At 44.3% G+C, this 72,089-nt stretch overlaps 3 protein-coding genes across 8 annotated transcripts; 2 read left to right on the forward strand and 1 right to left on the reverse strand.

The window, feature by feature from the left end:
* Positions 1-9,796: 9,796 nt before the first annotated feature.
* Positions 9,797-14,670, reverse strand: LOC125523294 (B3 domain-containing protein LOC_Os12g40080-like). 4 transcript variants are annotated; one of them, XM_087535396.1, is made up of 7 exons: positions 14,470-14,670; positions 14,268-14,368; positions 11,622-11,955; positions 11,332-11,525; positions 10,842-11,235; positions 10,502-10,752; positions 9,797-10,269 (listed from the first exon to the last, which is right to left on the reverse strand). In XM_087535396.1, the coding sequence occupies exons 1-7, from the start codon at positions 14,495-14,497 to the stop codon at positions 9,991-9,993; spliced, it is 1,581 nt and encodes a 526-aa protein (XP_087391522.1). In that variant the 5' UTR covers positions 14,498-14,670; the 3' UTR covers positions 9,797-9,990. The 4 variants fall into 4 exon arrangements, with proteins under 4 accessions (XP_087391522.1, XP_087391523.1, XP_087391521.1 ...); XM_087535397.1 differs by having other exon boundaries at positions 10,502-10,701; positions 11,607-11,955; positions 14,470-14,669; XM_087535395.1 differs by having other exon boundaries at positions 10,502-10,737; positions 11,607-11,955; positions 14,470-14,669.
* A 13,809-nt stretch (positions 14,671-28,479) lies between these two features.
* Positions 28,480-32,943, forward strand: LOC125523404 (uncharacterized). 3 transcript variants are annotated; one of them, XR_015611045.1, is made up of 6 exons: positions 28,480-28,919; positions 28,999-29,246; positions 29,817-29,888; positions 30,625-31,822; positions 32,233-32,292; positions 32,725-32,943. XR_015611045.1 is itself a non-coding variant. In XM_087535850.1 (4 exons), the coding sequence occupies exons 1-4, from the start codon at positions 28,563-28,565 to the stop codon at positions 30,626-30,628; spliced, it is 681 nt and encodes a 226-aa protein (XP_087391976.1). In that variant the 5' UTR covers positions 28,480-28,562; the 3' UTR covers positions 30,629-32,943. The 3 variants fall into 3 exon arrangements, 1 of the variants encoding a protein (XP_087391976.1); XR_015611044.1 differs by having other exon boundaries at positions 30,625-32,292; XM_087535850.1 differs by having other exon boundaries at positions 30,625-32,943.
* A 2,603-nt stretch (positions 32,944-35,546) lies between these two features.
* Positions 35,547-36,830, forward strand: LOC125523130 (uncharacterized). Its single transcript, XM_048688180.2, has one exon. It carries the CDS (start codon positions 35,658-35,660, stop codon positions 36,555-36,557), a length of 900 nt encoding a protein of 299 aa, XP_048544137.2. The 5' UTR covers positions 35,547-35,657; the 3' UTR covers positions 36,558-36,830.
* The last annotated feature ends 35,259 nt before the right edge of the window (positions 36,831-72,089 follow it).

The raw sequence follows: 72,089 nt of genomic DNA on the forward strand, positions 1-72,089 counted from the left end.
TCTTTGCCAGGTCATCAGCTGCTTGGTTTTTCAGTCGGGGGATGTGATGAAGCTCTAACCCCTCGAATTTCTTTTCTAGCTTTCTCACTGCATTGCAATAACCAGTCATAGCTGGACTTCTAACGTCCCACTCCTTCATCACCTGATTAACCACCAAATCTGAGTCGCCATAGACCATGAGGCGACGGACGCCGAGTGAAATGGCCATGCGCAACCCATACAAAAGTGCTTCATACTCTGCTTCATTGTTGGAGGAATCGAAGTGAATCTGGAGAACATATCTGAGCTTATCTCCTCGGGGGGAGACTAGAACTACCCCAGCACCAGAACCATTCAGCATCTTAGATCCGTCGAAAAACATGGTCCAATGCTCCGAGTGAACTTGAGTCGGAAGTTGCTGTTCAATCCACTCGGCGATGAAATCTGCGATTGCTTGGGACTTGATAGCCTTCTTTGCTTCAAACTTGATATCTAGGGGAAGGAGTTCAATCGCCCACTTGGCCACTCGACCAGTTGCATCTCTGTTATGCAGAATCTCTGATAGTGGGGCGTCGCTGACGACTGTAATGGAATGGTCAGAGAAGTAGTGTGCAACCTTCTTCATGGTCATGTAAATCCCATATACAAGCTTCTGATAGTGAGGGTATCTTTGTTTTGAAGGGGTCAAAACTTCAGACAGATAATAGACTGGGCGCTGAACTCTGAAGGTCTTTCCTTCTTCTTCCCGCTCGACCATGAGTACTGTACTGACAACTTGTCCTGTGGCCGCAATGTACAGCAGCAGAGGCTCTTTGCTGATTGGGGCAGCAAGCACCGGCTGGGTGGAGAGCAGAGCTTTGAGTTCTGCAAACGCTGCGTCAGCTTCTGGAGTCCACTCGAACTTGTCAGACTTCTTCATCAGTCGGTAGAGAGGCAATGCCTTCTCACCGAGACGAGAAATGAATCGACTTAAAGCGGCCAGGCAGCCTGTAAGCTTTTGGACATCGTGCACGCGTACAGGACGCTTCATCCGGAGTATGGTGCCAATCTTCTCAGGATTGGCGTCGATCCCTCGTTCGGAAACGAGAAAACCGAGTAACTTTCCGCCTGGAACTCCAAATGTGCATTTTGATGGATTGAGCTTGATATCATACCTCCTGAGGTTGGCAAAAGTTTCGGCAAGGTCAGCTCGCAGGTCGGAACCTTTCCGTGACTTGACCACAATATCATCCATGTATGCCTCCACATTCCGACTGATTTGAGTGAGTAAACACTTCTGGATCATTCTCATGAACGTGGCTCCGGCGTTCTTGAGGCCGAACGGCATGGTGACATAACAGAAGCATCCGAATGGGGTGATGAAAGCTGTTTTGATTTCGTCGGGTCCATACAGACGGATCTGATGGTACCCGGAATAAGCATCTAGAAAAGACAACCTTTCGCACCCCGCAGTTGAGTCGACTATTTGGTCGATGCGAGGGAGAGGAAAATGATCCTTCGGGCAGGCCTGGTTGATATGTTTGAAATCAATGCACATGCGAAGTGACTTGTCCTTCTTGGGGACCATGACGACATTGGCGAGCCACTCGGAGTGGTAAATTTCTCGGATGAACTCTGCTGCTAAGAGCCGAGCCACCTCCTCGCCAATGGCTTGCTTCTTCTGGACGGCGGACCGCCGAAGATGTTCCTTCACAGACTTGAATTTTGGGTCGACCCGTAGATGGTGCTCAGCCAGCCCCCTGGGAACTCCAGGCATGTCGGAGGGTTTCCATGCGAAGATGTCCCAGTTCTCACGGAGGAGCTGGATGAGCGCTTCCTCCTATTTGGAGTCAAGCGTCGTTGAGATGTGAGTCGGGGCAGCATCGGGGTCGGTCGGGTGAACGTCGATTGTCTTCGTTTCACCGGACGACTAAAAAGCTGATTCTGAAGCAGGCTTCTTGGCTCGTAGCAACTCGCTTGGGTCGGCAGTCTTTTGGTACTCTTGCAACTCGACCACTGCCATCTGAGCATCTGCAATCTTTGAGCCCTTCTGAAAGCACTCTTCCGCCTTTTTCCGATTGCCCGTGACAGTGATCACACCTTTGGGGCCAGGCATCTTCAGTTTGAGGTACACGTAACATGGCCGGGCCATGAAGCGTGCGTAAGCTGGCCTGCCCAAAATGGCGTGATAAGCACTTTGGAAGTCCACGACCTCGAATGTCAACTTTTCCTTGCGGTAATTCTTTGAATCACCAAAAACCACATCAAGAGCGATCTGGCCGAGTGATTGGGCTTTCTTCCCCGGAATGACTCCATGGAAACTCATGTTACTGGTGCTGAGTCTAGACATCGGAATGCCCATTCCTTTCAATGTTTCAGCATATAGTATGTTCAGGCCACTGCCTCCATCCATCAGGACTTTAGTCAGTCGAGTGCCTTCAACAATTGGGTCGACCACCAAAGCTTGCCTCCCAGGGGTGGCAATGTGCTTCGGGTGATCAGACTGGTCGAATGTGATGGCAGTCTGGGACCACTTCAGGTAACTGGGTGTTGCCGGGGCAACCATGTTCACCTCTCGGTTAATGACTTTCAGTCGACTTTTGCTTTCGACATCGGCAAAAATCATCAGGGTGGAATTGACTTGGGGGTATCCATCGTCACTGTCTTCTTTATCCTCGATTATGTCCGACTCTTTTTCCTTGTCCTTGGACTGTTTTCCTTGGAACTGCTGGATCAGGAGCCGGCACTGTCGAGTGGTATGCTTTGGGTAAATGAAATTGCCCTCTTCATCCTTCTTGGTGTGGATGTGACATGGCAGATCCAAAACATCGTTTCCATCTTGATCCTTGACTTTTTTGGGCTTCCAGGTGCCCTTGGGTTTTCCCTTGAAGTTTTCCTGGGCTACGGCCAGGGCCTCCCCAGGAGCGGCTGGCTTGGCCTTCCGCTTCTGCTTCCGACTGGAATTGCCTCCAGTTTCCTGGGCGACTGCTTTCTGCTTGCCACTCCGGAGTCGATCTTCGTCTTCTCCGTTAGCATACTTGGTGGCAATCTCCATCATCCGATTCAGAGACATCTCTCCAGTTCGACCGAACTTCAGATTCAACTCTCTGTATTTAACACCTTCCTTGAAGGCACAAACCGCTTGATGGTCCGGCACGTTCTCAACCGAGTGATGCAGTGTGATCCACCTCTGGATGTATTCCCTCAGAGTTTCATTCGGCTTCTGCACGCAAGACCGCAGCTCGGTTAGGCCTGCAGGTCGCTTGCATGTTCCTTCAAAGGTTGTGACAAACACTCGGGAGAGGTCCTCCCAAGTGTAAATGCTGCTGGGTGCCAACTGATTTAGCCATGCTCTGGCCGAGCCCTCTAACATGAGAGGCAAATGCTTCATGGCCACCTCGTCATTGCCGCCACCAATCTGTACAGCCACTCGGTAATCTTTGAGCCAGGTGTCAGGCTTAGATTCCCCGGTGAACTTGCTGATTCCAGTTGCCAACCTGAAATTGGGAGGTATCACTGCGACTCTGATGGCTCGACTGAAACACTCTGGCCCTGAAGCACGTACTCTGCTGCTGGCAGGCGCATCTCTGTTGTGGCCTTCTCGATGAGCTCTGTTCCTGTCAACCAAACCTTGAACGAGGATGGATCTCGCATCAAAGCCTGGGTCTCTGGGGTCGACTGGAATCCTCTGTCCAACACTATGAGGGCGTCTGTAATCTTGCCGTCGAGGCGCATACGACCCACTCCTCGGGGGAGGGGTTGGCACTCGACGTCGATCATCGCGGTCGAATCGGTGATCATACTGCTCATTCCTCCTGTACTGATCATGTTGGCCACTACGTCCCTCACGCCTCGGGGGCGATCTCGGGCTGTGAGCTGACTCGACTGTATCTGTTGCGACAGACCGACCGTGGATCCTATTCCGCGACTGAGAGACAGCGGAATTCTGGTCTCCCGCCGCCCGGAGCAATGCTCTGATCTGTAACAAGCCCCTGCCAGCCTCCGACTGGGAGGGCTGAATCGATTCTGCTATACGGGCCGCGGCGGCCAGATTCTGAACTGGGGTTCGATATACCTACGTCGGTGGGAAGAGCTGGCGTCGACTAGACTCGGGAGCCCGCTGACGCGCTTGCTCGTCGAGTGCTCGCTGGAGGTTCTCCAGTCGAGTGCGCTCGGCCAAGTTGGCCAAACGCGCCTCCTCCAAGGCCCGGGCCTCGGGGGTCTCTCCGACGATAGGAGTGCGGAGCGCGTCCATGTTCCGGCGGCGAGGCTCCTCTCGCTGCAATGACGTGAGAGGTTCGGGGAGATATTCGTCGTGGGGATGCGACGGATCGCCACCACCCGCGCCTCCGTCAGTGCGAGGGAAACCAGGGGGACTGTGTGTCCCATCGACCGCCAGAACCTCACCCGCTGGATCGCTGCTGTCGCACTCGGATGCGGTCTCCACGGAGCCAGTCGACAGATCGAACAGGCCGTAGAGGGATTCGACGGACTCGATGGCCGCGACTTGCGGGGCTGCCGATTGGCGGGCCACGGCGTGCCTCACCCACCGCTGAAGTCTTGACCGACCGGAGCGCTTGCGCTGGTGGGAGACAGGGCGGGGAGACGATACGGGTGCCGACCCATATTGGGTCGACGGTTGCCGCAGGAGGACGCCGCGAACACATGCGCGGAAATGCGTCGCACCGCGGGCGGGGAGCGCGTCGATGTCGAGCGGTGCCTCCTGAAGCCAGGCGGAGTCGTCGACGATGAAGGTAAGCGTGCCGAGACGGATCTCGGAGCTCCCCACCAAAACTCCGCAAGAAACCATGATCAAAGGGATCAGAAAAGATCGCAACTTCTCCAACTAAGCGCTAAGATTCTAGCCCCACGGTGGGCGCCAACTGTCGTGGTTCTAACCCTGACAGTGATGTAGGGGGGTGAGTATGGAGAGGCGAGATCCTAGCTATTGGGAAGTTGTTACACGCGAGGTTTACGAGTTCAGGCCCTTCTCGGAGGAAGTAATAGCCCTACGTCTCGGAGCCCGGAGGCGGTCGACTGGATTATGCGTGTATAGATTACAGGGGTGCGAACACTTCCTACTGAGGAGGGGGGTGGCTTATATAGAGTTCGCCGGCCCCCTCCTGTCCTCAGTAATGCAGGGTTTAAAGTACATTTAAGATTGGGCGTTACTGGTAACGCCTCTAATAAAGTGCTATAATGAGCATGAAGACTACTTAACGGCTGACCGTTTGCCTATAGAGCGACTGCTGATCTCCTGGCGGTCGAGTGATAGCTTCTTGGTCGAGTGATAGCTTCTTGGTCGAGTGTCTTGAGCCCGTCGAGTGGGACGCCTTCAAGTCGATTGAAAGGTGATTTCTCCCAGGGGTGTCCTAGAGTAGGACTCTTGGGTCAGGCCCGTGTCCCTACCCTAGGTACATGTCTTCATCAGCGGTCTTCCGACCTTCGCCACTGCATATGGTGGTACTGCAGAGATCATCGTGAATGGTGTGTCCGGCTACCACATTGATCCTTACCTGGGTGACAAGGCCTCTGCTCTGCTCGTTGAGTTCTTGGAGAAGTGCTAGGGAAACCTCAACCACTTTGAGGAGAAGTTAGGGAGACCTATTTAAGCAGGGGTAGAGCAAGAGTGAGCCGTGCAGACCTTGCGACGGGTGCCGGCGGCGAGGTTTTGGCGCCAAGCGGTGGCGCCCGCCCTCTTCCGTGTGGCGGCCATGGTAGCCGGCGCACGGCTCCGAACTGGAGGCGGCGGCCATTGTCACCGTCATCCATCCACTGACACGTCCGAGCAGAGTGGGGGAGGAGGCGTTGGCACAAGTCTGTGCATGTACTGTAATTTTGTAGATCCTAAGTTCGGTGTGTAACACCAACTCCAACCAATCAACAAAGATATTCCATCCGTGAATCCATCGAGATTTATTTCTGCCTTCTGGGCTCTGATACCAATTGTTACGCAATTCCGAGCTTGCTAACCAGCGTTTTCAACCCACATGCGTCAACCAAGCCCAACTGGAGAGCAACAAAGACTTATACCAGGGCTTGGGCCCTCTCTGCCGAAAAGACCAGAGTGGTAGGAGGGGACACCCCCACCCTTATAAATCGTGTTCTGCCTCCTACCACAACCGACGTGGGACTAAACCCAACAAACGTGAACACATCGGACAAGTTCAGTGGCCATAGATGGATTTCATTGTTCTAGCAATTGGTGATATTCATGTCCATTAGTTTGACTATTTTTCACATAGAAAATGCAAATTACAGACATGACACTTTAGATTATTTTTGCATCATGAATGACTTGTGCTAGAACTATTTTGTGACAAAATGTACAATGTACACTGAGAGCTATACACTAGGTGCAATCTATTGGCATGCACGAGCATAAAACTGCACACATCCGTTGTTTTTAAAAGCGGTCAATGGCCTATTGGTATCAAACTTCTTAATAGAATAATATAAAGTCTAACAAAGCATACAGAATCAAGTTTTTATATCAGTTATTTTAGGAATATATTGCAAAAAATTGTAGTACTTATTCCAGCACTCTTTTCCTTTAGTAAGTTTTGTTCAAAAGGGAACATTGAAATGTTGTGCTAACAATCTCGTATGTTTAAACTTTTGAATGTCTCTTGATGAACATAAGTCTTGGAAATGAAGGTAACTAAAGCACATATACAAAAATATAACCAGAAACTAACTTTTATTAAGCAATATATATACACATGGCTCCCAAGGGACTGTAGACGTACTTCAACATGGCACATAGGGTTGCTCATATTTACATGACATGAGTGCTAGAAATTTCCATGGCTACACCATATGTGGTTGAATTAAATAATGAAAATAGTTGGCATGACATGTTTGGTGAAGAAATGATGGCGTCCGTGCCAGACATAACATTGAACACTCGCTAACCTCCTATATATAACTAGTTTGTCCCCATGTAGTAGGATCCAGTCTAGTTGCTACGGGGGAATAGCAAAGTGTGGGAGGAGACCAACAATGAAAAGTAGGGTAAAGGGCACCAGTGAGGACAGATTACGGTTTGAGGGAATGAGATGCATTGAGAAACAGAGTCGGCGATTTTGTTCAAACCATAGCCCTAGACAAACGACTAATGTAGCGAGTATATAATGCTTGGCGGCTCTTTTGACTTTTCGGGCGTGCACATCGTGATTCTATGTCGTCAAATTGGCACGATTGGGCCTAGATGTGACGAAGGGTGCATTTGGATGGTGCCCAGGCCAGCCATGCCAAATCAGGGCGTGCCAAATAATTGACGATGGAATCCACCGCCCAGGATCTGCCCTTGTATTGGCATAAAAAGTGAACTCACGTCCAAAATTTTGGCGTCAGTCAAAAGATTTGGCATCCAACCAAATGGATGCCAAGGTTGTTGGTCAACGCCGAGATGTTGGCAAGGCGGATGCTGGCTGCAATCCAAACAGCCCCGAAGTCCTAGCTAGCTGGAACCCATCCCTCTTGTCTCCTACTCACGTGTCGTGGTTCTGCTTTGACAGAGTTGTGGGCCAGTTGGTGCGATTGGGCCTAGATGTGGCGAGTTCTTCCATCTCTAAGAGAAAACTATTGGCTAAGTGTACCATCAGCACTAGCACATTACTACCAGTAAAACATGTGAATTATGTCTTGTTACAAGATAGTGTCAACTGTGTTTATGGTCTCAAGTCACTGCAGTCAATAGCTAGTCCCACTTGTGAAATCAATTGTTGATACTCAATTTCTCTTTTTACTATTTGCTTCTTACCTGAAGCCTAATAATGTGATTTTCACTAGTCACGCTAAGACTCTGTCTTAATTCCTCAGTGTTAATTGTGATGTTTACGGGGTGAATTACTTCCTGGGGATCGGCTTGTCTAAGGAAGATGTCTGCTCAATGATCTCTAGGTTCTCCCCACTTCTGGGTTACAGTATACCTTGTTATGAAACCAAAGCTTGAGTTTTTGTAATGAACCATGAAGAAGCCTCTTAAAGCGATTGTTACTCTGCTTACCCTCTTTACAATCAAGCAAAGTGGTTAATTTCTGGACTTAGATTAAGAGTGGACCATGTTACTCCGCCTGATTATACAGCTTTATGCTCCCATCTGGATATGGGGAGGCTGTTCTACAGAAGCCATTTCTCCAGTGTTCAGCATTCAGAAGGTAATAGATTTGTTACTGCATTAAACTGGAAGACAAGGATTGATCATGTTTTTTCTTAACTCATTGTTAGAAATACCAATTTTTCGTAATGGGGAATACATTTGCAATCCACGAAAGAAGCTTACAGTTGTACCCCATGGCTGCCTTTTCATATCACTGTCAGCAGAGCCCCAGAACGTGAAGTGCATTTAGATACTGGTTTCAGGTATACTGGTTTCAAGTCTTCCGCTGGTTTCATATTTGCATAAAGAAGGGAAAATTTTACGACACTTCAATGTGTTTTTTTTTCTCTGAGCCAAGGTGTATGTGTGTGTTCATTTATTTTGGCATATTGTTTTTCAGGTCTCACAAAATAATTTGGTTCGCAATTAAATGAATATGCTCTCGAGACTTTGTATTGGAGGCCATAATTCCCACAGGTGTTCGTGTCAAGCAACCTAGTGCCTCTCATGGAGCCAAAGCCTCTTGCAGGACAAGCTTCAGACCTTGTGCGTCTGGATATGCCCGTCGAGACCAGATTGAAGAACTGAAGCCAACCCTTGCATCCACACACTGCGTCAGCAGCTCTTGCAAAACATACCCTTCGGTTGGTGCGTGCTCCTTGTCATCACATTCGGAGCTACAGCGGAGCACTATGTTCTATCTGCCTCCGAAACATATAAGCTATCCTTCGATCATGTTCAGGCCCCGATTTCTCCAATTGGTCCTCGAAATCTCTAAATGCACCTCAAATAACTCCTGCTTAATGAACAGCACTACACAAAAGAAAACCAATTTGGTCTCTCTGAAATGACACTCAGCTTGAAAGCAGGGACCATATTTTCTTCATGGAAGCCTTCACGGCTGCTCCTTGGGCCATTTGAAACTCTTAAGATCTTCGACAATAGGACCTTTTCTGTATGAAAGATGACCTCGAGGCTGCCCCTTTTTTTTTATCTTGGCTTGATGGCCTGGGCTAAGACATCCCCTGTATATAGCTCTTACATATTTTGCCTTCTCAATAAACAAAATTTATGAAGTGGATTTGCGTACAGATGGCATTTCTACTAGTTTTACCTTGTTATGTTGTAGTATGGTATGTGCTCTGGTAGAAAAGATAATTCAGTTGAACTCCTTGTTGCATTTCCTATGCTGTAATTGGGGTGGGAACTTGCGATAGTATTTTTATTTTATTTTAGTGAAGGGCTCTTGATTGCACTGGAACCAAACTTTCAAGTCTCAAAATGGAAAGGTTTCTTCTTTTTCCCTTTTAGTGAAGGGCTTTTGAGTACTGGAACCAAACTTTCAAGTCTCGAAATAGCTACAGGTACGACAGTCAACATCCGATTCTGATACGATACTATCCCAAGCACACAGATAGAAAACAAGGAAATAATCCAATGGCGCAGATGAATGGTCGTAAAATGATACAACAACTGTTTCTTTGTATGTTCCTAATCTAAACTCCATTACATATGCCTCCATGTTCTTGATGTGCATCTTCTATGAGCTTCATGCATCCATGTACTTACTACATGTTCCTGTGATCTTGCCCAAAATTCTGTCATGACCTTTACACCATTTTTTACTGGAAAACATATCCCAGTCTCACTGGAGAAAATATGGTAGCTGGCGTACATCCCAGCCAGCAAGAAACTTTGTCAAACACAAAAGAAAACCAGCAACAATATAAGGAAAGAATGTGGCGTCGACAGACGCAGAATAGGGTCCAGTAACTTCCCGAATTAGATGCCAGAAGAGTTGTTTAACAAGTTCTACAGGTCAAGTTGCTCGTCAGTTAGCTAAGCTCTCTCATAACATGTTTAATCAGAGATTTTACAGCCACATTAGATACAATAGATAGGTAAGGAAACTGGTGCAGGATCGAGAGCTATGGCTGCATCTCCGACCTGCGGATCAGGTGGACTTTCATCGTGATCCAACCTGCACTCTTGTCTACCAGCTCGAAGAGGCAGATGTCTCCCTCCTCCAGCCCAACTTGCGAGAGGAAGTTCCTCCAGGCTCCATGGATCCACCTCCTTCCCTTCCTCGAGCCCTTCATCGAGATGTCCAACTTACCAGTCCACTCCCTCTCGTCGCCTTCCAGCAGAAGGAGGAGGCATTTTTGCTCAGCCGGGAGGCATTCAGAAGCATACCCTACACAGAAGTTCTGTCCAAGAATGAAAAAAGAGTGAGCTGAGGAACGCAATCTCAGATCGATGATTGATTCAAGGTCCACATTACTTCTAATTGCTGCATGCGCCAAGTTTTTTTTGTCAGACATGGATTATAAGTTAGTTATACTACATTGCAATGGAAGAAGCAGTGGGTATCAAGATTTCCATTATGGAATCAGCAACGAACTAGAGAATTATAAAATTACATGTGACCTCTGAACTCACCAGAGAGTGTATTTCGCGTACTGCTTTGAAAGTAACACTGGATTTGTTCATCACTTTCACAAACACAGGAAATTCAGAACAAATTGCCTGGACTTTCTCTTCCACTTTCTTTCTCGCTTGCCCCTTTAGACCTTTCCGTTGGGCTAAAATGTAGCGACGACGCCGTGAAGGTCCCAAGAAATTGTTGGACCTAGGAGGTTCTGAAACAACTTCATTCAGATTGGGAGCTCCATATTCTACAAAAAATATCCCTACTTTCTTATGGTGAGGATACAATAACCAAAAATCATATGAAATTATGGCAAATAAAAAATTGCACATGTGACTACAATATTATAACCTGATCTAGCGCAAGGGGGGGATACTGAAGCCATCTTCTTAGCCTTCACACAACATCCTGATAGCCGCCTGGATTTTCTCGTGCCTTCTACCACGATGTCATCGTCATCAGAACAGCTCAATTCAATGACTTCTTGGGCATAGGAACAATTTCCCGTGAAAAAAGATGATGAGGTTTTCTCAAGGATGAAAACTTCGATGTGAGGTTTCCCCTTTTTGAAAACGATGAGGTCATTCTCTTGTATGCGCTGTTTAGACACAAATTCACTCCACCCAGATTCTAAGACTATCTGGTCAGCATCGTGCTTCCTTGCTCGAACACCATGTATCTTTTCCTCGTGGTCTTTGAGTGTAATGTCAGGTTCGAAATGGTCGACAAGTCTCAAGGGGATGTACTGCATAAGCAGAAAAAATGGCAAGTTTAAAAAGATGAAGAGGTCCAATGTATAACAAAGGCAGGCAACAAATCATCTGGAAAAGATTCAACTTACAATACAACTGTCCTTCAATTTAACATTTCTTTTGGCCATGGTTGCCACATGTAGAGGAATTCCAGACCTCATTCTGTGAGCTAGTTCAAGTACTTTCTCCTCCTGTGCTTTGGTTAGACAACACCCACTTGACAACGTATAGCCAACGACGGTTGAGGCGTCAACATGTCCAGAGGGATCAGGCACCACTTGTTCTGCACATAAAGTATGTTTTTTACATTGATCAGATAAGCATTGCAAAAAACATTTGACTTTAAGATGGTGATTCACTTTGCCTTTCATTAGCATACGATGATCACAAGAAGTGTGCGGAGGAGGAATGGCTCCGAAGATCTTGGGAGGTGGTTCAGAGAAGGAAGAAGGATTCTCATGGCCAGATATATTGGATATATTAACTCTGAAGGTGGAGTTCCCACGATACACAAACACAATCGAGTGACCTTGAATTTCATTTGCAGCTACAAACTCTTGCCATCCAGATGTTTCTCCAGATGTAAAGAGAAACATCTTATAGAACATCATAATCTTAACATCGTACGTCCGGCCATCAGGAGCTTCAAGCTTGACATGCTCTATATCACGGATCATATTCCTGAGATGGCTCCCAACCTCTGGCGGTATGGACTGTCCAAGGACAAGGAAGATTCATTTCGGTTAGAGATATAGGATTTGTCACACGCAACAATTCATAATGATTTGAAAAAGTAGTAGTATAAATTTTGTTTGCACCACTTCTGTGTGCTTAATAACTGAAATAGGAGTGACGATATCCACAGATATAGGATCTAGTTATTTTTCCATTGCCAAGTCTTGGCCTGCTAACAAGAAACATGAAGTGCTGAATGCTTTTTGTGCTTGTGTCTTGTGGAGCTTATGGAAAACTAGAAATAAACATGTTTTTGATAATGCTGTTTGGTCTGACACTAAACAGATCTGGTGGCTGATCTGGAAGACCCTCAAGAGGTGGATGATACTGTACACCAGCGAGTCTCTCGAAAAAATGCAGATGATGCTGGATTGGGTATCCTGCATTCTCAAGGCTCCCCTTCAGTTGACCTCATGATGAAAAGGGACCTAATGGACACTGGAGGTGTCACTCATGGCTCTTCTCTACCCAAGCTCACCTCTGGGATGCGCGAGACTGGTTACCAGAGTCCAGACATCTCAAGGCCGGGTGTTTCGCCAACTAAAAAAGAGAGCCTGTCAAACACAAGCCCTGCATCGCCTCTTGACTGGCCTGGCACACCAACCCAACCTCTCAAGAAGATGAAGGGGGGGGGGGGGGGGGGGGGGGGGGGGTTCCTGGAGCAGACCAAGGAGGTTTTCCTGATGGTTGCTGCAGAAGACAAAAGGATGCTGGCTAATTCTTGCTGCGGCAGCTCTGCCCTCTAGCTTATTAGAGAACCATGAATGTAATAGGCTGTAGGCCTCAAACTTTCTACTTGTTTTGTTTTTTGACCTTTTCAGAACATGCGTCTTGAGGCATGCTTGGTTTGTTGGAACTGTTTTGGTTTCATTATCTTTAATGGAACCGGGGGGGCTTAAAACTCCCCTGATGATCTAAAAAATAGGAGTGACGAATATATCGTGCATTCTTAATAATATATAGTTTTTATTCTTGCTAGGTAAGATGTTTAATACCATCCATCGATGAGGTATTGTGAATCAACCAAGACCTATCTATTTATCTCTACATCACACTTCGTGAGTTTGCTGATCCATAATGCCATCGCTCCCAACCTATATTTTCGCTTAAACAAGTGCCATATATTATTGCCAATTCATCTGGATCAGGTAAAATGAGTAATCTCTAGCTTAAATGAACTTACTAAATGTCCATCACGTGGTACTCCATTATGGACTATTAATTACTTAACTTCAAAAATGCATATTGTTCACACCTTGGCCATTTGGTACTTGTAGGATGACCGATACCGTAGCTAAGACCAGAGCCAAACGTTTCTTTCCAGTCAAAAATTTCATCACCCCGACCCCCCACCCCACCAAAAAAATATCCTAACCGAAACAATTGAATCTTTGATCTGAATACACACGGCACAATGTAGCTAAGATATAAAATTGCTCAAGTATCGAATAGTTTTTTAAAAGGAATAAAAAGGTTAAAAGTATATTCCATGAGTATTAAAAAAAATCTCTTTTCTGCTGCTACATGCAAGTCACAATTCACAATACCTGGACCATATCGTTTACATTAGTTTTCTAGCTATTACTTGAAAATACTGATATGCTACATGACCCCATTGGTTGGGGATTCTCGAAGAAGCATCAAGCATTATTTGGGCGAGACACAGCAAACAACTGTCAGGTCACCTTGTTTTCTTCACTCTTTTAATCGGCGGAGGTTACATCAATCAGTACCACAGGATCAGTTTTCACCGGGAAAACATAGCAAAGTGACCAATCTATTCAAAAGTTCAACCAAGCGAATAAGTCATCTTACAAGCCTCACGCATAAACAACACAATGTAACATTTTGCATAGGGTTGGACAACGTATAGAATCGGCACTTTTTTCCAGTATAAGCGTCGTCAGCTGTGATCTGGAGCAATCTCATGAATTTAGCAAAGGTTTAAATCACGCTTTAGATGATAATTGTACATGGACCCATTCAGTGGCACCCTGTTCAAATCCTATTCAGAACTTTTGTATTGGGTGCGTCTATTTATTTTTCCCTAGATTATCGCTTGCCTAAAATATGCCGGGACACCAATAACCTAACCGAAACAATTCTATCGTGGATCTGCGCACACGGCAACAATGGAGCTACGAAACGAAACCAATCGCACATTCTTTTCAAGCTTTGAGCACCTCAAAACCTCAAATTGTAAGGAATCTATGCAATGGAAGGTAAGTGAGGGGGATAAATGACCGGCCCGGCAGTGGGACTAACTGAAGGGGATAAATGGAGCTCTCACCGCGTGGTCGCGGAAGCCCTCTGAGGCGACGATGACGAACTGCTTCCCGTCGCCGCCGGCGCAGTCCTCGCAGTGGCCGTCGCCGTCGCCGCCGCTCCAGCCTGCCACACATGGATAGCAGCGGGTAAGAAGAAATCGGGAGAAGAGAGACGTTTTTAGACTCCCCCACGTACTAATCGAGCACGATCTGAGTGGTGGCTACCTGCTGGTGCTGGGTTGACCCCGGCCATCGATCGCCGCCGCCGGCGCCACCGCCGAGGCCGGTGTGGACTGTGGAGCGTGGAGAGACCGCTGGCTGGAGTGTTAGTGTGAGTGTGAACGGGGAGGCCGAGCGTCGACCCTCCGTGTGTGTGGTGTGTGGAGTGTAAATGTGAACCCGACCCCAAGTCCAAAGTCCAAACCAACGCGGTTGCTCTTCTTCTGGCGTTTTGGTCGAGACGTGGGGCAGTAACTCTCTCATCAATTATCACCCACTTGCACTGCAAAATGGAAGTGGGATTTATACTCCATCTTTTAATTTCTCAGCGAAAAAGTACTAATCACAGCATTACATGCCTCAAACCCGTCTCAAACGCTATAGCGGACGGCCCGATCAGTGACCGGTCACAAAAAAATAACCAGACGGACTTCTCAAACGTACTCAAATGCCCGGGCTAACCGGCACTCCTCAAATCCAGCCCAAATCTGGGGCAGATATGGGGCGCCCAGGCACGCCCGGGCACGTTCGCCACGACGAACTAGTGATGGGGTTCCACACAGGATCGCCCGAGAACCCGGCGATCCAACGAACATCTCCTCCGGTGGGGGTGTGAACGCCACGTGACGCCGCTCTAGCTCGCAGCCCGAGGCCAAATCCGGCTATTTAAGCCGGCTGGCATCCCCCAAATCTTGACATCCACCTCTTCCCTCTTCGTGCTGCCAGCCCGAACCCATCTCTCTCTCTCTCTCTCTCTTACTCCATCGCTCTTTCCACGCCCTTCGGCTTCACCATGGCTCGGCAAAAAAAAGACCACGTATGCTATGCTCACGCCGGAGTGTCGGTTCCAGATTGAGGAGGAGATCTGAGCAAGGCACTTCACCCGCATCGCTGTCGGCCTACCTCCGGACTCGCCAGAGCTAAATGAGGAGGAGGAAGAGGAGCAACCTGCCTCCGAACTCGAGGCGGAGATGGAGGCAGAGGCCGACGCGGAGCAACCGAAGGAGGCGGAGCTGCGGCTGTCGCCCATGTACCAGGAGACGGGCATGGAAATAGTGGACATCTCCAACGAGGAATAGAGTAGTATAGGTTGATCTACGTAGGATTTTCTTGTTTGCATGCTTTTGTATAGACTAGTAAGCTTGCACGTGCAATGCACATCTCGCCTTGTACAAAAACAATATAATGAGTAAATCAAATGATGAGACAATTAATTTTATTTTTTGACAAGCACCTACTCCCAATCATGCACACATAAGTAAACCAAAAAAAACATACATTCAAGATTACTAATATGTAATACTGCTTGAATATTAACAAAGCCACCATACAAGATTCATTATCCATGGTATGTTGTTAAAAAGTAAACAATTGCTCACAGAACAACAGACTATGAGTAGGATATGACATAAATGAATAAACAATGTCCTATCACCATTGAGATGCCTTCACCAAGATTATGTTCTCTGCTTCGTCTTTATCCAAATTCATTACTCAAAAGGTATTTAAGTTGTTCAATGATCATCACACACTATCCGAGATAAATAGTACTTTCCTGGAGAGTGTCGGAGTTCTGTATACATAGTTATACTACCAGGGTAAGAAAATGACAACATAAAAAAATTAATGTAACATCATGAGTACATGGACACTTCACGAGCACACAAATGCATCCAGAAATGACCCTGGATTGCCATCACAGGGCATTACTATGTGACATTGTGATGTGTTTGTGTGCTTATAAATCATAGTCATCTTCCTTGATATAGAATTCAGGACATGTAAGAAAGCAAAATGTACAGTAACACATGCTGGTAGCATGTGGGGGCTAGGGCGGCAACCTGCTAGCAGCGAGCTATCACAGTTTGGGAGCATTGACCACAACACATAGCATTATAAAGAGGGGAATATAGAACAAGACATATGCACAATCCTGGGATGATGGAGAGTATTCCTATAGCAACCCGATTTTCATACCCGAACAGGGATACACCATTCACACATCATTATAACATCAAATAATTCTATAGATGCATAAGCATAAACATACCAGAACAGGGTGTGGACCTTCTGAAGCTTGGAGTGGCGCTGCATTCCTATCTTTTCATGAGCATGTTATCAGCCTAGATGTGCAAAAACAAAATCGATTGGTATTACACAAGGATTACAAATTAAAAAAAAGTCTTTTCTTGGTGGACCATGTATTGTGTTTGTAATCATTCAGAACAAAAAATAAGTTAATACTGAACTTAGAACAAATGATCGAGTATCTTAAGTCCTAAATAGAAGAAAGCTTCCCGGTATGCAATGTTCGGGAGTTCGTATGTGTATACTTTGGCCCCCTGATGGAGGCGTTTCATGAGTACCCTTGTGTTGATCTTACTACCTAAGAGCACTTTGCAACTGTCAGGTGTTTTCTTTTGTACTCCCTCCGTCACGGTTTAGAAGGCACAGTTAAATTTGCGTGCATTTCCATAATAGAAAAGATTTAGGGCGCATTGCATTTATTTCTAGTAGCTAATTAGTATTCCGATATACTATTTCTATATGCATGCGTAGTGTGAATGCTATTTTTTAGCCCGTCTCATAACCAATAGATAACCACTTAGGTCCCAGAGAATTTCCAAGTGCACCTTTTAAACCGTGACGGAGGTAGTATCCTCTGCTCCTTTAGAGCCCTTTATAGATTTTTGTTGAAATATTAATAGAGAAGCAAAAAACTGCTACTTTTAGTCAGAAAATAAATAAATAGCAGAACAAAACCAATTTTTCAGTTCTAGATATGTTTTGTTAGCAATTTACCAACCTACTGTCGATTGCGTCGGTGAACTTCCTGTAATCGATAGCCACCAACTCACCACGGACCCAGGTCATCTAACCGGATGTCTTGCCACTCTGCCACTAAAACATAACACCATTTCTGATTCCTTCTACAGTGCCTCCGGTGTTATTCATGTATCTTCCGCTGAGGCTCCTCTTTTCCTTGTTGAGTTGCCCTGACTCCCGAGTTCTGACTTAAGTGCCAAATAATGAACATTTTTTTAGTTCCAACTATGTCTTTTGTAACTAATTAAAACATGCAGAACTTTTGCCCGTCATCTCTGTAAATTACATTAAAAGTGGAATAATCATAACTATAATTTTGCAAGTAATCTAGCTTAATCAGCAATCATAGTTATAGTGAATCTACTGGAAATATGGAAATAAATTTCATCAATGATAAGGATACTAAAGGTGATCTTTATGGATTTGGCCTGAACAATTCTGAAGGGAAGAAATCAAACTAATCTTGACAGGGAAAAATGGGTAGTGTAAAGTTTTAATCAAAAACATCTCCATGTAGCCCAGCAGCTGGAACATCAATGTAATTATCCAATCAGAAGACTGTAGTGAATTACTATAAACAAATACAAATGGGTGTCTTCATGCCTACCAAAAATAACATAAAAACATTCTCCACATCCCAAAACAAACCATTGCTTCCACAACCACTTTATTTTTCACCACCTTGTTCCCAAAAAATCCAACAAAGCATTATCGAAAGAGAATAACATGTTATGATGTGCTAATGAATTCCTACACAATAGTAGGATGGTTGGCGTGGCGAATTCAAGAGTTTAAAAGTGACAGGGAAAATAGATTATAAACAGCTAAGCTGATTCGGTTATGACCTTAAAGTTGAGAAGACCGTGTACAATGTTTTTTTCGTTAATAAACACTGTAGATCAGTATCCATTCTGGTCTACTGCAAAAACTAAAACTAAACATTAGTCAATTGCTGCAAAGATAGGAAAATATTGGCAGATTAGTACAGTGAAAAGAAATGAAACAAACGACTAATAAGCTAGAAGGGGTGCAGCATGGTGAAACGAAGAAGAAGAGAGCAAATCAACCACTTGCTTGACTTCCTTATCATGTCCTTGACTCCATGTCCACCCAGTTCGTACTATGCTTAGCCAGCAATAGAATGTATTTCTGTATGGGTGAGTTGAACTGAAACTCTGAAGCAGCATCGTTCTAAAACACTGTGTCTGTATGTCCACAGAAATTAGAGGAAGCGACAGAGACTGGGGGTGTGAGCATACAGAGTTACAGAACCAAACTTACAGAGGAAAACCGAAGACAACACGAATGCTGAATAGATCAGAAGATGCGGGGCGAACACAGCGGCGTGTTGCCTCATAGTGCACGTCCATGTCTAACTCTCGTCCCTTCTTCTCCGTGTCCTCCTCCTCTCCTGTCAGGGTCGTCGTCGCGATCCGCCACAGAGAATAAAATAAAAAATGAACACATCGCTCGATCAGTCAACCATAGAGACACTTCCCGACCCATCATGTCAGGGCCATCGTCGGGCGGCCGTCAGAACGTGGAAGGCGCCTCGATCCGCAGGGGCTCCAGGTGTGGGGACTGGCCAGATTGGTGGAGAAGAGTAGGGGGCGCGCGGTGGACGCCGACGGCTCGGGAGGAGGAGGACGAAGGGATCGAGGCGTGGTGCCCAGCCACTTTCCACACAGCACGCCCACTCATGGCGCGACGGCGGCTCATGGCGACGACAGCGGGACTCGGCCGGCGGCGCGCGTGGACGTGGAGGCGGAGAAGATAGGGCATGAGGAGGGCGGACCGGCGGAGCTGGCAGCAGAGAGGTCGACGAGGGTAGGGAGGAGACCATTGTCCGGCCACGTTCGCCGGCGGCTGTCCCGCGTGCGTCCAATTCCGCGGAGGCGGCGGCGGCAGAGGTAGCATCCACTCACCTCTCACCGGCGATGAGCGCCGTCACCTGCAGTCGGGCCGGCGGTGGAGCGGTCGAATGCGACGTGAGGAACTCTAGACGGACAGGCGGTGCTCCGGCGGCGCGTGAAGATGGAGGCACAGGTCGAGGCAGTGGTTGGCGGGGAGCCTGTAGGGAAGAGGTGGGGCGAGGAGTGGGGGCGGTGGCCAAAACTGCCCCGACGGCGTGGTCGCGAGAGGACAGAGGGCAGCGACGTGTTAGTGAGGATGTTAATCCAATGGCATGGTGGGTAATTAATTAACGTAATGGCATGATTGGTAATTAAAGCATAAAACACGTTTAGTATCCTTGAGGGATGTAGACCATCAGATTGCACGTTTTGATGGATAGGATGATTTGGTTCTCCGTCCTCTCGTGCTTTTATAGGGATAGTAGATTTAAGATTTCAAATATGACATATCCAGATGCAGTAGAGGAAATTTGAAATGTGTGTCAGTCACCGCCTGCGGACACGCTCGGGCGTGTTCGCGGGCATTTAAGGGCCCGAATTTGCTAAGCCTGGCTGCATATGCTCTTAGAATGTGTCGTCCTATACATTCGAGCTAGTTAGCCCCCCTCTATTTGGGATAAACTTATAATCACAGAATTGACTAGTAAAATATACGTTATACTCCCTCCGATCCATATAAGATGTCGATGATTTAATACGTACAATTTTGTACTAAATCAGCCACAACTAACATGGATCAGAGGAGTAGCTCGTTAGCAATGTATAGTTGACTTCACCTACCCTTCGACGAATTTATGAACTTGCACTCGTATTTATTGCCGGTGTTATGGCCTCAGTCCCCCCCTCCCCCCCCCCCCCCTCCCTCGACATATTGTTCATTGGTGCAGCTCTAGTGAGAAAAAAAAGCTATAGGAAAAAATTAGCATAATGCTCTCTCTGTCCAAAATATTAGTAAATGTTTTTCAGGTGTTTCTCGAAATGTTAGGCGCAATTTGCCTCCCTAGAGAATTTTAGTGGGCCTCTTCCAGTTTGCCCTTTTTGAAGTGATTGCTGGTTGTTTTATGGTATTTTTGTCCTTTGTTGTCACATGAAGTTGCTTTTATTTATCTTACGTGTGTAATTAAAAACCGTGAACAAACTATTTATGAAAAAGGAGATCATGTGTTTCTCATGCATAGCTACTATTGTGGTATTACTAGTACACTACACACTAAAGTCCCCTCACGTGTTTGTGTTTAAGTTCACTAAATCTCTCTTGATGTAGGTAAGTCTTGAAGATCAAGGTCCATATATACCCCAAAAAAAAACGATTGCCAAACTGGATTGAAACAAAATATTATTGTGCAATATATATACATGTGATTCCAACAGGATCGAAGACACACTTCATGTAAACACTATCCACTTATATGATAGCTTGAGTTTTGTATGACTTGTTTGTCATGGCTTGCTAACCACATTCTGCAGGGTTGCTCAGATTTATAGATGCCACAAGTGCAACAGACGGCGACAACTACCTCACTTGCCGTAGAATATAAAAGGTAACAACAGTTGGCATGTGATGTTTGGTCAAGAAATGATGGTATATGGGCCACCCACAACATTTCTCGGTTGCTGACCTCCTATAAACTAGCTGATACCCCGCACGTTGTTGCGGGAATATTTCGCAACATATCTCAGTGTGATTCGTTATATGAAACATGAATATTTGAAGTAATAATATAAAAAGCTAAAACTGAAAATACATATAATTCATTATGTTTGACTACTATATAGTCGTAAAATATTTATTAAATATAAATAACTTTATAGAATGAAAATTCTCATGTATGTTTGCATGTTGAGATGAATCTTTTCTCAATGCATGTTTCATGATGAAGTGACATGCTTGCATGTTGAAAGACATATGGTAGTGGAGGTGGGCCTTTCATCGTGCATGTTGTGTGATGATGTGGCATTCTTGCATGTTGAGAGAAATAGTTAGTGGGGGCTAGCTATTTAGATATGTATGTTTGCATGTTGAGATGAATCTTTTCTCAATGCATGTTTCATGATGAAGTGACATGCTTGTATGTTGAAAGACATATGGTAGTGGAGGTGGGCCTTTTCTCGTGCATGTTGTGTGATGATGTGGCATTCTTGCATGTTGAGAGAAATAGTTAGTGGGGGCTAGCTATTTAGATATAGAAGATAACTAGCTTCATCCCCATGTAGCACGATCACATTTAGTTGCTAGGTGATGTAATTCAACTATGCGAATCGTAGAGTCCCACGTTGTTGGCCTCGAGTGTGGCTGCAGACATTGGTTGTCGCCGCACTGCTGCGAACCGTAAGTGGCAGCCATAGTCGTTGACATGTCTGAAGCGAAGGGAGGAGGCAATGTGATGGTTGGGTCTTGAGCAAGTTGGAGACAAAGCAACAACGAGGCCACCCAAACCATTTTCCCAGCCAATAAAACAGTCCTCTAAAAATCTGATGAAAGAAGTTCCGGAAAAGAAGCGTAGTGAAGCCATCGAATAGAGAAATCGAGAGCCACATGCCATCGAATAGCCGCCGTTAGCTCGATCCCTCCAAAATGTTTTTCAGGTGCTTCTCAAAATGTTAGACGCAATTTGCCTCCCTAGATGTGATTGCTGGTTGTTTAGGGTATTTTTTTACCCTTTGATGTCGCGTGAAGTTGCTTGTATTTATCTGGCCTGCCTAATTGAAAAGCACGAACTATCTATTCATGGAAAAAGAGGTTTCATGTGTTTCTCATGCATAGCTACTACTCTGGTACCACTAGTACAATACACAATAAAGTCCCTCACGTGTTTGTGTTTAAGTTCACTGAATCTCTCTTGATGTAGGTAAAAGTCTTGAAGATCAAGGTCCACAAATACAAAAAAAAAAGTTAACAAAACTGGATTGAAATGAACTCTTCTCGTGCAATATATATACCCACCATTCCAACAGGATCATTGACACACTTCATCTAAGCACTATCCACTTATATAATAGCTTGAGTTTAGTATGGCTTGCTGGGTGCATTTCGCTTAGGGCTGCTCATATTTATATATGTCATGAGTGGGGCAAATGCCGAGAAGTACCTCACTCATGGTAGAATTAAAAGGTCGCAACAAATAGCATGTGATGTTTTGGTAAAGAAATGATGATATATGGGCCACGCACAACATTTATCACTTGTTGACCTCCTATAAATAACCAGTTTCATCCCCACGCAGCAGAATCATATTTAGTTGCTAGGGGGAATGGCAAAGTGTAGAAGGCAACTAGGCTGAAGAGGGTGAATGGCAGAGACTCACACAAAGCGTCATCTAGTGTGGAATGGGATGTATCAAAAAATTAAGTCAAGGATGAGTACAAACACAAAGTTCAGAACTGAATGATGTGGCTAGCAAGCAGGAGAGAAGTTAGGGCTCTTTTTTGCTTTAGAGGCTTAAACAACGTGGCTCTTTGTTGATAAAGCAGTCCGATTCAGCCTATATATCTTTCATATTCAGATTTCATCACAGAAGTGACACGTGGTTAGGTTGCCTCATGTAATAGTTTTTGGAATTCCAATCACGTAAAGTTTCTTAAGCCATTGTGCACATGTAATCCTTGGTGGTCTCCTTTGATTTAGGAAATCTATATATATCGGGTGATTCTTAAGCCATTGTGCACATGTAATCCTTGGTGCTCTCCTTTGATTTAGGAAATCTATGTATATCGGGTGACCGATTACCTCTCGTGTCAGTCGCCTCGCATCAGCGTGTCACACGCTCCATCCATCCTCTGTTTGTGGGCCCCATCCAAGCCTTAACTCGTCGACGACCTCTCGTAGCCACTTGTTTCATTGCGTACCTCATTCTAATTTCTATCGAGTGCTAATCCATTCCCCCATCACCTACCTCTTGCTCCTTCCCTACCCTCATGGATGAGATCCTCCTCTCACATCTCTCCTCAAGCGTGAACCTCCATCGTCCCCTACCTCCTCCAGAGCAGAGACATTGCCGCAGGGGGCGGTGGCCACCGCACCGCGCTGCACTGCCGCTACACCAGCAACTCGGCGCTGCAAGGTAGCCACACTCCATGTGTCAGTGCTACAATGGCCTAGTGCGGGTGATGCAAAGGGGTCCGTAGGCGCTTGGAAGGTGGTGCATAGGTGTCGTGACCGACGCGTGATGTTGCTGTGACGGGGCGCACACGAGTTGCGACAGACGGCGTTGGAAACTATGACATGCGTGTGGCGAAGCTTCAACTGGCATTAAACATGTTGCTACTGGACTGGCAAGCATATGATGCTTCACTGACAAGCCATCTATTCCTCATGCGAACGCGCAACGCGGAGTCACTACAAGAAATATGTCAACTTAGGACCTTCTGTCAGTGACCCTCGAAGAATTGGTCATAAATTTATGACCATTTTAGACCAATTGGTCAAAAGCTGTTCAGGGGGCTCCAAACCCTAAACCATTGCGACCATTTTGGTCAGAAAGGTTGTAGTTTCCTTACACGAAATGGTCACAAAGCAAACAGTGCTAGTCCGCTGCCTTATTTCTAGTTGTTAATGACCAAATTAGATGGTCATAGCCTTGTAGATTGTGGTGGGTTGTGATGACTAGGCGCCATCTCATCAGTTTTGCCTATGTGTCATGTCCATGTGGCAGTTTTTGCCGTAGGTTGTGAAGCAACCTATATTTCTATCATTCCCAAAATTCCCAAAAAAATCTCATAAATTCTTTGGGGCATATCTTCATCAAATATGTAAAAATCCTTCCTTGCCTAGTTCAAAACTAATTCAACAATATTCATTTTCCTATTCTGTTCACAACAACACTTTATGAAGGAAGTGCTATTTATATATTCTTGATTGACCTTGGAATTTTTGGGCACTCTTTCCTATCCAAATCATTACCGCATGACAAAATTCAGCTCCATTTGCCTAGCAAATCTTCCTCGGCAAATTTCCAAAGTTTTTTGTCCACCTAGAAGCATTGTGAAGGAAGTACCTTTTTTATATCTCTAATTGACATGAAATTTATACAGTTCCTTCATATGCCCAAATTATCACCCTCCTCTAAATTGCAGCTCAGTCAAATCATCTATGTGATCCCAGGTTCAATTTATATTTTATGGCCAAATTGGCACGTTGCAAAGCAAGTGTTATATAGACCCCTCCTATTACCCTCAAACTTTTCAGGCACTCTTCCATACCCAAATAATTGCCACATGATAATATTCAGCTCAATTTTCCTAGTAAATCTTTCTCGGGAAATTTCCAAAGTTTCTACCTCGAGAGAAGCTTTGTGAAGTAAGTACTAGCTAGGCTTACCCAAATGATCTGAAAATTTACCAGCGCATGACCATACCTATGTAACTTACCCACACCAATCTTTAGCTCATTTAATTCATCCAATCTCTCTCACTAGTTTTCCCAAGTTTTTGTCCATAGAAGAGCATTGTGAAGGAAGTACTACTTTGGCATGTCAAAATGATATCAATTTTCTACAATGCTTTCCTATGCCCAAATAACCATCCTCCACAAAATTTCAGCTCAATCCATTCATTATTTTGAGCCCAGCTTCAACATTCATATTTTTGTCCAGTGTGGTACTTTGCAAAGCAAGTACCACCTAGGATCCTCCTTTTGAGCTGAAAATTTGTGAATACATTCTCCTTAGTAGATGATCATCCTCGGCCAAAACTCACGCCCATTGGCCATGTGCATTTCCCGTACCACTAATCAAACACTTGGCTGTTTATTCATGTTTGAGCATCGATCGGTCTCCTCATGAGAATCTTATGTTGTAATTTTCTTCCTGGCACCTACCTGGGGAGTTCCCAACCCACTAGACATGCCTATGCCGCCCAGAACACATGGCAATGCCAGGGTCACGCGGTGACCACGTGGCGGGCATGCGAGTTTACGCGCTCTAGAGTTGGGGCCCTCAGCCACCGCCCAAACCTTGACGTATCGCCACCAAACCATGTATTTATGATTAAATAGGTACTTATGTACCTAGAAATGATTTTTGGAAAAAATAAATAGCAAACTATGAGACAGGTGCAGTTCAAATTTGACCCGCTTCCAACTGAATCAGCGGGAATTTGTCTTTTTCACGAGAGGTGGATCAAAACTTTTTACACCCAACCATTTGGTCAATTGTGCATTAAATATGTCCTAGTATTTTAGAAAATTGATCTGGTCCAATTTTGCAATAAATATATTGTAGGTCCTTCACAAAATAAACTCATTTCGGGCACTCGAAAAATGGAAAACGAATTTTCCGTGCAAAGAAAATGAAAACTCCCTTAGGCAACATTGATCATTTAAACAAAATATGCCATGATATCATTTGAACAAACTATGCCATGAATGTGGCCATAAGATTGATCATTTGGCTTGAAAGCCATTGATCTCCACACGTGATAGCTTGTTTCTGAGAACACTTTTTTAAAATAATTGCCGTATTACAAGTTTGTTATTTTTCCTAGGAACTTGGCCACATACAATGACACAATGCGAAGGTTTTCCAATTTTTTGACTTTTTTTTAAATTTTTTTATGCCCGTTTCAAAATGCGGTCAAAATGGCGGGAATGACCGTTCCTAGCTAGTGGTTGAATCTTCGAACTTTTTTGGTGTTTCTATGATTAAATAGATACTTATGTACCTAGAAATGATTTTTGAAAAAAATAAAGAGCAAACTACAAGGTAGCTACAGTTCAAATTGACCCGCTTCCAGCTGAATCGGCGGAAATTTGTCTTTTTCATGAGAGGTGGATCAAAACTTTTTACACCAAACCATTTGGTCAATTGTGCATTAAATTTGTCCTAGTATTTTAGAAAAATGATTTGGTCCAATTTTGCAACAAATATATGGTAGGTCCTTCACAAAAAACCTCCTTTTGGGCACTCGAAAAATGGAAAATGGTTTTTTCGTCCAAAGAAAGTGACAACTTCCTTAGGCAACATTGTTTGCCATTCCAATATGCACCCTTGTGCACAATATGATATCATTTAAACAAACTATGCCATGGATGTGGCCATAAGATTGATCATTTAGCTTGAAAGCCATGGATCTCCACACGTGATAGCTCGTTTCTGAGAACACTTTTTTAAAATAATTGCCGTATTACAAGTTTGTTATTTTTCCTAGGAACTTGGCCACATACAATGACACAATGCGAAGGTTTCCCAATTTTTTGATTTTTTTTTGAATTTTTTTGTGCCCGTTTCAAAATGCGGTCAAAACGGCGGGAATGACCGTTCCTAGCTAGTGGTTGAATCTTCGAACTTTTTTGGTGTTTCTATGATTAAATAGATACTTATGTACCTAGAAATGATTTTTGAAAAAAATAAAGAGCAAACTACAAGGTAGATACAGTTCAAATTGACCCGCTTCCAGCTGAATCGGCGGAAATTTGTCTTTTTCATGAGAGGTGGATCAAAACTTTTTACACCAAACCATTTGGTCAATTGTGCATTAAATTTGTCCTAGTATTTTAAAAAAATGATTTGGTCCAATTTTGCAACAAATATATGGTAGGTCCTTCACAAAAAACCTCCTTTTGGGCACTCGAAAAATGGAAAATGGTTTTTTCGTCCAAAGAAAGCGACAACTTCCTTAGGCAACATTGTTTGCCATTCCAATATGCACCCTTGTGCACAATATGATATCATTTAAACAAACTATGCCATGGATGTGGCCATAAGATTGATCATTTAGCTTGAAAGCCATGGATCTCCACACGTGATAGCTCGTTTCTGAGAACACTTTTTTAAAATAATTGCCGTATTACAAGTTTGTTATTTTTCCTAGGAACTTGGCCACATACAATGACACAATGCGAAGGTTTCCCAATTTTTTGATTTTTTTGAATTTTTTATGCCCGTTTCAAAATGCGGTCAAAACGGCGGGAATGACCGTTCCTAGCTAGTGGTTGAATCTTCGAACTTTTTTGGTGTTTATATGATTAAATAGATACTTATGTACCTAGAAATGATTTTTGAAAAAAATAAAGAGCAAACTACAAGGCAGCTACAGTTCAAATTTGACCCGCTTCCAACTGAATCGGCGGGAATTTGTCTTTTTCACGAGAGGTGGATCAAAACTTTTTACACCCAACCATTTGGTCAATTGTGCATTAAATATGTCCTAGTATTTTAGAAAATTGATCTGGTCCAATTTTGCAATAAATATATGGTAGGTCCTTCACAAAATAAACTCATTTCGAGCACTCGAAAAATGGAAAATGGTTTTTTCGTCCAAAGAAAGTGACAACTTCCTTAGGCAACATTGTTTGCCATTCCAATATGCACCCTTGTGCACAATATGAGATCATTTGAACAAATTATGCCATGGATGTGGTCATAAGATTGATCATTTAGCTTGAAAGCCATGGATCTCCACACGTGATAGCTCGTTTCTGAGAACACTTTTTTTAAAATAATGGCCGTATTACAAGTTTGTTATTTTTCCTAAGAACTTGGCCACATACAATGACACAATGCGAAGGTTTCCCAATTTTTAGATTTTTTTGAATTTTTTATGCCCGTTTCAAAATGCGGTCAAAACGGCGGGAATGACCGTTCCTAGCTAGTGGTTGAATCTTCGAACTTTTTTGGTGTTTCTATGATTAAATAGATACTTATGTACCTAGAAATGATTTTTGGAAAAAATAAATAGCAAACTACAAGGCAGCTACAGTTCAAATTTGACCCGCTTCCAGCTGAATCAGCGGGAATTTGTCTTTTTCACGAGAGGTGGATCAAAACTTTTTACACCCAACCATTTGGTCAATTGTGCATTAAATATGTCCTAGTATTTTAGAAAATTGATCTGGTCCAATTTTGCAATAAATATATTGTAGGTCCTTCACAAAATAAACTCATTTCGGGCACTCGAAAAATGGAAAACGAATTTTCCGTGCAAAGAAAATGAAAACTCCCTTAGGCAACATTGTTTGCCATTCCAAGATGCACTCTTGTGCAAATATTTGATAGCTTCTTCACAAAAAAAATTCATTTTGGACACTCAAAAAATAAAAAATAAAATGCTGACATGATTTTACACTTTATTTTTATTTGACCACGACCAATTTTAAATGGTCATAACGTCCAATACTAGATGGTCATAACGTCATACACGCGTACTGCGTTCTGATTGGGCCATAGACATCTCACGCGGATCATGCATCAAGCACCGTTGGATGCTCCTGGATCCAACGGTAGCCCTCGCCCCCTAACCCTCTCACCCACCTAGCCCTAACACGCCCCCACTTCCCCACGCCCCCACTTCCCCACCTTCTCCACCTTCTCTCCCGTACACTTAGCCGCCGCCGCCCCCTTTGGCCAAAACCCTAGCGCCCGCACCATGGCCGGCCTCCACCCCTGCGTCGACGGCGACGAGCCCGAGTCCCCCCGCCTCCCCGCCCTCAAGTGGCTAGAAACCCACCAGAAGAGAGGAGAGCGCCGCTCCTCCTCCGTCTCTCTCGATTCCCAGCCCACACACCCAACCCGCCGCCGCCGACCTCCATCCTCTCCGCCAACCCCGGCCACCGGCGACCACTCCCCTCCCATCCTCTCCCATGGCCATGGTGGGACCCTCCTCGCTCGCGCCATAAACGTAGCCGCACCGCACAGCCATGGCGAGATCCAGCACCAGGCTCATGAGGAGGAGATGAGACAGGCAGGCACCCTCGAGCCCGCCAAGGAGGAGCTGCTCTTCAAGGTCCGTCCCCCTCCCGCACGCACGCCAAGTCAAGGTCGCGATTTGACTTCCTCTCTGCTCTTCTTCCTCAACAACGCAGGCAGGCAGAGTTTGGGCCACCGCGTCGCCGGCGTTGTTCCTCCTCCACCTCGACTGGCCGACGCAGAGAGAAGAGAAGCCCGAAGTCCTCGGCCCTGTCGTCGGAGCGCCGAACCCTCATCGCCTGGATCCAGTCGCCGACGCAGCCACGCCGTTCACCCCGGGATGGATGTTGCTCTGCAGATGGCCAGGGTCTCCGCCGTCGGCGTCGGCGTCATCTATGGCTCCATCAAGATCGGCATCCTCAAGGTATGGTAACGCGCCCGATCCCCCTTCCTTCCTCTATGGTATCATGCGATAAGTGAGATTTGGTAGGGTCAGTGTGTGTTGGCCAGTGCTTCCGTGGTTCTAGGATTAGGAGCCTCTGGTTCTATGGTTGGACAGATTTAGGTTAGGTTTGTGCTGTGCGTTCCGCGAATCTGAGATTAGCACAGGGTTTGGGCTTGGAGATATACTGCCGCTGGTGGTTACAACAACTTAATTCTCCCAGCTGTCTGGTGGTTACAGCTGCTGCCTGATTTTGCATGCTACTTACTCATTTGTCCCATGAGTTTTCATCGGTCTGTGTAGGGTTTGATACATGCATTGCATTACTCGGAAACTTGTGTCACTAGTGTCCGAGTAAGTTTGGAGTTTACAGTATTCATATTGTGTGATGATGAGTTTGTGTCACTCTGCATGCATGTCGAGTTCTGCACAAGCATTGCTTTGCTACTCTGCTTTTGTTCCTTGCTGCTGCTGCCGCTGCTGGTAATCAGTTACCACTCAGTTTTTTGGTAAAAGCTTCATCTGTTCTTGCTTCTGTTGCTGATGATGCAGGGACACTATCTGCTATGGTGCGCTCTGCTCGAGAAGGAGGACTACGCTCTCGCCGTCAAGGAGTTCGAGAAGGTCCGCGGTTTGCAAATCCTCTCTGTACATTCTGAACCAGGCTCTGTATTATACTAAGATCATCACGTTCCTGCCATTTACAGTATAAGAATTGGTAGATTGTAAGCACCAGTCTGACTGACGATTAACTTGAAGATGGTCTAGAATATCTGTCAGGAGTTGGCGTGAGTTGTAGTCTAACACATTTATTGGATTTTATTGTCTGCGTTTTCCATAGCATTGCGGAATTTTAACTGAACCCCTTGCCCTCTTTCACATTTGTAAATATCATCAGATGAAATGGTTTCACTCTTACCACTTGGTGGCTCTACATAGCTTGTCATCAGCTTGTTATCTTCTTGAGAAAGATGGACAAATCAATGTGTAACGACTAGTACTGATTTTCTTGGTGCATTTCGCCCCGCTCTTCTGATTACCTATGGATTTAATTGACAATTCTAGCTAAAGTTAATTTTTACTGATCAAGGTGGGGCCAAGGTCCTCTACAGAATTTACAAAAGCAATTTTTACTGTATGAAGAAACTAAACAGATATAGTCCGTCGTATTCTTAACAACACAAAACGATGCATCTTCCAAGCAAAAGTAATTTTGCATATCCAAAAGAGAAGCGCCCTGCAGCCTGTTGTTACTTCCATCTCTGTTCCAAAAAACAGAGGAACCATCTTTTTTGGTTCAGATAATTGCGAGGAACTTCCTGAACTGATCCCTGCTTCCTCTGGTTGTTGTTTGTGCCAGGTGACCCAAGGTTGCTGAAGAGGAGCAGCAGCCGCACAAGAGTATCTGAAGATGACTCCTCCGTTTCTAACCCATCCCCTTCCTTCCATTGTTTTGGATGATGAACTTGATCCTGCTTAATTAATTAATTTCTCATCGTGCTTAATTAGTTGTAAATGTGCCCCCTTATTGAAGAAGAAGAAGAAGATAATACAAATGTAATTTAATTGGATGGTCCCTTTCATCGTGCTTAATTAGCTGTAAATGTGCCTCCCTTACTGAAGAAGGTAAGAATCCATATGTCTTATGCAAAATTAACTTTGTCATCTTGTAAGCACTCTAGGCAGTGTCTAGAGGGTGAAAATATGAGAACAAAAAAGAATTACTGGATTAATTTAAAACATCCATCCTTTACTCCGTCCATGTCATTGTTATTTACCCCTGGGAGTATTTTTAACTTGAAAATCTCTGGTGAACTGCCATTTCGAGTACATTTGCTTGCTCTGTTAATTTTTTGGATTAATCCATCTTGCTCTGTTAAGTAAAATTTGATATGTGGAGTAGCAGCAGTAAGCTAGACCCTCCATCTTGCTCTGTACATAGTCAAAGCTACTCCAAGTTAGCAGCAATACTGTTAACTTCTCAATTTGCTTGGATTACATTTAACTTCTAGTACTCCAGTACTCTAGTAATTTTGCTTAGAGTATTTAACAAGATTGAACTGTACATGTGTGGAGTAATTTTGCTGGGAGTATTTAACAAGATTGATAGTGGGTTCTATGCATCCCCATTTATGAGTTATGCAGAATAAGAATTACAATTTGCTGCAATTCAGATGTTTTGAATTTTTCAATCTTGAATTGTTCAATGATGATAGCTATCTTGCATCGTACTATAAAATCATGGATCGGCAACTAGGTGATTGTCAATCTGTTCTTGCTAGATGTGTTGTTGTTTTTCTTCTTCTAAGATAAGATGGTAGCATCACATGTCATCCTATCATGTTGTACTAGTTCCTGAAGTGTAAGATAAGATGGTGGCATCAGATGTGTGTTCTGACTTGTGACTGCTTACTACATGGATACATGCAACTAGCTAGCAACCTAGCAGTACTAGTAAGAATATATGTGACTAATTCCCTCCCTATACCTTGTGATTGATTCCAGGTATATACAGATGCCATCTTTGTCTGGCAACATATGCACCTGATTACATTCAGGTGCATATAGTATACTTGAACAGTGTAAACATATGCATCTGCAAAATTATCTCATTCATAGTGTGGTGCCTATGTATACCAGTTATCAATTGGCTTGATTTAGGCTGTTGATAGTCAGTGTCCCAGTGACAGAAATAACTCAAAAGCTATACCTTTAGTTGTGCCGGCAATCGAATGTATATAATCGTAAACGTGAAACTAGTTATTACCGTAGCTAGCAGATCTCTTTAGTAAGCAGTAACTGGTAGTTCTCATAATCCATCCCATAGATTACTTCCCCAACGTGTGTTCCAAGGGCTTTACCTGTTAGAATTGATGCTTGTTTCTACTAAGTGTTGCACTTGTTTCTACTAAGTTTTAACTATGAATCTGTTGTTTCACATATACTATATACAACTGATGCCTTGAAGAAGTCAGCTCCCCTTGGATGGTGCAGTGTAGCAAATAAATGTCGATTTATTCATTCTTTGGTGAGTGCACACTACTAGCACATTCTTTGCTGTGATCAAGTGCGACTCATATCCAGTTGTTTTCTCACATTATTATTTGGTTATGCCATGCCGCTGCCATTGTTTGCTTAAGCATGATTTGCTCCAACCTGGCATTGTGTTGTACTAGTACTAGTACATACTTCAATTGCATGCATGCATGTTTGCCGTTCCCGGAACTGTTTGACTGCTTTGCATATGGCTTGTGTCTTGCTGCTCTCTACCTGTTGTACTGTCCATATGTTACTTGATCATTTGCAAAATATATCTCAGTTTTTGCTGTAATGAGAATGTTATATGCATGGTTTCCTGTTAAATCTAAAGTTCTGCAGCAAATTTTCATCGTTATGAGAATTTTATATTCACGGATTCACTTGATTATGTTTCTAACTTTTCATAATTTATTATTTGCAGATGTTGGCTTTCATTCTTCCAAAGTTGGGTGTACATGAGCTCTAGGAAGAATCCCGAAGATAAACCACACCCAGCAATGTGTTTTAGCTCACTAGAGATAGTTATGCTTGCAGCTAGTTATGTGTATATTTAGTTATATTTTATAGCTGAATACCAGAATTGTACTATGTTTGGCTGTTGTATGAAATATTATGCCTTATTGGCTCTTTTTGAATCAAATTATCTAATTGCACAAATATAGAACTGGTGTGTGGTACCCGAAAAGCAAACCTGGTAATTGGTTCCCATTTGACTAGTGGGACCTACTTTAAAATAGAAAAGAAACAAAAGAAAACTGACAAGTGGGCTGAAAAAAGGACGAGGCCCCCCAAAAAATTGCATTGTAAAAGGTTTCGGCCCAAAACATAAAAGTCTATTGGGCCTGGCCCATGTAGCTTACCCAAATTGAAAGAAAAAAAATAACAAATGGGCTGAATTGTTGGGCTCGGCCCATGTAAAACACCTAATCGGACCGGGCTGAATTTTGTCAGTGACCTTTTCAATTCGTCGCAATTTTGCCACGTCAGATTGCCACGTCGGATCCGACATGGCCTGGGGAGAGAGCTAGCGACCAAAACAGAAGGTCATAGGATCAACGACCTTTTGTTAAAGGTCGCTATAGTCAGTTTACGACGCCCAGCTTTTGACCTTATGTTTTTGGTTAAAAAAAGGTCATAAATGGAAATTTGTGACCATTCAGTGACCAATAGTGGTGGTCATAAGTTGACATATTTCTTGTAGTGAGTAGGTGGGGTGGTGCAGCGAGCGGAGTGTGAACGGCGAACATGTTGCGACTAGAGCATCGAGCGGAGCGTGAACGTGCAGGATCCTGCTGTGGCTGGGACGCATTTGCTGCCCACAGAGGCATGTGAGAAGGAGGACTGCTTGGAATCATGTGTGTGTGAAGTTGTATCCAACAACCATGAGGGTGGCATTCGGAGGCCTGGTGCAGCGATCGACCGAAATAGGCGATGTAATTCATCGATTTGAATCGTAGAATCCAACCCGGTTGGTCCAGTGTGTAGTTCAACTCGGTTTAATAACTTTACCGTTTGTGCGGCGAGTGTGGGCGGTGACGGTCCTGCATCCGGTGATGGTTGCAGCTGCAGCAATGGTCATCAGCGCATTGCTCTGAACCAGAAGTGGCAGCCATTGTCGTCTACGTGTCTGAGGCGAAGGGATGCGAGAGAAGGCAATGCGATGGTTGGGTCTTGAGCAAGTTGGAGACAAAGCAACAACTAGGCTGCCCAAACCATTTTCCCAGTCAATAAAAAGGTCCCCTAAAAAATCAGGTAAAAGAACTTCCAAGAAAGAAGTGTAGCGAAGGCCAGCGCTCTGTGCCAGTCGACCGACCCAAGCGACACGTCAGCCGTACCACGATCATTGGATTAGTCCACCTGTAACCGTCAGATTAGACACCCTCCCCCACCCACATCATCTTTTTCTTCCCTATCACTTTGTCTGACATCAGAGCGAGAGAGAGGATAAACATCGTTGACCTTTAGTGATGAAAATAGTTTACTTCATATATACAACCCTTTTTAAATAAAACATGGAAATTTTTTATATACATAAACCGTACATGACTAAAATAAATTTATACACGAACAACTTTGCAAATACCCGATGAACATTTTTCAGAATAACAAATAAATAAATATGTGTACAATAAATTCTTTTTGTTTTCAACAATGTAAATTTTCTATTTTGAAAAATAATGAACATTTTCTCTCAACCTGTGAAATAAAGATATTTCCCCAGAAAAATCATGGTTCAAAATTGGTATTAGGTCGACCCATGTCGCACCCTGCGTGAGTGTTAGCTCTACTCTTCCACGCACTAGGCGCAGGATAGGAGCACTCGGCTGGTTTTTTTTTTATTAAAAAATGTATACATGTTTGGTTGTATGCATCGTTTTTTACCCCTTTGCATTTTTTCCTCAACTAGGTCTTTTCGACATTGATGCGGAGTCGACCAGGGGAGACTCTCCCGTTTCATGCTTCCTCCATCCACACCCTCGAGAGACTGATCTGGCAGTCCGAGCGGGCCGGATCGAGATTGCCTGGGAGGAGGGGGAGTAACATAGGTAAGGAGGTCGTAGAACTGAGCACCCTACGCTACCGGAGAGGTCAGTGGCACCAACCAGAACCAGGGCTGCCTCCCCGGCGAACAAAGGTCCTGCAACCGGTGCAGGGCAGCAGAGCCTTATCACCACCTTCATTGGAGGCTGCACGGTGGCCGGCGACGTCCTCAAGTGACGGCGGGAAGGGATGGAGAGGAGGGGTGGGTGGCTCGGGCGGCTAGGGTTCCGTCGCCCATTCGAGGCGACGCGAGAGCCGCGAGTGGGCGATGGTTCGGCTTTCTCGCTCACTGTTCCACGGAACTCTTTAGAAGCGTCACATATGTTTTCATGAGGTTTCGTTGTCTGCTTCTTGAGGTTTCATCGTGATGACAGACATCTTCTCCCCAACTCCCTGTAGACCAAAAAAAAAACTCTCTGTAGATTTCCACTGCAGTTCTTGTCCACCAGACACGAACGACACCCAAGAAAAGTCTACTACTTCCTTCGCAGAAAAAGAAGGGAAAAGTCTTCGTGATTTCTCTCTCTATCACAGTGTTCTCCGTGCACGTACCTTTCCACAATAGAAGAAGAAGTTGCCGCGCAACCTCCTCCAGTCTGTGACAGCAACCCTAAGTTAATGCCGCGCCATTAATCTGACACGGACCCGTTCCAAACCTACCGACTTGATTTCCCGTCGGCATCAAACGCGCAGCGTCGCTCGGACTTCCTCCTTCCAGTCGTCTCCCGCCACCGCGTCGTCCAGCACCTTCTTAACCAACACCAAGCAAAATAGGCAAGCCAGAGTCAAGTTCTCGGGCGCACGAGCTTGCCGATGGGTTGCCTGCGGCGCCGGCCGGAGCCGGCGGCCATCGACATCTCCTGGGTGTCCTGCCGGGGCGTCAGGTCGTCGCTCCCGTTCCACACGCCGTGCCTCTACGCCTCCGTCTGTCTGACGCCGTCGTCCGCCCGCAAGAACGTCCGCCGCCGCCGCGTCAAGACCCCCACCGACCGCGCCGGCGGCGAGAACCCCGAGTGGGACGAGCGCCTGCGCCTCCCCCTTCCCGACGACGCCTCAGAGGACGAAGCCGCGGGGAAAAAGAAGGACGGGCACGTTGACAACCACGACGGCGTCCTTCTCGTGCGGTTCGAGCTCAAGGCCGAGGTGGCCGTCCTCGGGGACGTGCTCGCCGCGTCGGCCGTCGTGCCGCTCTCCGACCTCGTCGCCGACGGCAGGACGCGCCGCGTCTCCTACCAGCTGGCCTCGTCCGAGGACCGCAGGCAGCCCAACGGCGTCATCTCCTTCTCCTACGCCTTCCACCACGGAAGCACCGTCGACGACGACCAGGAGGACCGCAGCAGCGACGGTGAGCCCGTATCGCCCGCTAGCCCGGCCCCTCCCCCGCCGCTGCCTCAGTCGACGGCGTCGTCCTCCGGGATGTACCCGGTGATAGACTGGGGGCCACTGGAGCACCTCGCGGTTTACCCGCCGGTGAACAACGACACGGTCACGTCCTCAAGCTCATCGGAGCCGATTGCGGTCTACCCGCCGTTGCAGGAGACATCGAGCCGTGGAATTTACCCGACGGTGGGCGAGCCGGATAGCAGTTTGTACCCCACAGTAGACTTTGCTCCGGTGAGCTGTTACCCGCCGATGACGGCGCCGTACTACTACGGTGGTGGTTTCGGGTGTCCGGCAGCTCCTGCATGGGACGGGCGATGTTTGTACGGTTGAAACCTCGGTTTCCACCCTTGTTTTTCCAGCGTTTCGTTGGACGGTGCGCCGACGGCTTGTACTTTTTCCCGTAAAATTCACGTGGTGATGCCAGTGCACCAGTGATGCTGGGGTTGTGCTGTGTGTTATTGGTGGTATTCGATATGTTCGAGCCGATCAAATTCGTATGTATATTTGTGAAATTTGTGTATGTTGTCAGATGTGCTTGATAAATTAAGGGCACCTTTGATTTGAAGGTCTTTTATAGGAAATTTCCATATGTTGGTGGTTTTATTAGTAGAATTGAATCCTGTGAATTTTTTTATGGAATCATTTCTACTGTACTCTCCACGAAAAATCTAGCATCTACTCCAACCTCATGAAAAAAAATTGTTTTGTTGTAATACAATTGAATATGAGACATTTTATAGAACATCAACTGGTTTTGGGCCGTTTTTTTTTTGTGATCAGATGGTCTGGATGCATGAATACTACACCAAAAGTATACTTAGGCGCCATGGACATTTTGGGTAGTTCAGCATCATAAATCTCTCAGAGAGCATCCCTGATCCCTCCAAGAACAATTACTATATGGAAAACGCTATGGTTCAGCTGGCGGATAACACACATTGTGCCTGGCACCTCCTACGTTTGATACGTGTTTTTATCCTTTTCTTATGTACTCTCCGCCTCCTTACGCCCACTCGCAGCCATGGCTGCTGCTCAAGCGCACACGTCCGAGCTCCACTCCCGCCACCATCTGCCCAGTTGCGCCGCTCCAGACTTCCATCTCTCTCTCTCTCTCTCTCTCTCTCTCTCTCTCTCTCTCTCTCTCTGTCGTTGCTCCTGCCGGCGATGCTTTTTTATACTTTTCGCAACAAAGGCTTTGTTGGCAAAGTCCTCCCGCAACATCATCTCTTGTCGCATAACTTTCTTGATTCACACCGCACATGCTATCATCTTTTCAGTGAAAAATTTCTGCAACATGATTCATGTTCCAAAAGTCCTCTCGCAACATGATCTATGTTGCAAGAAAGGTGAAGACAAAAAATAATCTACAACACCACCACTGTTGCAAAAGTCCTTCCGTAACATCATCTATGTTGCATAAAAAGTTAAAGACAAAATAAAAATTTAAGTGAATATAATGCTTCGATGGTTTTGCAACAAAGCAATGAATTTCACAAAATCTACCTTGTTGCAATTTCACGACTATCTGTGGCACAATCCAACGACTCGGGAGGGGGCGGATCATCTAAAAAGATCTGGAGGGCGATGCATAACGCGACCTATATGGCCCCATTGTATCACTATTCACGAACAGGCTCCAGCCATTTGATAAACATTATTTTCCTTAATAAATTGTATTTGTTCAGTGTATTCTATATCACAGAAACGTGGCCTAGCATTAGAGCTTGCAGTATGAGAATCAAACAGCAGGGATTCCCCCACATGCCGTGTACATGACCAGAGCTGCGGCGTGTTGGCTGGCATGGGCGCACGGCAGTGAGGGCTGGGCCGGCAACCTGGAGACACCGAGTAGTGTGTGGATGCAGACAAGCCTGATGACAGCGGCATGTGGCAACCGGAGGCAAAGGTGTGCGGCGGTAGCAGTGGCTATTGATGCTAGCGAAAGGGTTGAGTATTGCCTGCGAACCCTATATGAATAGTAAAATAGAAAAGGTACAAGTGAAATTTAAACAAATCTAAATTTCCGGGTATCAAAACTGGTTGATGATTCTACTCATGTGTGAGGTTTCGTTAAGGCAACCTACGATTCATAGCGAGAAAATACTGTCTGACCTATGATTCATTCAAACATTTTTATACAATCAATTTTTTTGACTTATCTGCCGAGAATACGACGAATGTCATTTCTTTACGGAACTTCATCCGGGAGTAGAATGAACAACCAGGTTTGATACTTTGAAGAAAAAAATCCAGGTATTTCTACTTATTTTACAATTCATATAGGGTTCACCGGAACACAAGAGCTCCAATGTACCATAAAAGTTCCCTTAAATAAACACAAATCTTGTAAGATTCTAATGGGCATGACATTCCAATTGTTTGTTTTTCCTATTACTACGTTCTTACAATCCTATGAATCAAAAAGGCCCTAAGTTGAGAGTAAATATTAAGCTACTTCACGACTTTTCTACTAATTGGTATCAGACGATCACATGCAATTTAATTAGTGCGATACTATTTGACAATAAACATGCCACATGTCAGATTTAGTCAGTTCTCCGAACTTGTCTAATGATATTTGGAACCATATGTTAATATAAGAAGTTAGCCTAGCTTACTTGGATAGAGAAGTTGATATTTTGAAACGGGGGGAATATTATTGTACATGCCGGCTATTAGGTTGGCTCTAACTGACATGGCACCTCGTTATAACCATGCTCTAATATGTTACCATCATATAATACTTTTCAAGACAAAATGAGTCTATAAACTAATAAGTACAACCACCTATGACACTACCTTTATGTTACTCCCGACTATGAAGGTAGTAACATAGTCTAAGTTACTCCCCACTATGACTATCGCATCTGGAGAACAAGTAACTGACTACATATTGTACATGTTTGAACCAAATGCACGAGAGATACACAATAATTGTCTACTAAAGTTCATGATTTGCCTTCATTCAATACGTGTATAAACGTGCTCGAATACTCATAACTGTACTACTTACCGATACGAAATCAATGCAAAATGGTACTTGTCAATAATGTAGCACGCATATATAATGTTGAACTTGCAGCAAGCTTGACAACCCACCTGTTGACACAAATTTATATTGCCGGTATCAAATAGCTCATGACTTAGGAAAGCTGAAAAAGAAGTAGCATAGGGATACATGCCCAAAGAAGAAAATTAGATACCGGTTGTGTGATGAGATCGGGAATGGGAGACTTTGGGAAAGAGAGTTGTGCTAGCATGTGGCGACCTTAGGAACTCAACCATACTTGCATGCATTCCGGCATTCGTGCATTCATCGATGCTGTCTAGTGTAGCTCGATATGGCTCCATACACCAGGATGTGGAAGCGTGGGAGTGTGTGGAGTTTATTCGTTTTCGGTTCACGTTTGAGTGCATAGTTGCCCTACGAGCTTACACGCATGGGTCGACTGGGCGCACATTGGTCGTCACAGAAAAGTTCGTACTAGTGAATTAGCATCATTGACAACGGCATTTAGCTGTGCATTGATGCTTTTGAGGAATCTACAACGTCGCATCCTTGCAATCTGCCAATAAACAAAACCGTTTTATCATTGTGTTCGCGTCGTACATGGATCTCCTGGATGATTCCGGCTGGACGGTGAAATTCTGAAACAGCTTCCGGCCTGACCAGGATTTCCCTATACGTATCCGACTCTATATCCAAATCATAGATACGCCGTGCAAAGCTCCAAACCCAAAGCAGCTAGAGTGGAGGTGTTAGCTGGTTTGATCGCCACGACCAGCGGTAATTCTCATACGAAGAAACACACAAAGAAAGAAGATCCAAGGGTGCAGGTTCTGCCATGTTGCCCGCCATGGTTGGGCCGCCGAGGAGCGTGATGGTTGAGCCGGCGAAGAAGCAAGTTTTTCCGGTACCAGAAATCCACGCGGCCGCTTCCTTGGCGAGAGAGGTCGTGACACGCTTAGCTGCGTCCCACCCACGTGTCACGACCCATCCGTCAGCAACGAGTTCTGTTGGAAATATGACCAAATTACTACGAGATTTAATCCGAATAAACAGAAGATAAATCATGACCACAGCAGCAGAGATTAAACTAATCATGCGAACTAGCATAGCAGATGAACATATCATATTTAGGGCACATACTGGAAGCATGAATTCTACCACGATCTCGAACAGGAAGGATAGAATCACATACGGTGCAGCGGGTGCAGCACCGCCGGTGTTGACGTTGTCGCCCATGTCGTTGAGGACGAGGTTGCCGAGGTCGGGGAAGAAGTCGTCGTTCGCGAAGTCGTCGCTGCCAGCAGTCGCGCGAGTGCGCTCCCCAAAAACCTGATCGCCCCTCTCCCGTACAGGATCACGAGAGGCGGGGTTCCAGAGGCCTGTTGTCGCTTCTCGCGGTGCACGCCGGAAGGAGGGATGGAGAAGACTTGCTTGGCAGCGCAATGATCTGGAACGGTGGTGAGAAACCATACGAAGCGGCGGCGGCTAGGGTAGACGTCTGCCTGACTATATAGTGCGGGCCGGATAGGTCGTGGGAGTAAACCCCACGTCCGAGTCGTCACGATCCAAAAGAATCGGAAACGGTTCAGTAATTAACGCGCCCGTTAATTATTAAATAATGACATTAATTTTCCCATGCAGCAAAAATATAGACAACATGCATAGCTCTGTCCTCGGCTCGGCTCAATCCCGCAACCCGCGGCGCGGCGCGGCGTGACGTGGCGTGGCGAGGCGAGCGAGTAGGTCTCCTTTTCTCATGCTCATACAAGTGGTAGAAGAGCTCACCTTATAAAGAGGTGCAACTCTCTCTCAACTTCCAGGGTGGGACTAAACTTTAGCCTCACTCACTCCACTCACATGTGTGCATGAATGGGCCAAGAGAATTTCAGAATTTTAGTTGGGCTTTGAGCCAAAGGCCTACTAGCAAAATTTCAACAATCCCCCACAAAGTCTCATTGGCACATCTCATGATTTAGTTCCAAAACATTGTTTTATATATCGGTGCTTAGTGGAGACTGTGAAGTTGAACTTCCACTTAGAAATTTATGCTACACTAGATCACAACTTGAATAGTGGACTATGCCTTGAACTACAAGTTTTCTGTTAAACTAGTTTCACACCAATTCTTGATCGATACTGGGCTACCGCAAGGCTTCCCCGTGGGTGGAGCGTATACGTCATATTCCAGGGCCTTTCATGAATTTATTAGAGAACACCCAATTATCACAGACTGCGACATTAACAGTCAAATTCATATAGGTGTGTTCTTTAGAAGATGTTCTGCAGGACAACATCTCTGCTTACCCGAATAAGCCACTTGGAACACATTAAGATAAGTATCAACCTGCCATGCAGATCAGGAGAGTATTGCATCTTCACGGAGTGGGATAATTAATATAGGGATACTCTCCTCCCAGCTGACCAACAGCTTGTCTCCCACTTCTACTTCACGGGATCTCCGATCACATAGAGTGGGTTACCACTATGGACAACTCATGCGGTGGGTCTCAAACCCATCTCCATCGATACATTATCTATCACATTACGTGATAGACCCTTTGTGAAGGGATCTGCCAAGTTTTTCAACGTTTGGATATAATCCAACGTAATAGCTCCGGAGTTCCTCAATTTTCTGACAGATTTTAGTCTCCTCTTCACATCCATTGAGGACTTCATATTGTCCTTAAAACTGTTTATCTTGACGATCACAGTTTGATTATCACAGTTCATCAGGATAGGGGGTATTGGTTTTTCAACCATAGGTAAGTCCATCAAGAGTTCACGAAGCCACTCTGCTTCAACAGTGGCAGTGTCTAATGATGCGAGTTCTGTTTCCATAGTTAACCTCGTTAAGATGGTCTGCTTGCAAGACTTCCAGGAAACAGCGCCACCACCATGTGTAAAAACGTAACCACTTGTGGCCTTAATCTCATCAGCATCAGATATCCAGTTTGAGTCACTATAACCCTCCAGTACCCTTGGATACCCGGTGTAGTGAATTCCATAGCTTGCGGTGCCTTTCAAATAGCGCATAACTCTCTCAAGCGCATGCCAATGATCATCTCCCGGTTTTGACACAAACCGACTCAGTTTGCTCACAGCAAAAGAGATGCCACGCAGCTCCGGCCACGCGCTCGTCACGCGCCTGCCACGACCTCGACACGCCCCGCCACGCCCCTGCCACGCCCTCGGCACGCCCCCGCCATGCCCCCGCCTCGTCCCGACATGCCCCTGCCATGCCCCCGCCATGCCATAGCTCGTGTTCGTCGGTCTGCTCGCTCGGACCGAGCTTTGACCGGACTGGACCGAGGGATTTTCGGTCCCATTTGCAGGGCCCGGACCGGCTGAATTTTATGACGGGCCAGGACCGAGCCTGGCCGGACCGAGCGGGCCACGAGCCGGTCCTAAAGACCGCTCGTGCCGTCCACCCTAACTTACAGACATCTATGTCTCTTTTTGTGCTCTCAGTAGGACGTGGGTGACAATATGAAATTACTGAAACTGAACGGAACTAAGCCTGATCTGTTCTCTATTGGAAATATGAGCAAATTGCTACAAGATTTAATCCGAATAAACCGAAGATAAATCATGACCACAGCAGCAGAGATTAAACTAATCATGCGAACTAGCATAGCAGATGAACATATCACATCTAGGGCACATACTGGAAGCATGAATTCTACCACGATCTCGAACAGGAAGGATAGAATCACATACGGTGCAGCGGGTGCAGCACCGCCGGTGTTGACGTTGTCGCCCATGTCGTCGAGGACGAGGTTGCCGAGGTCGGGGAAGAAGTCGTCGTTCACGAAGTCGTCGCTGCCAGCAGTCGCGCGAGTGCGCTCCCCAAAAACCTGATCGCCCCTCTCCCGTACAGGATCACGAGAGGCGGGGTTCCGGAGGCCTGCTGTCCCTTCTCGCGGTGCACGCCGGAAGGAAGGATGGAGAAGACTTGCTTGGCGGCGCAATGATCTGGAATGGTGGTGAGAAACCATACGAAGTGGCGGCGGCTAGGGTAGACGTCCGCCTGACTATATAGTGCGGGCCGGGTAGGTCGTGGGAGTAAACCCCACGTCCGAGTCGTCACGATCCAAAAGAATCGGAAACGGTTCAGTAATTAACGCGTCCGTTAATTATTAATTAATGACATTAATTTTCCATGCAGCAAAAATATAGACAACGTGCATAGCTCTGTCCTCGGCTCGGCTCAATCCCGCAACCCGCGGCGCGGCGCGGCGTGACGTGGCGTGGCGAGGCGAGCGAGTAGGTCTCATTTTCTCATGCTCATACAAGTGGTAGAAGAGCTCACCTTATAAAGAGGTGCAACTCTCTCTCAACTTCCGGGGTGGGACTAAACTTTAGCCTCACTCACTCCACTCACATGTGTGCATGAATGGGCCAAGAGAATTTCAGAATTTTAGTTGGGCTTTGGGCCAAAGGCCTACTAGCAAAATTCCAACAATTCCCCACAAAGTCTCATTGGCACATCTCATCATTTAGTTCCAAAACATTGTTTTATATATTGGTGCTTAGTGGAGACTGTGAAGTTGAACTTCCACTTAGAAATTTATGCTACACTAGATCACAACTTGAATAGTGGACTATGCCTTGAACTACAAGTTTTCTATGAAACTAATTTCACACAAATTCTTGACCGATACTGGGCTGCCGCAAGGCTTCCCCGCGGGTGGAGCGTATACGTCATACTCCAGGGCCTTTCATGAATTTATTAGAGAACACCCAATTCTCACAGACTGCGACATTAACAGTCAAATTCATATAGGTGTGTTTCTCAGAAGATGTTCTGCAGGACAACATCTCTGCTTACCCGAATAAGCCACTTGAAACACATTAAGATAAGCATCAACCTACCATGCAGATCAGGAGAGTATTGCATCTTCACGGAGTGGGATAATTAATATAGGGATACTCTCCTCCCAGCTGACCAACAGCTTGTCTCCCACTTCTACTTTACGGGATCTCCGATCACATAGAGTGGGTTACCACTATGGACAACTCATGCGGTGGGTCTCAAACCCATCTCCATCGATGCATTATCTATCACATTACGTGATAGACCCTTTGTGAAGGGATCTGCCAAGTTTTTCGACGTTTGGATATAATCCAATGTAATAGCTCCGGAGTTCCTCAATTTTCTGACAGATTTTAGTCTCCTCTTCACATCCATTGAGGACTTCATATTGTCCTTAAAACTGTTTATCTTGACGATCACAGTTTGATTATCACAGTTCATCAGGATAGGGGGTATTGGTTTTTCAACCATAGGTAAGTCCATCAAGAGTTCACGAAGCCACTCTGCTTCAAAAGTGGCAGTGTCTAATGCTGTGAGTTCTGCTTCCATAGTTAACCTCGTTAAGATGGTCTGCTTGCAAGACTTCCAGGAAACAGCGCCACCACCAAGTGTAAAAACGTAACCACTTGTGGCCTTAATCTCATCAGCATCAGATATCCAGTTTGAGTCACTATAACCCTCCAGTACCCTTGGATACCCGGTGTAGTGAATCCCATAGCTTGCGGTGCCTTTCAAATAACGCATAACTCTCTCAAGCGCATGGCAATTATCATCTCCCGGTTTTGACACAAACCGACTCAGCTTGCTCACAGCAAAAGAGATGCCACGCAGCTCCGGCCACGCGCTCGTCACGCGCTTGCCACGACCTCGACACGCCCCGCCACGCCCCTGCCACGCCCTCGGCACGCCCCCGCCATGCCCCCGCCTCGTCCCGACATGCCCCTGCCATGCCCCCGCCATGCCATAGCTCGTGTTCGTCGGTCTGCTCGGTCGGACCGAGCTTTGACCGGACTGGACCGAGGGATTTTCGGTCCCGTTTGCAGGGCCCGGACCGGCTGAATTTTATGACGGGCCAGGACCGAGCCTGGCCGGACCGAGCGGGCCATGAGCCGGTCCTAAAGACCGCTCGTGCCGTCCACCCTAACTTACAGACATCTATGTCTCTTTTTGTGCTCTCAGTAGGACGTGGGTGACAATATGAAATTACTGAAACTGAACGGAACTAAGCCTGATCTGTTCTCTGTTGGAAATATGAGCAAATTACTACGAGATTTAATCCGAATAAACAGAAGATAAATCATGACCACAGCAGCAGAGATTAAACTAACCATGCGAACTAGCATAGCAGATGAACATATCACATCTAGGGCACATACTAGAAGCATGGATTCTACCACGATCTCGAACAGGAAGGATAGAATCACATACGGTGCAGCGGGTGTAGCACCACCGGCGTTGACGTTGTCGCCCATGTCGTCGAGGACGAGGTTGCCGAGGTCGGGGAAGAAGTCGTCGTTCGCGAAGTCGTCGCTGCCAGCAGTCACGCGAGTGCGCTCCCCAAAAACCTGATCGCCCCTCTCCCGTACAGGATCACGAGAGGCGGGGTTCCGGAGGCCTGCTGTCCCTTCTCGCGGTGCACGCCGGAAGGAGGGATGGAGAAGACTTGCTTGGCGGCGCAATGATCTGGAATGGTGGTGAGAAACCATATGAAGCGGCGGCGGCTAGGGTAGACGTCTGCCTGACTATATAGTGCGGGCCGGGTAGGTCGTGGGAGTAAACCCCACGTCCGAATCGTCACGATCCAAAAGAATCGGAAACGGTTCAGTTAATTATTAATTTCCCATGCAGCAAAAATATAGACAACATGCATAGCTCTGTCCTCGGCTCGGCTCAATCCTGCAACCGGCGGCGAGGCGAGGCGAGCGAGGAGGAGCGCGCGTGTAGGTCTCCTCTTGTAATGCTCATACAAGTGGTAGAAGAGCTCACCTTATAAAGAGGTGCAACTTTCTCTCAACTTCCGGGGTGGGACTAAACTTTAGCCTCACTCACTCCACTCACATGTGTGCATGAATGGACCAAGAGAATTTCAAAATTTTAGTTGGGCTTTGGGCCAAAGGCCTACTAGCAAGATTCCAACAAGTTCTACCGCCTCCTCGTGGCCTATGCCAAGGACGACACGGAGATCACGGCCGCCACCGTCGAGGCGCCTGTGCACAAGCTCCTCCGCGGTCACCCTGACCTCCTCGCCCACTTCAGCAGCTTCCTGCGACAACCTCCTCGCTAGTTTCAACAGCTTCCTTTGAGGATGTAGTTAGCTACCTACACCCCGCATGCGCATAATATTATCAGATATACTAATGTGTTTGTTTGGCTTTGAATTGAATTATTGTTAATAGTATTAATTATATTATAAATTTCCTTTTTTTCATTTTTTACATTAATTTACAATTAAATTCAACACTATTATTATTGGATCTTCATTTGTTTGTGTGGGTTTCATTTGCGAAATGTTGTGATCAAAATTTTGCCACCCATAAAATTGTGAACAAATTATTCTAAATGTTCAAGGCAACCAAGTGTGGCAACGGCTATCAAAAAATGTTATTTTCGAAGTTCGGACTGACCAGACGCATGTCCTCGCTTAAAGCAACGCCGGACGGCTATGACACACATATTTTGATTAGGGCTCGAATTCTTGTGTCATGGAAATATTCTCACAAACATGCAATCTTTTTCGGCATGTACTGGAGTCTTGAAAATATGAACCCACCTACGCCCTCCTACTTGTAGACTTTCTTTGCTTCACACATGTAAAAATAAATGACTTTGAGTCGAGTAAACGAACAACTGGATCAATAGCAAGGATTCTTTCCTTGAGCACGGATTTTTGACGCAATGCATAGTTGGATTGCAGTGCTCAGCTAGACATCAATCAGTATTCGTCAATATATGTACCACAAACATCAACCAAAAATATACATTTATTTGAACTTTATGTACGCGCAAGTAAAGGAGGTTACCATTTCGAGGAGTAGAGATCCTGACTGTCTGTGAGAGCAAAAGAAAAAAATTCAATGGCATTTTCAGGAACTAGCATTGTCCAACATGTTGTCATGAAACAAACATGAAAATAATACCATTAATAGTAACAAAGATATTGATTCGATTCGATCAGGATCCAGGAGTATTACATACAGAGTAGTACAAGTATGAATGTACGATAATATTACGGTCATGCGCAGGTCTAGCTAAGCTAGATCCTCACAGGAAACCGTTGACGCATACGATGGTTGCCATTGCAGGAAGCTGTTGAAACGGGCGACGATGTCGGGGTGTCCGTGGAGGAGCTCATGCACGCGTGCCAAGATGACGGCCGCGGCGGGGGCCTTGGCCCGGGCGTAGCTCTCGAGGAGTCGACAGAACTCGGTGCCAGCGGCCTGGTCGGATGCGACAAGGCAGGTGTAGACCACTCGCAACAATGTTAAGGGCATCTACAGTTGGACTGTACAAATTTGACTCCCCAGACATCCGCGGACGCGTCCGGTCAGCGTCCGGGCATGTTCGTTTTGACTCCCTATTGATCCATCCATGCAGCCATGTTCCTTACTTGTTTTTCCCTTATATGTCTGGTCATATGCATGTGATTAGTAGAGAAGGAGAGAGAGAAAGAAAAGAAATAATACGAAAAAAATGCTATGTGGTGAGCTCAATTCTATGTGGCGGACGCAGGACCACTGACCGGTCATGTCCGGTCACTCCTCATACTCATCTCATATATGAGATCAATATGATGGCTGCCGACAGCCTAAACATTTAAGGAGGCTTTGAGGGGTCCAGTTGGGTTAATTTTTTGCTTCCCTCTCATGTAGTCATGAGATTTAATAATAAACATTAAATTTTCCTTGACCATGTCGTTTTTCAATTCAGAGAATTATGCATGGTGATGATTATTGTGATTCATTGTTTATGTTTCGGTGCTCATCTTCTACACAAAAATGCGACGAGAACTTGAAGCCTAAAGTAGGGATGGCAATTAAAAGTCTCTTCATGTGCAATCCTTTCTTTCTTCGTTACATGCATGCATGCATATAAAATCTCATCGCACCTGCACTCCACTTCTCACTAATTACATGCACGCAGAAAAAGGTAAAGAAGTAACGATGTCATTCCAAATTCTTCTATTTCGAAATTTTAAAATGTTTTGTAGCTCAAATCGCCAGTCTGATTCATGATCCCTTTTCATCATTAAATCTGTTGTTATGAGACTTTTAAAATTAGATCCAATCTTGATATGTTTCAGCGACTTATTTTCTGGTCCAAAGTTACCATGCATAGGGTGTGTTATTATCAGCCCTGCAATATGTAGTTACCAGACCATTACCTAGAATTTAGCGGGGCACAAAAACTACTTCTCCCACACTTCATAACACATGCACATGCATGCATGCACTAGCGGACTAAAATCTGACGTCATCCTAGATTTTTCCTATATTTTAAAAATTCAAAATGTTTTATAGCTCAAATCATCGGTCCAATTCAAAATCCAGTTTCACCATTAAATCCATCATGATGAGATCTTTGAAACTAGATCCTATATTGCTATTTTTTGATTACTTTTTTTGGCCCAAAGTTATCATGCCTGGGTACGTAACTACCCCGCTTGCAATATGTAACTAACCTTGCTGTTTACACTGAAGTCGGGGCATACAAATTGGTTCTTCAAACTTCACGCCACATGCACATGCATGAATGCACTAGAGGGCAAGAGTTGATGTCATCATAGATTATTCTCATCTTGAAAAATTCAAAATGTTTTTTTATCACAAACAGTTGGTCCGATTCAAAATCCATTTTAACCATCGAATTCGTCGCGACGAAAGCGTCAAAACTAGATCCCCATGCCCATCGAGACCGTGAGTAAATTACCATGGTATTTATAAAGAATTTACCGGGGTATGTTTCGTCAAATCCCCTTGCCCACCGAATGGGATCAGAGTTATCACGGTGCTGGTGCATGAGTTATCAGTTCTGCGGTGCGTAAATTACCATGCCATTCGCACAGGAGTTATAGGAGTATGTTTCTACAACTTTTTAATGCCCCGGTAAAAGAAATGGCAAACATTCGTAAAATACATTTGGCATTGTCTATTTACAAATCCACATCTCACGTGGTGCAATATAAAGTGTTGCAGTGAAGTGTAAACTTTACCTATCTAACTACATGGCATCATAGGGTAGAGGACAAAGGCTCAATATTCTCGGCTTGATTTGTAGTTTGATAGGTTTTTTTTCTTCATACTAATATAGCGGAGAAAACAATGATCGGCTACAAAGCTTTGCTTCCACTTGACACGAAAACATGTACTGAGTTGGTTATTTTGCATGTGCTAGTCTTTTAGCAACTAGAGATCATTTCGCATCCCCGCATTATTTTTACCTGGGTGGAAAACCAACATAGACTGTAGCAAGAAAAAAAGTTTAACTCCCACCGCACGCATTTTTTTTGGCTTGGTGGAAAAGAAAACCTAGAATCTATGAAAAAAAGAAAAGAAAAGAAAAGTGATGAAAAAACATTGGCAAAATAATGGAAGAAAAAATATTAGTGAAAATGCTAAAAATAGAGGAATATCCGTTAATTCAAAGAATAACCTCGCAAAGGAGAGTTGGTTAATGACATGGAGCTGTCACCAGACGACTAGGGTTTGATTCCCATATGACGTTACTTAATTTTACTACTTCTCAGTGTCCCACGCAGTGCTCGTTCCATCCAAATAGAACGAGTGATTGACAAAAAACTACCACTTTAGGGGTTTGCGTACGACAGAACTACCACTTTAAAAAAGTGACCAAAAACTACCAAAAATTTATAATTTTGTGACTAAAAACCATCACTTTCAGATAAAGATCAGTTTAGACAATTTAAACGTGTTGTCAGAGTCAAAGTCAAAGTCAATGCTGACGTGGGCCATCTGTCAACACTTGCGGCTCGGTCGTGCTCGCTGCCTCCGTGCCGAACGCCACCAACGGCCTCGCCGACGTTGAGGTCGGCTCGGTGAGCTCGTACGGGCCGCGGCCGCCGCCGGGCGTCGGCCTGAACGTCACCATCATCTCTCTCTCTGACCTCCCCGCTCTTCCTCTCTTGTCCTGGACAGGAGCAACGGCGCCATGGCCGCCGCCCGTGCAAGCCCCTCCGCCGCCGGGATCTGCTCGCCTCTCCGCCTCCTGCCGTCCCCGTTGCCATTGGACTGCGCCGCTGCAGGTAGCCACCTTGCCGCTCGCGCCGGACCTCTGCTCCTCGCGTGCCTGTTTTGACACTGCCGCTGCTACCGCCTTCTTCTGCAGGGACACTTGCACCTTCCCGTCCAGGGGCCGCGGCGGCACGGAGGCCTTGAGGGCGAGGGTGACCGCCGAGGGCACGGCGACGACGAGGAGGAAGAAGACCGCCCAGGAGCCCGCGGAGCGCAGCCCGTCGGTGTGGTCGCCGGCGTCCGGCAGGGGCGGCTGTGTCGGGGCCGGTGTGAGGAAGCGGCTGCGCAGGGGCGCGACGCCGGGCCCTCCCTGCTGAGCACGGTGGAGGGCGGCAGGTTCAGCTGCTGCGCGTGGGCGCGACGCCGGCCCTCCCTGCTGAGTCCGGTGGACGGCGGCGGAGGTGGCGCACCGGTGCACACAAAGTGTTTGGGAAAATGTCACAGAGAGAGGAGGAAGAAGGAGGAGGTTGACGCTGACACGTGGGCCTCGCCTGTCATAAACACGTTTAAATCGTCTAAACTGGTCTTTATCTGAAAATGGTAGTTTTTAGTCACAAAATTATAAAATTTTGGTAGTTTTCGGTCACTTTTTTTTAAGTGGTAGTTCTGTGGGACGCAAACCCCTAAAGTGGTAGTTTTTTGTCAATCACTTAAATAGAACGGTTGGTATCTGTCGTCAAAACTGAATCGTTCATCAAATATGTTTCCATTTAGATATGTGTTATAAATGTCAGCAAGTACATCACTCACGGTAGAATTAAATGATACAACAGTTGGCATGTGATATTTGATGAAGCAATGTTGATATCCTGGCCACACACGACGTTGATCACTCAGTGGACCTCCTATAAATAACTAGCTTATTCCCCATGTAGAGGGATCATATTGAGTTGGTAGGGAGACTGGTAGAGGATGGCAAAACAAGGTAGGGGAGCAACAATAACGGGCAAGGTGCATGAAACTGTTGGTCACATATCGCGATCTAGCAGGGGAATGGGATGTGTTAGAAAATCGAGTCAGATGCATATATAGAAGTGTAATCCATAAAGTAGCAACCCACTGAACAAGCCACAACTCCCATTACTTTCCAGGGAAACAAATCAGGGCTCTATGTTTTCAAGTAGATAGAACACATACGAGTCTACTACCACATTGTGCCATGTAATCATGAATGGTTTCCCATAGAATTCGTAGAGTACCTACAGGGTAAAATAATGCAATTCAACAAAAACCGGCTTGTTACTAGCTTATCATGAAATGCATAGGGTTATTGTTTATAAATAAATATCTGTGGACAAGTTTTTTTTCTCCCAAATATCCAAGGCAGTGATGAACCTAAAGATATTTGCAACTGATGTTTTATTGCAAAGTACACAATATTAGTCCAAACAAAGTTATAAGTAGCTAAAATATGCACATTATCTTCTAGTGCGTACATCTTTCTGCCATGAGATTCCTCTGAATTAATTCATACCGACGATAGAAAAAATTTAGAAGAACCATTGGTCAAACATAAGAGGAAAATAACTACTACTACTGAAGGCCCAGGCACAGCTGGCAAAAAAATTAAACGTGGAGAAGATAATGGATGGCTTGGAGATAAAAGTTGGGCAGCTGGATGGAATGGCAGGACACTAGATGTTGCGAGCTGTGGCAGGGCGGCGGCAACGCAGCCTTGTGAACTGAAATCAAGGGCCCTTGATGCATTCTTGTCATCCCAACCTGGTGCACCATGCTCATTTAGCTCATAAACTACGAAACGATTTATTTGACCCATATGTCAGTGCATCACGGTTGATTCACTTAGCTGTGCCCCTAAGCACGATGTAATTCATCTACAGTACAAGAATCACGGAGTACCACACAGAGTTATTGTTTATAAATAAACATCTATTAATCACCACACAGCCTAATTTATATGAACGTACACTACTACAGTCCCCTGCTCCATTGTTACCTTATTGGGTTGCAGCTAGCCGCCATCAGAACCATTCAAGATGAATTTCCGCGGCTCACCTTCCCAAACAGGACAAAAACAGGTTGGTCAGTATGTACCTTGGAGTTTACGAATGCTTGGTCGAGCTACCGTACTCATGCATAAATCGGTGTTCACTAAAGACTATAGCCACGGAATATCCAAGTAAATTCACCATAGGTACCTTTGCCCTCAGATTGAATGAACACATTTTTACCGACCTCTTTAGAAAATATTTTAAGTCAAGCATACATGCACACAATTAGCTACGTACGTGGTATCAATCAAGAGTGTGTTTTTTGGGGGGCTCTGGCTCCATGACACCCATTTCACTGTTCATGCACAAAAATCATATTTCGATGTTTCAAAAAATTCTGAAATATACACATGAACATAGAGATGTATACATCTTTGTATAATTTCATGATGGAATACATATTGGTGTGAGCTGGACAAAAAAACAAAATCATGTACTTATAGCACATGCATTATTCACTATAAAAGTCTGTCATTTTTTTTGGAGCTCACTGTTAGAAATTTAGGGTTTTTGGTCTATCCCCTATTCCTCCGCGCTTATCTGTGGTGCCGCTCACAAATCGCATATCTGAGGCTAGGGGATAGGGACCTTCTTATGCTGTCTTTCCGAAGAGTCCACCTCTTACACAGATAAGTTTCCTAGTCGTTACAACTAATTTCCGGGATAGAGTCTAGAACAAATTAACAAGCACGATCATATTTGTCTGTTAATGGATTCTACCCGTTATGTCCCTGGAGCACGCGCTTGTGAGCAACGTGCCATAATAGAGTGTAAATTTCTCTAATTACATAGATCAACATTAGGGCTGTAATCTAACTATGTGATCTAGCTCCTTCCAATCACCAGTGTACCCGGGTAGTCTTTCCAATATAAATAGTATATTGTGTTCCATTGATAATTACCAGATTTCTTAAGCATATATTACTTATGTACATTCCTGCAAGTAACAATTTTGTGCTAAACATGTAAAGCAATTCCATGTATAAATACATGTATAATTCCATAATGAGGCATTCGGAATATTAACAATTCCAAGTAATTCGAATATAGTTGTAGGACACATAATTCCAACATCTACCACTTGTCCAAAAGGATCATTCAAATATTCGTAAACCCATAGCCTTAACATGTGATACGTCTCCAACGTATCTATAATTTTTGATTGCTCCATGCTATATTATCTTCTGTTTTGGACATTATTGGGCTTTATTATCCACTTCTATATTATTTTTAGGACTAACCTATTAACCAGAGGCCCAACCCAGAATTGCTATTTTTTTTACCTATTTTAGGGTTTCGAAGAAAAGGAATATCAAATGGAGTCCAAACGGAATAAAACCTTCCGGAACGTGATTTTTGGAACGAACAAGATCCAGGAGACTTGGACCCTACGTCAAGAAACCAACAGGGAGGCCACGAGGTAGGAGGCGCGCCTACCCCCCCTCCAGGCGCGCCCTCCACCCTTGTGGGCCCCATGTTGCTCCACCGACGTACTTCTTCCTCCTATATATACCTACGTACCCCCAAACGATCAGATACGGAGCCAAAACCCTAATTCCACCGCCGTAACTTCCTGTATCCACGAGATCCCATCTTGGGGCCTGTTCCGGAGCTCCGCCGGACGGGGCATCAATCACGGAGGGCTTCTACATCAACACCATAGCCTCTCCGATGAAGTGTGATTAGTTTACCTCAGACCTTCGGGTCCATAGTTATTAGCTAGATGGCTTCTTCTCTCTTTTTGAATCTCAATACAAAGTTCTCCCCCTCTCTTGTGGAGATCTATTCAATGTAATCTTCTTTTGCGGTGTGTTTATTGAGACCGATGAATTGTGGGTTTATGATCAAGTTCATCTATGAACAAAATTTGAATCTTCTCTGAATTCTTTTATGTATGTTTGGTTATCTTTACAAGTCTCTTAGAATTATCGGTTTGGTTTGGCCTACTAGATTGATCTTTGTTGCAATGGGAGAAGTGCTTGGCTTTGGGTTCAATCTTGCGGTGTCCTTTCCCAGTGACAGTAGGGGCAGCAAGGCACGTATTGCATTGTTGCCATCGAGGATAACAAGATGGGGTTTTCATCATATTGCATGAGTTTATCCCTCTACATCATGTCATCTTGCTTAAGGCGTTACTCTGTTCTTATGAACTTAATACTCTAGATGCATGCTGGATAGCGGTCGATGTGTGGAGTAATAGTAGTAGATGAAGGCAGGAGTCGGTCTACTTGTCTCGGACGTGCTCAATTCTATCAATTGCTCAATAGTAATTTGTTCACCCATCGTAAAATACCTATGCTCTTGAGAGAAGCCACTAGTGAAACCTATGGCCCCCGAGTCTATCTTCATTATATTAAATTTTCCAATACTCTGCTTTTATTTTACTTTGCATCTTTATCATAAAAATACCAAAAATATTATCTTATCATATCTATCAGATCTCACTCTCGTAAGTGACCGTGTAGGGATTGACAACCCCTTATCGCGTTGGTTGCGAGGATTTATTTGTTTTCTGTAGGTGTGAGGGACTGGCGCGTAGCCTCCTACTGGATTGATACCTTGGTTCTCAAAACTGAGGGAAATACTTACGCTACTTTGCTGCACCACTCTTTCCTCTTCAAGGGAAAACCAACGCAGTGCTCAAGAGGTAGCAAGAAGGATTTCTGGTGCCGTTGCCGGGGAGGTCTACGCAAAAGTCATCATACCAAGTACCCATCACAAACCCTTATCTCCCGCATTACATTATTTGCCATTTGCCTCTCATTTTCCTCTCCCCCACTTCACCCTTGCCGTTTTATTCGCCCTCTCTCTCTCTCTCTCTCTATCCTCCCTCTCTTTCTCTATTTGCCTCTTTTTACCGTTCCCCGTTTGCTTGTCGTTATGGCGAGCCCTTTATCTTCTCCATTGTCTCCCGAGAATGAAGTTCTAAATTTTAAGCAAAGGGAGGGAGAAAATCTAAAAGATGCTTGGTATAGAATTTGCAATGCTCAAAATAGATCTACCAGGAAGCAATCTACTTCTGTTCTTCTTCGCAATTTTTATGTAGGCACTACTCCTTGGCACAGATATATCCTTGATACCATTACCAGAGGGAATTTCTTGGGTAGCCATACTTTTGATTCTTATAATGCTATGATAGATCTGTTTGGCTCACCGCCTCTTTTGGTTAATGGAACTATGTTAACTTTGGAGCATGTAATGCAAAAACTTGAAATTATCGAAAATAAAGTTGCTACCGTTGAGTTAATTGAAAATTTCGATAAGAAGATCCACAACCAAATCACCCAATATGTATCTAAAGTAGGAGTAACTTTGAAAAATATTAAAGAGAAGGAACCTATAGTTAATGAAAGAATAAATCATGATTCCACTAGAATCGATAAACTTGAGGGTATCATTACCAACTTGGGAACCGCTTTTTCTTCCATAAAGAATACTCCAAGTCCTCCAACTAAAATTGACAAGCTTATGTATGTTCCTAAAAATAAAGGTGAATCCTCTAGCAAGGAAACTGCGGATCTCAAATCTATAAGTGTTCATCCTAATCTTTTTGCTATCATTAAGGAACCATTTGCTGCTAATGATTTTTTCGATATTGTGCCTAAAAGTTTGATAATCAATAAAAAGAAAGAAATCCCTAAGGACGGTAGACGCCTCATTGAAGAATTACCCACCAAAGATGGCAATACCTAGATATATCCTTGCTTTTTATGCCTAGCTAGGGGCGTTAAACGATAGCGCTTGTTGGGAGGCAACCCAATTTTATTTTTATACCTTGTTTTTTGCTCCTGTTTAGTAATAAATAATTTATCTAGCCTCTGTTTTTTTGTGCTTTTTTGTGTTTAATTAGTGTTTGTGCCAAGTAGAACCATTGGGAAGACTTGGGGAAAGTCTTGTTAATCTTGCTGTAAAAAACAGAAACTTTAGCGCTCATGAGAACTGCTGTCATTTTTATTTGAAAAGTTCTATTTAGCTAATTATTTTTTGCATATGATTAATAGATAAATTCCTCACATCCAGATATTTATTTTAGAATTTTTGGGGTTCCAGATCTTGCGCTAGCTACAGATTACTACAGACTGTTCTGTTTTTCGTGTGTTGTTTGCTTATTTTGATGAATCTATGGCTAGTAAAATAGTTTATAAACCATAGATAAGTTGGAATAAAGTAGGTTTAACACGAATATAAATAAAGAATGAGTTCATTACAGTACCTGGAAGTGGTGTTTTGTTTTCTTTCGCTAATGGAGCTCACGAGATTTTCTACTTTAAGTTTTGTGTTGTGAAGTTTTCAAGTTTGGGTAAAGATTTGATGGATTATAGAACAAGGAGTGGCAATAGCCTAAGCTTGGGGATGCCCATGGCACCCCCAAGATAATCTAAGGACACCTAAAAGCCAAAGCTTGGGGATGCCCCAGAAAGCTTCCCCTCTTTCGTCTACTTCCATCGGTAACTTTACTTGGAGCTATATTTTTATTCACCACATGATATGTGTTTTGCTTGGAGCGTCTTGTATGATTTGTGTCTTTTCTTTTTAGTTTACCACAATCATCCTTGCTGTACACACCTTTTGAGAGAGACACACATGATTCGGAAATTATTAGAATACTCTATGATCTTCACTTATATCTTTTGAGTTATATAGTTTTGCTCTAGTACTTCACTTATATCTTTTAGAGCACGATGGTGGATTTGTTTTATAGAAAGTATTGATCTCTCATGATTCACTTAGATTATTTTGAGAATCTTAAGTAGCATGGTAATTTGCTTAAATAATCCTAATATGCTAGGTATACAAGATTAATAATAAAATTCTCTTATGAGTGTGTTGAATACTATGAAAAGTTTGATACTTGATAATTGTTTTGAGATATGGAGATGGTGATATTAAAGTTGTGCTAGTTGAGTAGTTGTGAATTTGAGAAATACTTGTGTTAAAGTTTGTGATTCCCGTAGCATGCACGTATGGTGAACCGTTATGTGATGAAGTCGGAGCATGATTTATTTATTTATTGTCTTCCTTATGAGTGGCGGTCGGGGACGAGCGATGATCTTTTCCTACCAATCTATCCCCCTAGGAGCATGCTGCTACCTCTTGAGCACTGTGTTGGATTTCCTCGAAGAGGAAGGGATAATGCAGCAAAGTAGCGTAAGGATTTCCCTCAGTTTTTGAGAACCAAGGTATCAATCCTGTAGGAGGCTACGCTCGAGTCCCTCGTACCTACACAAAAACAATAGCTCAACGCAACCAACGCGCTTAGGGGTTGTCAATCCCTTCACGGTCACTTACGAAAGTGAGATCTGATAGAGATGATAAATAATAGTTTTGGTATTTTTGGTATAAAGATGCAAATTAAATAAAGTAAAAGCAAAATAAAAGCAAAGGAATAATAAAGTAATGGAGATTGATATGATGAGAAAGAGATCCGGGGGCCATAGGTTTCACTAGTGGCTTCTCTCAAGAGCATAAGTATTCTATGGTGGGTGAACAAATTACTGTTGAGCAATTGACGTAATTGAGCATAGTTATGAGAATATCTAGGTATGATCATGTATATAGGCATCACGTCCGAGACAAGTAGACCAAAACAATTCTGCATCTACTACTATTACTCCACTCATCGACCGCTATCCAGCATGCATCTAGAGTATTAAGTTAAAAACAGAGTAACGCCTTAAGCAAGATGACATGATGTAGAGGGATAATTTCATGCAATATGATGAAAACCCCATCTTGTTATCCTCGATGGCAACAATACAATGCGTGCCTTGCTGCCCCTTCTGTCACTGGGAAAGGACACCGCAAGATTGAACCCAAAGCTAAGCACTTCTCCCAAGGCAAGAACAACCAATCTAGTAGGCCAAACCAAATTGATAATTCGAAGAGACTTGCAAAGGTAACCAATCATACATAAAAGAATTCAGAGAAGATTCAAATATTATTCATAGATAGACTGGATCATAAACCCACAATTCATCGATCTCAACAAACACACCGCAAAAAGAAGATTACATCGAACAGTTCTCCACAAGAGAGGGGGGAACATTGTATTGAGATCCAAAAAGAGAGAAGAAGCCATCTAGCTACTAGCTATGGACCCATAGGCCTGAAGTAAACTACTCACACTTCATCGGAGGGGCTTGGATGATGATGTAGAAGCCCTCCGTGATCGATGCCCCCTCCGGCGGAGCTCCGGAACAGGCCCCAAGATGGGATCTCATCGATACAGAAAGTTGCGACGGTGGAATTAGGTTTTTGGCTCCGTCCCCGATTGTTTGGGGGTACATGGATATATATAGGAGGAAGAAGTACGTCGGTGGAGCTTCGAGGGGCCCAAGAGGCAGGGGCGCGCCCTGGGGGGGCGCCCCCTACCCTCGTGACCACCTCGTGGCTTTCTTGACGGAGGGTCCAAGTCTCCTGGATCTTATCGGATGAGAAAATTGAAGGAAATATGCCCTAGAGGCAATAATAAAGTTATTATTTATTTCCTTATAATCATGATAAATGTTTATTATTCATGCTAGAATTGTATTAACCGAAAACATAATACATGTGTGAATACATAGACAAACAAAGTGTCACTAGTATGCCTCTACTTGACTAGCTCGTTAATCAAAGATGGTTATGTTTCCTAACCATGAACAATGAGTTGTTATTTGATTAACGAGGTCACATCATTAGTTGAATGATCTGATTGACATCACCCATTCCATTAGCTTAGCACCCGATCGTTTAGTATGTTGCTACTGCTTTTCTTCATGACTTATACATGTTCCTATGACTATGAGATTATGCAACTCCCGTTTGCCGGAGGAACACTTTGGGTGCTACCAAACGTCACAACGTAACTGGGTGATTATAAAGGAGCATTACAGGTGTCTCCAAAGGTAGATGTTGGGTTGGCGTATTTCGAGATTAGGATTTGTCACTCCGATTGTCGGAGAGGTATCTCTGGGCCCTCTCGGTAATACACATCACATAAGCCTTGCAAGCATTACAACTAATATGTTAGTTGTGAGATGATGTATTACGGAACGAGTAAAGAGACTTGCCGGTAACGAGATTGAACTAGGTATTAGATACCGACGATCGAATCTCGGGCAAGTAACATACCGATGACAAAGGGAACAACGTATGTTGTTATGCGGTCTGACCGATAAAGATCTTCGTAGAATATGTAGGAGCCAATATGGGCATCCAGGTCCCGCTATTGGTTATTGACCGGAGACATGTCTCGGTCATGTCTACATTGTTCTCGAACCCGTAGGGTCCGCACGCTTAAGGTTACGATGACAGTTATATTATGAGTTTATGCATTTTGATGTACCGAAGGTTGTTCGGAGTCCCGGATGTGATGACGGACATGACGAGGAGTCTCGAAATGGTCGAGACGTAAAGATTGATATATTGGAAGCCTATGTTTGGACATCGGAAGTGTTCCGGGTGAAATCGGGATTTTACCGGGTTACCGGGAGGTTACCGGAACCCCCCGGGAGCCATATGGGCCTTCATGGGCCTTGGTGGAAAGGAGAAAGGGGCAGCCCAAGGTGGCTGCGCCACTTCCCCCTCCCTAGTCCTATTAGGACTAGGAGAAGGTGGCCGGCCCCCCTCTCCCTCTTTCCCCCTTTGGGGAATCCTAGTTGGAATAGGATTGCAGGGGAGTCCTACTCCCGGAAGGAGTAGGACTCCTCCTGCGCCTCCCTCCTTGGCCGGCCAGCCTCCCCCCTCTACTCCTTTATATACGGAGGCAGGGAACACCTCTAAACACACAAGTTGATCCACGTGATCTATTCCTTAGCCGTGTGCGGTGCCCCCTGCCACCATATACCTCGATAATACTGTAGCGGAGTTTAGGCGAAGCCCTGCTGCTGTAGTACACCAAGATCGTCACCACGCCGCGTGCTGACGGAAATCTTCCCCGACACTTTGCTGGATCGGAGTCCGGGGATCGTCATCGAGCTGAACGTGTGCTCGAACTCGGAGGTGCCGTAGTTTCGGTGCTTGATCGGTTGGATCGTGAAGACGTACGACTACTTCCTCTACGTTGTGTGATCGCTTCCGTAGTCGGTCTGCGTTGGGTACGTAGACAACACTCTCCCCCTCGTTGCTATGCATCACATGATCTTGCGTGTGCGTAGGAAATTTTTTGAAATTACTACGAAACCCAACAGTGGTATCAGAGCCTAGGTTATTTATGTTGATGTTATATGCACGAGTAGAACACAAGTGAGTTGTGGACGATACAAGTCATACTGCCTACCAGCATGTCATACTTTGGTTCGGTGGTATTGTTGGACGAGACGACGCGGACCAACATTACGCGTACGCTTACGCGAGACCGGTTCCCTCGACGTGCTTTGCACATAGATGGCTTGCGGGCGACTGTCTCTCCAACTTTAGTTGAACCAAGTATGGCTACGCCCGGTCCTTGCGAAGGTTAAAACGGAGTCTATTTGACAAACTATCGTTGTGGTTTTGATGCGTAGGTGAGATTGGTTCTTACTTAAGCCCGTAGCAGCCACGTAAAACTTGCAACAACAAAGTAGAGGACGTCTAACTTGTTTTTTGAGGGCATGTTGTGATGTGATATGGTCAAGACATGATTTTTATTGTATGAGATGATCATGTTTTGTAATCGAGTTATCGGCAACTGGCAGGAGCCATATGGTTGTCGCTTTATTGTATGCAATGCAATCGCGATGTAATGCTTTACTTTATTACTAAACGGTAGTGATAGTCGTGGAAGCATAAGATTGGCGAGACGACAACGATGCTACGATGGAGATCAAGGTGTCACGCCGGTGACGATGGTGATCATGACGGTGCTTCGGAGATGGAGATCACAGGCACAAGATGATGATGGCCATATCATATCACTTATATTGATTGCATGTGATGTTTATCTTTTTATGCATCTTATCTTGCTTTGATTGACGGTAGCATTATAAGATGATCTCTCACTAAATTATCAAGAAGTGTTCTCCCTGAGTATGCACCGTTGCGAAAGTTCTTCATGCTGAGACACCACGTGATGATCGGGTGTGATAGGCTCTACGTTCAAATACAACGGGTGCAAAACAGTTGCACACGCGGAATACTCAGGTTATACTTGACGAGCCAAGCATATACAGATATGGCCTCGGAACACGGAGACCGAAAGGTCGAGCGTGAATCATATAGTAGATATGATCAACATAATGATGTTCACCAATGAAACTACTCCATCTCACGTGATGATCGGACATGGTTTAGTTGATTTGGAGCACGTGATCGCTTAGAGGATTAGAGGGATGTCTATCTAAGTGGGAGTTCTTAAGTAATATGATTAATTGAACTTAAATTTATCATGAACTTAGTACCTGATAGTATCTTGCTTGTTTATGTTGATTGTAGATAGATGGCTCGTGCTGTTGTTCCGTTGAATTTTAATGCGTTCCTTGAGAAAGCAAAATTGAAAGATGATGGTAGCAATTACATGGACTGGGTCCGTAACTTGAGGATTATCCTCATTGCTGCACAGAAGAATTACGTCCTGGAAGCGCCGCTGGGTGCCAGGCCTGCTGCTGGAGCAACACCAGATGTTATGAACGTCTGGCAGAGCAAAGCTGATGACTACTCGATAGTTCAGTGTGCCATGCTTTACGGCTTAGAATCGGGACTTCAACGACGTTTTGAACGTCATGGAGCATATGAGATGTTTCAGGAGTTGAAGTTAATATTTCAAGCAAATGCCCGGATTGAGAGATATGAAGTCTCCAATAAGTTCCATAGCTGCAAGATGGAGGAGAACAGTTCTGTCAGTGAGCATATACTCAAAATGTCTGGGTATAATAATCACTTGATTCAATTGGGAGTTAATCTTCCAGATGATTGCGTCATTGACAGAATTCTCCAATCACTGCCACCAAGCTACAAGAGCTTCGTGATGAACTATAATATGCAAGGGATGAACAAGACTATTCCCGAGCTCTTCGCGATGCTGAAAGCTGCGGAGGTAGAAATCAAGAAAGAGCATCAAGTGTTGATGGTCAACAAGACCACTAGTTTCAAGAAAAAGGGCAAAGGAAAGAAGAAGGGGAACTTCAAGAAGAACGGCAAACCAGTTGCTGGTCAAGAGAAGAAACCCAAGTCTGGACCTAAGCCTGAAACTGAGTGCTTTTACTGCAAGCAGACTGGTCACTGGAAGCAGAACTGCCCGAAGTATTTGGCGGACAAGAAGGATGGCAAGGTGAACAAAGGTATATGTGATATACATGTTATTGATGTGTACCTTACTAATGCTCGCAGTAGCACCTGGGTATTTGATACTGGTTCTGTTGCTAATATTTGCAACTCGAAATAGGGGCTACGGATTAAGCGAAGATTGGCAAAGGACGAGGTGACGATGCGCGTGGGAAACGGTTCCAAAGTCGATGTGATCGCGGTCGGCACGCTACCTCTACATCTACCTTCGGGATTAATATTAGACCTAAATAATTGTTATTTGGTGCCAGCGTTGAGCATGAACATTATATCTGGATCTTGTTTAATGCGAGACGGTTATTCATTTAAATCAGAGAATAATGGTTGTTCTATTTATATGAGTAATATCTTTTATGGTCATGCACCCTTGAAGAGTGGTCTATTTTTATTGAATCTCGGTAGTAGTAATACACATATTCATAATGTTGAAGCCAAAAGATGCAGAGTTGATAATGAAAGTGCAACTTATTTGTGGCACTGTCGTTTAGGTCATATCGGTGTAAAGCGCATGAAGAAACTCCATACTGATGGACTTTTGGAACCACTTGATTATGAATCACTTGGTACTTGCGAACCGTGCCTCATGGGCAAGATGACTAAAACACCGTTCTCCGGTACTATGGAGAGAGCAACAGATTTGTTGGAAATCATACATACCGATGTATGTGGACCGATGAATATTGAGGCTCGTGGCGGATATCGTTATTTTCTCACCTTCACAGATGATTTAAGCAGATATGGGTATATCTACTTAATGAAACATAAATCTGAAACATTTGAAAAGTTCAAAGAATTTCAGAGTGAAGTTGAAAATCATCGTAACAAGAAAATAAAGTTTCTACCATCTGATCGTGGAGGAGAATATTTGAGTTACGAGTTTGGTGTACATTTGAAAAACTGTGGAATAGTTTCGCAACTCACGCCACCCGGAACACCACAGCGTAATGGTGTGTCCGAACGTCGTAATCGTACTTTACTTGATATGGTGCGATCTATGATGTCTCTTACTGATTTACCGCTATCATTTTGGGGATACGCTCTAGAGACGGCCGCATTCACGTTAAACAGGGCACCATCAAAATCCGTTGAGACGACGCCTTATGAACTATGGTTTGGCAAGAAACCAAAGTTGTCGTTTCTGAAAGTTTGGGGCTGCGATGCTTATGTGAAAAAGCTTCAACCTGATAAGCTCGAACCCAAATCGGAGAAATGTGTCTTCATAGGATATCCAAAGGAAACTATTGGATACACCTTCTATCACAGATCCGAAGGCAAGACTTTTGTTGCTAAATTCGGAAACTTTCTTGAGAAGGAGTTTCTCTCGAAAGAAGTGAGTGGGAGGAAAGTAGAACTTGACGAGGTAACTGTACCTGCTCCCTTGTTGGAAAGTAGTACATCACAGAAAACTGTTTCTGCGACACCTACACTAATAAGTGAGGAAGTTAATGATAATGATCATGAAGCTTCAGAACAAGATGCTACTGAATCTCGTAGATCAACCAGAGTAAGATCCGCACCAGAGTGGTATGGTAATCCAGTTCTGGAAGTCATGCTACTAGATCATGATGAACCTACGAACTATGAAGAAGCGATGGTGGGCCCAGATTCCGCAAAGTGGCTTGAAGCCATGAAATCTGAGATGGGATCCATGTATGAGAACAAAGTATGGACTTTGGTTGACTTGCCCGATGATCGGCAAGCAATTGAGAATAAATGGATCTTTAAGAAGAAGACTGACGCTGATGGTAATGTTACTGTCTATAAATCTCGACTTGTCGCAAAAGGTTTTCGGCAAGTTCAAGGGATTGACTACGATGAGACCTTCTCACCCGTAGCGATGCTTAAGTCCGTCCGAATCATGTTAGCAATTGCCGCATTTTATGATTATGAAATTTGGTAGATGGATGTCAAAACTGCATTCCTGAATGGATTTCTGGAAGAAAAGTTGTATATGATGCAACCGGAAGGTTTTGTCGATCCAAAGGGAGCTAACAAAATGTGCAAGCTCCAGCGATCCATTTATGGACTGGTGCAAGCCTCTCGGAGTTGGAATAAACGCTTTGATAGTGTGATCAAAGCATTTGGTTTTATACAGACTTTCGGAGAAGCCTGTATTTACAAGAAAGTGAGTGGGAGCTCTGTAGCATTTCTAATATTATATGTGGATGACATATTGCTGATTGGAAATGATATAGAATTTCTGGATAGCATAAAGGGATACTTGAATAAAAGTTTTTCAATAAAGACCTCGGTGAAGCTGCTTACATATTAGGCATTAAGATCTATAGAGATAGATCAAGACGCTTAATTGGACTTTCACAAAGCACATACCTTGACAAGATTTTGAAGAAATTCAAAATGGATCAAGAAAAGAAAGGATTCTTGCCTGTGTTACAAGGTGTGAAGTTGAGTAAGACTCAATGCCCGACCACTGCAGAAGATAGAGAGAATATGAAAGATGTTCCCTATGCATCAGCCATAGGCTCTATCATGTATGCAATGCTGTGTACCAGACCTGATGTGTGCCTTGCTATAAGTTTAGCAGGGAGGTACCAAAGTAATCCAGGAGTGGATCACTGGACAGCGGTCAAGAACATCCTGAAATACCTGAAAAGGACTAAGGATATGTTTCTCGTATATGGAGGTGACAAAGAGCTCACCGTAAAAGGTTACGTTGATGCAAGCTTTGACACTGATCCGGACGATTCTAAATCGAAAACCGGATACGTGTTTACATTAAATAGTGGAGCTGTCAGTTGGTGGAGTTCTAAACAAAGCGTCGTAGCGGGATCTACATGTGAAGCGGAGTACATAGCTGCTTCGGAAGCAGCGAACGAAGGAGTCTGGATGAAGGAGTTCATATCCGATCTAGATGTCATACCTAATGTATCGGGTCCAATGAAAATCTTTTGTGACAATACTGGTGCAATTGCCTTGGCAAAGGAATCCAGATTTCACAAAAGGACCAAACACATCAAGAGACGCTTCAACTCCATCCCGGATCTAGTCCAGGTGGGAGACATAGAGATTTGCAAGATACATACGGATCTGAATGTTGCAGACCTGTTGACTAAGCCTCTTCCACGAGCAAAACATGATCAGCACCAAGGCTCCATGGGTGTTAGAATCATTACAGTGTAATCTAGATTATTGACTCTAGTGCAAGTGGGAGACTGAAGGAAATATGCCCTAGAGGTAATAATAAAGTTATTATTTATTTACTTATAATCATGATAAATGTTTATTATTCATGCTAGAATTGTATTAACCGGAAACATAATACATGTGTGAATACATAGACAAACAAAGTGTCACTAGTATGCCTCTACTTGACTAGCTCGTTAATCAAAGATGGTTATGTTTCCTAACCATGAACAATGAGTTGTTATTTGATTAACGAGGTCACATCATTAGTTGAATGATCTGATTGACATGACCCATTCCATTATCTTAGCACCCGATCGTTTAGTATGTTGCTACTGCTTTTCTTCATGACTTATACATGTTCCTATGACTATGAGATTATGCAACTCCCGTTTGCCGGAGGAACACTTTGGGTGCTACCAAACGTCACAACGTAACTGGGTGATTATAAAGGAGCATTACAGGTGTCTCCAAAGGTAGATGTTGGGTTGGCGTATTTCAAGATTAGGATTTGTCACTCCGATTGTCGGAGAGGTATCTCTGGGCCCTCTCGGTAATACACATCACATAAGCCTTGCAAGCATTACAACTAATATGTTAGTTGTGAGATGATGTATTACGGAACGAGTAAAGAGACTTGCCGGTAACGAGATTGAACTAGGTATTAGATACCGACAATCGAATCTCGGGCAAGTAACATACCGATGACAAAGGGAACAACGTATGTTGTTATGCGGTCTGACCGATAAAGATCTTCGTAGAATATGTAGGAGCCAATATGGGCATCCAGGTCCCGCTACTGGTTATTGACCGGAGACATGTCTCGGTCATGTCTACATTGTTCTCGAACCCGTAGGGTCCGCACGCTTAAGGTTACGATGACAGTTATATTATGAGTTTATGCATTTTGATGTACCGAAGGTTGTTCGGAGTCCCGGATGTGATCACGGACATGACGAGGAGTCTCGAAATGGTCGAGACGTAAAGATTGATATATTGGAAGCCTATGTTTGGACATCGGAAGTGTTCCGGGTGAAATCGGGATTTTACCGGGTTACCTGGAGGTTACCGGAACCCCACGGGAGCCATATGGGCCTTCATGGGCCTTGGTGGAAAGGAGAAAGGGGCAGCCCAAGGTGGCTGCGCCACTTCCCCCTCCCCTAGTCCTATTAGGACTAGGAGAAGGTGGCCGGCCCCCCTCTCCCTCTTTCCCCCTTTGGGGAATCCTAGTTGGAATAGGATTGGAGGGGAGTCCTACTCCCGGAAGGAGTAGGACTCCTCCCGCGCCTCCCTCCTTGGCCGGCCAGCCTCCCCCCCTCTACTCCTTTATATACGGAGGCAGGGGACACCTCTAAACACACAAGTTGATCCACGTGATCTATTCCTTAGCCGTGTGCGGTGCCCCCTGCCACCATATACCTCAATAATACTGTAGCGGAGTTTAGGCGAAGCCCTGCTGCTGTAGTACACCAAGATCGTCACCACGCCGTCGTGCTGACGGAAATCTTCCCCGACACTTTGCTGGATCGGAGTCCGGGGATCGTCATCGAGCTGAACGTGTGCTCGAACTCGGAGGTGCCGTAGTTTCGGTGCTTGATCGGTTGGATCGTGAAGACGTACGACTACTTCCTCTACGTTGTGTGATCGCTTCCGCAGTCGGTCTGCGTTGGGTACGTAGACAACACTCTCCCCCTCGTTGCTATGCATCACATGATCTTGCGTGTGCGTAGGAATTTTTTTGAAATTACTACAAAACCCAACAAAAATCACGTTTCCGAAGGTTTCATTCCGTTTGGACTCCGTTTGATATTCCTTATCTTCGAAACCCTAAAACAGGCAAAAAAACAGCAATTCTGGGCTGGGCCTCCGGTTAATAGGTTAGTCCCAAAAATAATATAAAAGTGGAAAATAAAGCCCAATAATGTCTAAAACAGTAGATAATATAGCATGGAGCAATCAAAAATTATAGATACGTTAGAGACGTATCAAGCATCCCCAAGCTTACTTCCTTCTCGTCCTCGAGTACATAAATGATAAAAACATAATTTTTGATGCGAAGTGCTACTTGGTATAATTTTAATGTAATTCTTCTTAATTGTGGTATGAATATTCAGATCCGAAAGATTCAAGACAAAAGTTCATATTGAGATAAAAATGATAATACTTCAAGCATACTAACTAAGCAATTATGTCTTCTCAAAATAACATGGCCAAAGAAAGTTCATGCCTACAAAATCATATGGTTTAGTCATGTTTCATTTTCATCACACAAGAATGCTATCATCGTGCACAACCCCGATGACAAGCCAAGCAATTGTTTCATACTTTAGTAATATCAAACCTATAAACTTTCATGCAATATATGAGCGCGAGCCATGGACATAGCACTATGGGTGGAATAGAATGATGAGGGGGTTATGTGGAGAAGACAAAAGAGGAGAAAGTCTCACATCAACGAGGCTAATCAATGGGCTATGGAGATGCCCACCGATTGATGTTAATGCAAGGAGTAGGGATTGTCATGCAACGGATGCACTAGAGCTATAAACGTATGAAAGCTCAACAAAAGAAACTAGTGGGTGTGCATCCAACTTGCTTGCTCACGAAGACCTAGGGCACTTTGAGGAGGCCCATTGTTGGAATATACAAGCCAAGTTCTATAATGAAAAATTCCCACTAGTATATGAAAGTGATAACATGAGAGACTCTCTACTATGAAGATCATGGTGCTACTTTGAAGCACAAGTGTGGTAAAAGGATAGTAACATTGTCCCTTCTCTCTTTTTCTCTCATTTTTTGGCCTTCTCTTTTTTATGGCATTTCTCTTTTTTGGGCCTTCTCTTTTTTATGGCCTTTCTTTTTTTTATACCTCACTTGGGACAATGCTCTAATAATGATGATCATCACACTTCTATTTATTTACAACTCAATGATTACAACTCGATACTAGAACAAAGATGACTCTATATGAATGCCTCTGGCGGTGTACCGGGATATGCAATGACTCAAGAGTGACATGTATGAAAAAATTATGAACGGTGGCTTCGCCACAAATACTATGTCAACTACATGATCATGCTAAGCAATATGACAATGATGAATGTGTCATGATGAACGGAATGATGGAAAGTTGCATGTCAATATATCTCGGAATGGCTATGGAAATGCCATAATAGGTAGGTATGGTGGCTGTTTTGAGGAAGATATAAGGAGGTTTATGTGTGAAAGAGCGTATCAAATCACGGGGTTTGGATGCACCGGCGAAGCTTGCGCCAACTCTCAATGTGAGAAAGGGCAATGCACGGTACCGAAGAGGCTAGCAAGGATGGAAGGGTGAGAGTGCGTATAATCCATGGACTCAACATTAGTCATAAAGAACTCACATACTTATTGCAAAAATCTACAAGTCATCAAAAACCTCGGCACTACGCGAATGCTCCTAGGGGGATAGATTGGTAGGAAAAGACCATCGCTCGTCCCCGACCGCCACTCATAAGGAAGACAATCAAATAACACCTCATGTTTCAAATTTGTTGCATAACGTTTACCATACGTGCATGCTACGGGACTTGCAAACTTCAACATAAGTATTCCTCAATTTCACAACTACTCAACTAGCATGACTTTGATATTATTACCTCCATATCTCAAAACAATCATCAAGCATCAAACTTTTCTTAGTATTCAACACACTCATAAGAAAGTTTTATTATTAATCTTGCATACCAAGCATATTAGGATTTTAAGAAAATTACCATGCTATTAAGACTCTCAAAATAATCTAAGTGAAGCATGAGAGATCAATAGTTTCTATAAAACAAATCCACCACCGTGCTCTAAAAGATATAAGTGAAGTACTAGAGCAAAATTATAGAGCTCAAAAGATATAAGTGAAGCACATAGAGTATTCTATCAAATTCCAAATCATGTATGGCTCTCTCAAAAGGTGTGTACAGCAAGGATGATTGTGGTAGACTAACAAGAAAAGACTCAAATCATAAAAGACGCTCCAAGCAAAACACATATCATGTGGTGAATAAAAATATAGCTCCAAGTAAAGTTACCGATATAAGTAGACGAAAGAGGGGATGCCTTCCGGGGCATCCCCAAGCTTTGGATTTTAGGTGTCCTTAGATTATCTTGGGGGTGCCATGGGCATCCCAAAGCTTAGGTTCTTGCCACTTCTTGTTCCATAATCCATCAAATCTTTACCCAAAACTTGAAAACTTCACAACACAAAATTTAAAGTAGAAAACTCGTGAGCTCTGTTAGCGAAAGAAAACAAAAGACCACTTCAAGGTACTGTAATGAACTAATTATTTATTTATATGGGTGTTATACCTACTGTATTCCAACTTCTCTATGGATTATAAACTATTTTACTAGCCATAGATTCATCAAAATAAGCAAACAACACACGAAAAACAGAATCTGTCAAAAACAGAACAGTCTGTAGTAAACTGTAGCTAGCGCAAGATCTGGAACCCCAAAAATTATAAAATAAATTTATGGACGTGAGGAATTTATCTATTAATCATCTGCAAAAATAATTAACTAAATAGCACTTTCCAAATAAAAATTACAGCAGTTCTCGTGAGCGCTAAAGTTTCTGTTTTTTACAGCAAGTTCAACAAGACTTTCCCCAAGTCTTCCCAACGGTTCTACTTGGCACAAACACTAATTAAACACAAAAAACACAACCAAAACAGAGGCTAAATAATTTATTTATTACTAAACAGGAGCAAAAATCAAGGAATAAAAATAAAATTGGGTTGCCTCCCAACAAGCGCTATCTTTTAACGCCCCTAGCTAGGCATAACAAGCAAGAATAGTTCTAGGTATTGCCATCTTTGGTTTTCAATTTTTTAGCGAAATCAAGCTCGAATCCAAGAGGTTCTTTACGTTTCCCTTTATATTCTGAAATTTTTAGATCTAAAGAATCCAACCGCTTATTACAAAGGGTAATCAACATATTCATCCGGTGAATATTTCCACTAATGTTCTTAACAGGTTCAAGAGATTTCTGCAAGATTTTAGTAACTTCACAACTTTTTTCAAAAACTTGTGTCTCTTCCTGAGTAGGATGAGGCCCCTTTTGTTGAGGTAGTGTTCCCACTATACCTTCTATAATTTCAAGTGTAATATGGGGATCGATTTCAATAAAATTGCCTTTGGCAACGCAATCCAAGAGTTGTCTATGAGACATATTTAATCCAACATAAAAATTGCAAAGCAAAACTCTCAGATTTATTTCAGAGGTACAATTACGATGAGATTCCATTATTCTCAACCAGGCATCTTTAGGTTTTCTCCTAACCTTTGTTTAAAGTGAAAGATTTCGAACTCAGGGTTCAACGGAGAAGATAAGTGACTAACCATAACGACAAGCAAACAAACTAACACACGAGCAAACAAAAAGGCAAATGAAGAAGGAGAGGGAGGATAGAGAGAGAGGGCGAATAAAACGGCAAGGGTGAAGTGGGGGAGAGGAAAACGAGAGGAAAATGGCAAATAATGTAATGCGGGAGATAGGGATTGTGATGGGTACTTGGTATGTTGACTTTTGCGCAGACTCCCCGGCAACGGCGCCAGAAATGGCTCGTTGTCGGGAGTCAAATCTTGACTTGCGCGAATCTCCCCGGCAATGGCGCCAGAAATTCTTCTTGCTACCTCTTGAGCACTGCATTGGATTTCCCCGAAGAGGAAGCGATGATGCAGCAAAGTAGCGTAAGTATTTCCCTCAGTTTTTGAGAACCAAGGTATCAATCCAGTAGGCGGCTACGCTCGAGTCCCTCGTACATACACAAAAACAATAGCTCAACGCAACCAACGCACTTAGGGGTTGTCAATCCCTTCACGGTCACTTACGAAAGTGAGATCTGATAGAGATGATAAATAGTATTTTTGGTATAAAGATGCAAAGTAAATAAAGTAAAAGAAAAGTAAAAGCAAAGCAATAATAAAGTAAGGGAGATTGATATGATGAGATAGAGACCCGGGGGCCATAGGTTTCACTAGTGGCTTCTCTCAAGAGCATAAGTATTCTACGGTGGGTGAACAAATTACTGTTGAGCAATTGACATAACTGAGCATAGTTATGAGAATATCTAGGTATGATCATGTATATAGGCATCACATCCGAGACAAGTGGACCGAAACGATTCTGCATATACTACTATTACTCCACTCATCGACCGCTATCCAACATGCATCTAGAGTATTAAGTTAAAAACAGAGTAATGCCTTAAGCAAGATGACATGATGTAGAGGGATAATTTCATGCAATATGATAAAAGCCCCATCTTGTTTTCCTCGATGGCAACAATACCATACGTCCCTTGCTGCCCCTTCTGTCACTGGGAAAGGACACCGCAAGATTGAACCCAAAGCTAA

Source organism: Triticum urartu, chromosome 7A (genome assembly GCF_056163025.1).
Source record: "Triticum urartu cultivar PI428250 chromosome 7A, HENAU_Tu73, whole genome shotgun sequence".
Lineage (NCBI taxonomy): Eukaryota > Viridiplantae > Streptophyta > Magnoliopsida > Poales > Poaceae > Triticum > Triticum urartu.

Coding starts and splice junctions, on each gene's coding strand:
- LOC125523294 (XM_087535394.1), bottom strand. CDS start 14,497: ATGGCCGGGGTCAACCCAGCACCAGCAG. Junction 14,369..14,469: donor GGTCAACCCAGCACCAGCAG/GTAGCCACCACT, acceptor CATGTGTGGCAG/GCTGGAGCGGCGGCGACGGC. Junction 11,236..11,331: donor AATTGAAGGACAGTTGTATT/GTAAGTTGAATC, acceptor CTGCTTATGCAG/TACATCCCCTTGAGACTTGT.
- LOC125523404 (XM_087535850.1), top strand. CDS start 28,563: ATGGCCGGCCTCCACCCCTGCGTCGACGGCGACGAGCCCGAGTCCCCC. Junction 28,920..28,998: donor AGGAGGAGCTGCTCTTCAAG/GTCCGTCCCCCT, acceptor TCAACAACGCAG/GCAGGCAGAGTTTGGGCCAC. Junction 29,247..29,816: donor TCAAGATCGGCATCCTCAAG/GTATGGTAACGC, acceptor CTGATGATGCAG/GGACACTATCTGCTATGGTG.
- LOC125523130 (XM_048688180.2), top strand. CDS start 35,658: ATGGGTTGCCTGCGGCGCCGGCCGGAGCCGGCGGCCATCGACATCTCC.